The sequence below is a fragment of the Symphodus melops genome (genome assembly GCF_947650265.1).
Source record: "Symphodus melops genome assembly, chromosome: 15".
NCBI lineage: Eukaryota > Metazoa > Chordata > Actinopteri > Labriformes > Labridae > Symphodus > Symphodus melops.
This window is the reverse complement of record NC_136705.1, coordinates 23,925,264-23,986,211: the sequence shown is the minus strand read 5'-3', so window position 1 is coordinate 23,986,211 and position 60,948 is coordinate 23,925,264. Positions and strand designations below refer to the sequence as shown.

The window sequence follows — 60,948 nt, the reverse complement described above, 5'->3', positions numbered from 1 at the left end:
CTCTCGCTCTCTCTCTCTCTGTCTCTCTCGCTCTCTGTCTCTCTCTCTCTCGCTCTCTCTCTCGCTCTCTCTCTCTCTCTCTCACTCTCTCTCTCGCTCACGTTTCCTCACATGCTACGTCACACTGAAGTGTGGTTTGGTTCTTGCTTGTCACTGTGAGTACATGTATGTGTATGCGTGTTAAGTATGGCATATTTACATGTTAATGTAATAAATAAGTCACTTGTTAATTGGGTAGTAGTTAATTTAATTAATGCATCAAAGTACAGAGTTCTCCTGGGGGGGTCTCAGCTCGTTCTTCTGTGCGAGGAGGGGGGGCTTCAAGGTTGTGAACCGCTGCTTGATAGATTAACTTCAACTGCAAACCTGATTAATTCTCCATGAATAAATCTGTGATATTGATGCAGTTTTCATCACTAATGAGGACTTCTGATTTTTGTATCACTTCAAGAATAATTTGTCTGCAGCACTTAAAGCGGTAGTATGACGTTATTTCAGCAGAATATTATATTAATGGTTATTATGGGGGCACTGGTGGCCCAGTGGTTAATGTAAGCATCCCATGTATAGAGGCTTTAGTCCACCAAGCGGGTGGTCCAGGTTCGATTCCAGCATGTCATCCTCCTCTCTCGCTCACGGATTTACTCTCTGAAAATAAAGGCACAAACATCTCTCTCTCTCTTTCACTCATTGCATGTCTTTAACAACATTGAATGGAAGTGTCTTGAAATAAATGTCTGAGCTGTGCTTGGTTTGTTTTGAAAATATCCAATCAGGATCAAGTTCGAGGGAACTATGCAAGATTGAGATTTTTTGGAATATCTTGTTTACATTTAAAAGTAAAAACAGTTTCATGGCTTCTTTCATTTCATGATCTGAAACGCTTTCTTCACTACTGATGACTTTTCCATTTTCCATCTCATCGTGCCAGCTCCGTGTTTGACACTTATTTAGCAGCTTCATTCCGGAGTGTGTGTTTGGTTCTGCATGTGAGTTTACAGTGAGTGTAAGCTCCTCAGTGCGCATGGCACGAAGTAACACGGCTGCTCTCCAAGTGAACATGTAGATCTGTTATCTGAGGACTACCTCATCTAAGGACGCACGAGGGATACTGCTTCTCCTCAGCCCTCAGCACAGCCTAAAAGCCTCATTCAATCTGCTGTGTTTTTTTTCTTCTCCTTTTTTAAAGTGGCGGGATGCTGTAGCCTCCGGTTCATAGCGAAGAATGATCTCACCATATGCGCTGACAGGATGTTATGTGCCACATGAAAGCTGCAGATCCACACAGCCAGCGAGCCTGAGGATAGATGCGTTTATTTGAGGACATGATTGGGATTTTAGATTTGTAACTTGCGGGAATTCGTGAGTCCTGTTGGTCTTTTGCTGTGAGACATTTTGGTGCAGGGGACCCAGCGGATACTACTACCACTGCTTGCATTTGGACAAAGAAGCGTTCGGTGCGTCTGGTTGGATTTAAGCTGCAGTCCACTAAACACACTAACTGCATTGCAACAACTATTCAGAAAATGTGTCTTGTGAGAAAGCGTGCGCTTGCAGCTTCCTGGTGAACTCTTGTCGTGGATGTGCAGACTTAAAATCCACAAGTGGAGCGTTTTCTCAGCCTCTCTGCTTTACGTAATCTCACTTTACAACTACAATGGGACAACGTGGAGGGCTCACGAGTGGAAATGTTGACCGCAGAAGTGCAGTGAGAGAGCAGGACAGTGACTTCCAGAGGACACCTGCAGCAGAGTGAATGCCGTCTCCGATGTGGAGCTTGTCGCTGTCCGACGCGCGCGTGGTGCTGAAATTTGGATGATGCCTGGTCAGCGACTGCAAGACTGCCGCTCCCTGCACCTGAACGAGGACAACGGGCGCTTCGTGCTGCTCGCCGTCCTCATCGTCCTGTACCTGCTGTGCGGCGCTGCGGTCTTCTCGGCCATCGAGAGGCCCTCTGAGCTGCGGGCTCACGGCCGCTGGAACGGGACGCTCCACAACTTCAGCGAGACCTTCAACATCAGCCTGCAGGACCTCAACTCCTTCCTGCGGGAGTACGAAGCTGCCATCGCCGCCGGGATCCGGGCTGACGCGCTGAGGCCACGATGGGATTTTACTGGAGCTTTTTATTTTGTTGGAACTGTGGTGTCGACTATAGGTTGGTGATCTATGCAGCATTTTACTCATTCCCCCCTCACTTTTATGTGCATTTTTTTTGTGCATTTGGTTGCTAGCATACTTTAAAAAAAAACAAAAAAAAAGAACATGCATTATGTCATATAAAACCATGTGTGTCCAAGCACATAGTAAGAGAGAGAAAAAATCAGCTCACACAATTAAGAAAACTGGATTATTTGACCAAGCAGCCAATTTAAAGACCTTTCTCTCAAATGAAGCCACATGTATGACAACAAGTTACATAATTGATAATAATAATGTGTCCTGTTGGTTAAATGATTATAATGAGTGACAGTCTGGATGGGAAAGCGAGTGGCGCTTCCAACCCTGAGGCTGCTTCTTTCCACTGGTGTACATGCAGAATAACAGATTAACATTTTTGTTTTTTTCCACTCCTGTTACATTTTGGCTGTGAGGGGACTCTGGCATCTGACTCGCCCGCATGCCAGGAACGGCACACTCATCTCTGGCTATAGGACAGCACCCATGGGTGCAGTCTCTCTCTTTTTGCCACATTTCCATTCAAAACCGGCAGGAATGTCAATGAGAAGCCCCGTCTGCTCCCCCTCTTTTTAACATTTACTCGTGCGATAGGTCAGAAAAGAGCAAGTGTCCCTCGCAGGGCAGCCTGGGGGGCCAATGGTGAGCTGCACTGCATGCCTGATGGCTCTAAAGCTCGCTTGTTGTATCATCCGCCCCTCCCTTGCTGACTGCTGGAGAGGCGTGAGCGAGTGAGCGAGTGAGTGAATGGGTGAACAAATAAACAAGGTCCAGGTGATCACTTGAGCTGACAGCATCTGTCTAACTCTGACCTTGTGCTGAAGACACAAACACACACAACATGGACACTGTGATGCCTCCAGCAGCTCCTCCTATTAATTGAAAGCAGCGGTGTAGGGAGTGATAAGGCAAACCGATGGCTCCACGGGAGCAGAGGCCCTGTCACAACTTTATTTACTGTAGACCTGTCAGGAGAGCTTTACTGGCTCCTCCACTTTCTGCTCTCTCTTGCACTCAGCTCACCCAGGAGCAGGAGGATCACCACAGCAGCTGTGTTTGTGTACATGTCTGAAGCAGGTTGGATCTCTTTGTGCTCCAGTTGTCATGCAACAGCACAGTCTTCCCCGAGTGGATCAGATAAACTGACTCAGCTGCTTGGGGGATGGGGGGGTGAACAGAGGATGATGTCTGTCTGCAGGTTTTTGTCTTTTTCTCAGACTTGCATGGGTTTCCGTCTGGATTTTCATCTCTCTTTGATCTCCTCCTCTGCCCCCCCCTTCCCTCAGGCTGGCGTGCTACTTTTTCAACACGCTTGTGAGCTGCGGATATAAAAAGGGATTTTGGGGGCCTCCCCGACACATCTCTATCCGCCTTGGCATCCCCTGTGTACTCTACATGCTCCTCCCATACACATCCCTGCTCCGGCTTTAAATCAGCAGTGACACTCAAACTGCTCCCCTTGATGCGCCTCCACACTTTTACTTTGAAGCGTGAAAGTGAGGCTGAGGCCAGTCGAGGCTCTTGTTTACACAGAGCTTTGGTCATGTTCAATGGTCAGTTTCCAGATAAACAGGAAACCAAAACACAACATATTTCAGCTTTGCCTAAAAAATAGTTTGAACAAATACAATCTGGGCAGTCATGTGACGGCAACACAGACCTGAGGGAGGGTCAGCAAGTTTGTCTGAGGCTCTGCTGAAGAAGCAAAACATTTACTCAGATAAGTGTCATCAAGGTCGTTCAGGACAAGTCTTCCTTTATCTCGAGTGTAGAGGCTTCATCTCTGAAAGCACTCTCTATGTAGTGAACATGCCGTTCTGTAACGGTGTGTACGGATCCTCAGAGTGAGCATAATCACACCCAGTGTAGTCCACTTATCGTATCCCACAATGCATTGTGACTATCTGACGGACAGGAGGAGGGACCAGCGTGAAAACAGTCTAAATCTTTGACCTCGAGAAAGATTGTCGTCTCTCTGAATGACGATGACAAACACGCAACCACAATCTGTGACCACAAATAAATGAGTTTGGGTCATTATTGATCCTCGGCCGGCGTTAAGCTGCACGCTTCAGTTGTGCAACACGTCAGTCCGGCGAGTGAGCGAGGAGTGTCGGACATCTTTTTTAATTTTGCAGAATAAGTGCACGATTTAGTTTTAACTCACTGTATAGGCAGGAGGGAGTGAGTCAGTGATATCGGACACAGTCTGGTTTTTATCTGTTCCTCGAGCTCGCTACAATAACACGTTTTCATCAGACGATGACCTTAATGGTTCCAGGATGGCGTTTAGGATGGTGCAGTCCAGCTTTTCTTTTTCCACTCCTCACCGACTCTTCGCCTTTACATAACCAGCGCCTGCAGAAACACGAAAGGACAACAACGCTGCCCACACTGACAAAATGTCCTTAGCTTTCAGATTCTGCAGATTTCTGTTCATAGAGACAAAAACATATGCAACACAACCAGCTCTTTGTATTTGTAATTCTTTACAACTTAATTTTTCTGTGCATTTAAAAGTTCTGGAGCTTTTTGAACGGCTCATATCACATTATCCTTCTCGGCCCAGTTGTAATGAAATTGTCGATTTTTAAATGTCCATTTTCTCTGAGCACTTTAAGGAGTGAAAGGTTCAGGTGTGCACTTACGTCCTTGAAAACAGCACTGGGCAAAAAAAAGCACTTTTAAAATGCTGTTTTCTTTCATAACACAGAAACTTCTTCTGCAGTCGCTCAGGTGTCATGGACATGTCTCAGCTGGCAACAAAACAAGAAGAGATGTTTCAAAGGTCAAGAACTTCCTGTCAGCCTCAACTTTTCCGCCATGTGGTGGGCATGGATGGAAATTTTAATATACACTGGTCAGTCTTCAGTCAGTTCACCTCCACTGCATAGACTTCAATATAACAACAACAACCTGAGCATTGCATCGGCTTTTAGAGCAGATTGTTTTGGTGCTTCGAACACGAAGACTTTAATGACTTTTCTCTACATATCGTCATTAAATGAGAACAGCAGATCTGAATCATGACTCAGCATTAAATTATGCAGAAACAAAAAAAATCCAGAGGACTTTGGGATCCTCTGACTTTTTATCTCTAAGATTAATAATATGATACATGGTGTATGAAGAACATGTACTATAATGCAGCCATGGTTAACATGAATGTGTTACCCTCGCCTCAGTTAGCATGTTAGCTTCGTCATTACCATCGAGCTTGAAGCAGCTGTGTGTATTTACTCTCTCATACACACATTCACACACTGATGGCAAAAGCTGTCGTACGAGGTGCAAACCCGTCAGTCACACGCCGACAGCTCAGTATCTTCCCCAAGGACTCTTTGGACATGTCACTCAAACAGCGGATCTTATGATCCGTGGATAATCCGCATTGTTCTGACTGCAGCAGACCCAAAGCGTGGCTGTTTTCGCCTCTCGTAGTGTTTCCACGTTTCGTCTCATCTTCAGTTTGTTTTTGTGTCAGCGTCAAACTCTTCAGATGTTTGGTCCTACCCTCCATCGTCAGACACAGCTGTACTGTAATCACGCTCATTAAAGAGGTCATATGAGTTTGCTTCTATTCATAAGAAAGCTATTTATATCGCACCGGGCTGATTGATAGCTGCTGCCTGCCAATTAGGACGGCTCTCTGCAGCCGTTTGCGTCCCTGTTGCTCTAATTGTAAGTTACTGTAATGACATTCTGGAGGAGGACTGGGTTGCATTCAAAGTGCTTCAATGGGAACACTCATCTGAAATTCAAGTACTTACTGATGGCTGTTTGATCTGAGACTTTTAACTTGTTAAGATGAAGTGGGACCAGCCAGTTATGGCAGTTTGTGCTTTGGCAGGTTTCTACACTCTGCATGTTTGGATTTTGTTCTGGGCTATTTATTCCTGGGGATGGACTCGACTCGCCTCCTCTTGCCCCTGGCAGCCACTGCAGCTTCTTGCTCCATCACAAGATTATCCGCCCACTCAGAGAAGCCACAAAAGCTAGACAAAGCAAACAGGACAGTTTAACAAACGGCACAAAACAGACCTTCGTGCAGCGTGTCCGTTTAAATGAGGGCAGTCCACAACTTGCAAAATAAGCATAGCTAAGGTAAGATGAAATCCTGACTGCATGGAACTGTGCTGCAGTAAGATGACAGCGTGATCCTCTCTAAAGATTCAGTGGGACAGGCATCGCCTCTTCCCTCCCAAAGAACTGATTCCAGGATGAACTGTGGTATTTAAAAGGATCTCATTAAGCTAACGGTCACACTGTGATCTACAGTCTCACTTAAGACTGCAAAGAGAGCTTGTGGTTTCCCGTCTCTTCTGGGTTTCTGTTTGTGGCGTCACATCAGATTCAACATGCTGCACAAATCAGAAGTGAAATCACACGGTGCTGCGTGTGTTTGGTATTGACTTTGTGTCCCATAACAGCATGCACACAATCAAACATACCCAGAACTACAAGGAAAATCTGCAACTAACTGCTGAACATGAACGAGCATCCAGTAACTTGAGAGACAGATTTTTCGCTCCAGCGTCGGTCGAGACAAAGAAAAAAACCAAACAAACATGAATCAACTGTGAACGCTGATAACGTGAAATATGAACGTACAGTTTTTCAAAGTTTAATCCAAAAGGCAACTGGACATGGCTGAATCAGAGCAGAGTGGAGATTTTACTTCATTACTGTAACAAATGTCACATATTTACATTTAAGTCACACATGGATTCTTTTTTTTCCTACAATGAAACTTCCCGTTCTTAAAGAAGCAGATTTGTCATGTCTAAAATGACACTTATGGGTTTGAGTGTTAAAACCTAAACACCTCTGACAGGAAACATTATGGCTCTAAAAGTCAAGCCATCGTACCAGGACACAGTATTGGCTCCATATTCTGGTGGTTGGGAGCAAACATTTGCAGAACTGCAATGAGAATTTGAAAGCCGTCTGTGTTTAGGATATCAAGTTTATGTGCAAAATTAGATTAAATTCTGAAGCCTTTGCATCAGGCACATTAGTGTTCCCCCCCGAGTAAGAGACGATGCATCATCCTGTCTTGTTTAGTGTAACTCTGCACCGTGTAGAAGCTGAGAAATGAGTACAGATGTTACAGACTCAGCAAACTCTGCGGAGTCCAGTTAATGAACACTCGATGTGACCCTCCGCTACACAAAGCCTGTCATTGTCCGCCCAGCTAATCATCTAAGTGAAAATATTTGAGTTGCTGTGATCAGGAAAGTGATTATTTGAGATCACGCAAACAGAAACAAGCATGTTGAGATCAATTAATCATACTTTTGACAAGCCAAACAACACTAAACGCTTATTATGTCACACACATCCTCTCCCTCGTTGTGTTCTGAGCAGTGTGAGTAAACAACAAGTCAAACGGTTTAGTCAGAGCATCGTCCTCCTCCACTTGTGCCGTTGTTAAAAACTGCCGATTTAGCTGCACTGAGACACCTTCGTGAGGCCTGTGTGTCGATCACACGCTTCCCCGACCAGAACCCCAATCAAACTGTTCCCGCAGCACCCTGTTCACATGTCTCAGAGGTTATAAGACGACGAGCAGAGTGTGCATTGGCATTAAAGCGGTTTGAAATGTCACATGATGGACAGCGTGGCTCCCTGGAGGCAGGTTGTGTTTTTGCTTTGATGTGGTGTTGTCGTTTAGATTAAGCGCGCGGCGATGCCTCGCTGGGACAGAAACCATCTGTGTTGCTGTTACTGTTGGTGTGTGTTATAAATGTGGTGGGTGGGAGAGGTTTGCAATCTGTGAAAGAAGATTCATCGATACGCAGCAACGTTTCACACTTCTTCCTGCCGTCTGTCTCTCACTTAAGAAATGTTTCTAGACATTCCCGGAGCGCCTTTCGTCCCGTCTCACATCTGGAAATCTCACATCTGGAAATCCTCTTCTGTCTGTAATGTTTTTGGTTTAATGTCGATCCTGCAGTCAGCAGCTACCTCTGGTGTTGATTAATAAAGCTAACAGGAAGTGCAGCAACCTCTCGTGTCCACTTGAGGCAGGCTGCAGAAGCCTCTGTGCACACCCAATGATGCAATTCCAGTTTCTGCAGCAGAAATAAACAACTTTACCAAATAGCACAATTTTTTATTTTTTTTCCACATTGAAGTTATTTGTTTAAAATTGAGGGATGGGTATGCACCAATTAAAGCTTAACTGTCTCTTCACTTAAGGCCCAAAAATGAATCTCAAATTTAAAAAAGAGCGATAGCATTTTCAATACTCTGACAGACATGAGATGACGTCCGTGTTTTAAACTGAGTATGGTTAATCCCTTTAATACGGAATTTGTTGGATTGTGTGGGAAAATGAAGCAATAAATTCAGAGATTGAGAATTTAAAGGAATGGAGAAGCGCCAAAAAAAAGAGCAGTTCCTCCAGTGGCTCCAAAAGAGAAATCAATCCCCGAAGGTCCCAAATCACAGAAACAAATCAAAACATGTTTACAGGGGATAAAGATTTGATTTGTTTTTACAAGCTGTTTACCTCTTCAAATGATCTTCAGTCCTAGAATAATGCACGAATAGAGGTCAGCTGTTTGTTTGGTTTGGTTTCATCTCAGCTAATTCCACTCTTGGGGTGTCGGTGAGACGAACAACATGGATTTTGGAGCAGCTACTTTTACAGAGTCCAAGAATTCTTTGTCGTATTCCTCCCCGAAGGTTATAGCACTCAGATCGGTCTTGGTCTCATTTGATTGGACGGAACCAACAAATACCTCCAACTTATTTGTTGTTTTGGATACATTGATGTATGATGGCAGCTCGTGCATGGGAGTAAAGATTTGAAGAAGAGCAGACCGCTCTGAGTGGAAGATTGGAAGTTTTAGGTTTCCCTGTTGGGAAGGGAGATTGGGACGAGTGATGAGTCAGCGACGTTTCACAAAGCCCTCTCGACTTCTTCTGGTCTGATGTTAAATATCTCCAGTCAGTAAAGACCACGAAAAGTTTCTCATTCAATGGGAGACATTGTGGGTAAGTCGCTCATTCGACTGGTTATGCCTTTTGGTTCCAGCTCCGGCCTTTTGGAAATCCCACACGGCTGCAGCCAGAAAGCTGAATTCGAGGCTTCAAAAAAATGCAGCCAGTGATGTCACAGAGGCCGTGGCCAACATCGCCGCAGACCGACAATCCAACTGTTACAAAAGAGAATCTATATGGGCGAGTTACACAAGCAGTAAGCCAGTCATCGTGACTCTTTCTTTACCTCATATCTGCTGCTGACGTCTTTGCCCCCCCCCCCCTCTCTCTCTCCGCTCTTTAGATCTCCTGGGCCGCTCTGTGAAATCACAGACTCAGAGAAAATGTCACTGTTAAAAATGGAAAACGGAGGGACCTTCAGCCACATGAAAGGCACTGGGGGTCGCTTCAGATTGTGTGCAGCCCAAAAGCTCAGCACAAAAATGTTGTCCCCCCAATGAGTAAGAGGAGCCAAATTGCTCCACTGCAGCACGGACGCTCCATGAGACTGTGACTAAATGAATCCAGTCGCTGCGTGTGCATGATTTCTGCCTTAAAGCTGCACCAACCAACTGCTGAGGTTTACAACCCACAGCTGCACCTAACTCTGCATTAAATCAGTCGTTAACAATACAAATATTTGCACAAATGATGCTTCGATGATTCTTATTCTTCTCTACACGCCAACATGAGTGACGTTTTCTCAAACAGGTTATTCGCGAGTTTCCTGTTAGCCTTTAACGTTAGCGAAAAGTAAAGCATTTGTGGCAACGTGAGGCGACGCCACAGTCCGTCCTTTGCCATCTGCTTGGTGTGTCAGGGTGTTAAGACCCCCCCCTCACCAAGTGCCCACTTTCTCCTGATTGGCCAGCTCTCTGGAAGCCCTCTGAGGGGGCAGAACGCTGCAGGGCTGCCGGGTGAGGGTAGGTCCTCCACTGCTGGAAGAAGAGATATTAATCTGGCATGCCGCCTCTTCCTCGACCACAGAGACAGTTTTCCATCATTAAACTGCTTTACGTCGGGGCTTAACTTGGGTCCCAGGTCAATTTATTTTAGAGACCTCACTTTGTAAAGTTTCCAGCCTGCCATGCTGCTGCAGTGCTCCTGGACCTATCGCAGCAGCTCTATCTGGCGTCACGGTCGCCGCTCTCACAAACACAACAGCAGCAGGGCGCCGTCTTCAAAGTCACTTACCAGAATTTGACTAATTAATCAGATTGGGACCACAATGGAGGAGCAACATTTCCTCTCAGCTCATCGATTAGAGCTCAACAGTGATCACCCACTCTGATTCAGGAAATAATAATTCTACATTGAAATCTTCCTTTCACACTTCAGAAAATCCTTAAATCAAAATTTTGAATGCAGAAAAAACAATTTTAAAAAAAGGGCACAGACTGTGTAAAGAAACTACGCATCCCAGAATCCACTGTGATCTTCATAGAGATCCAACATTAAATAGTTTGGTGCGCTTTTTTTTGGTGTTAATGTTAATAAATACTTCTGGACCTTCGTTGAGCTCTTTAGTCATTGACATAAAAACGTGGATTTAAGAAGCAAACTTTGTTAAAGAACACACAAACACAAAAATGACTTTTATAAAATGGATTGAGTCTGGTAAATGGAAGAACATTACATAATAGTGTTGTAGTCTCACTGACCTAAACCAAGAAATAAACCAGAGACCGGATCGCTCCGACACCAAGACGAGGCCGAGACATTTAGACCAAGACTTGAGTGCAGGCGGCGGTGAGTCACTCGCTCAGACTGTAACGCCGCGAGGATGCGATGAGGATACAAATCAAATTAGGAATGAAGTGAAGTTTTTTTTGTTATTTTAGAAAGAGGCGTTTTCCTTAGAAACGAAGTAATGACGTGGAAAAATAGCCGGTCAGCGGTGGTCTTGACGGGTTGATAAAAGTCCACCCAGGCTGAGGACGAGACAATAAAACCGCATCCGATTACCTCCGAGACCGAACTGGATGCTTTGAGGTGATGTGTGCAATAGTGCATATGTATTTTGTGTGTGTGTGTGTGTGTGTGTGTGTGTGTGTGTGAAAGGCAGACCTGCTGAGAGGCACAGGCTTCAATAAATCCCATCTTTAACTGCTGCTGTACACGCCTCCGTGCTCCGTCTCAGCGGGTCATAAATCAGCCCCGGCTCGCTAAAGTGTGTCCTCGACTTAACTCTCCGGCTCAAACCATCATGGCTGAGTGATACCAAGATCATTTTAGAGGACACAGCAGAATCGCCGGGCTTCCTCCTCCTCTTCCTCTTTTTATAAACTGATTAGCATTTCACTGATTCGGCTCTTTAAATAAACCCTGCGTACCTCTGACCCGTTTCCTATCAGGCTTCTTTTTCCCACAGCCGTTTCACATCCTGTTCTGGTGTTAATATTTTCATCATGATCACTCATAATTAACGCTGCTGCTGCTGCTGATAATGCTGACTTGCCCAATAAGCAGAAAAGTCCTTTTCTATGAACTTTGGGATAGTTTGGCTCGCTTTAACGAAGTGGAAAAGTGTTGCCCTTCTGCTCCAGCTGGGCATTCATTTGCCGTTTGGGGTTATTGATATTAATCTTTATCAATGTTGATAAGCTAACAGCAAGCTGGCGAGCAGCATCATTTGGCAGCTAGCGGTCTGTATGAGTCAAGTGCGAGCACTTTGTGACAGAGAAGAGAGACAGCAGGACATTTGTATCTAAAATCCCAGAATTATTTGAAAACAAAAAACTTACAGCTGATCATATTTCAGATATTTAAGAGCATCAACCGTAATCCTTCAAACTGCAGTAAAAACAACATAAATCATGTCGGACTTGGCAAAGCGAAGGCACACGTGACATTTAAGTTTGACCTTGAATCAGTCGGATGGTTTATCATTATTATTAGATTAGACGAGATGGAAACAGCGACGGAGCCTCTTTGTCATCCCTGAAGCTTGAACTCATGCTAGCTGCAACATATTTCTCATCAGCGTTCAAGACAAATGGCTGAAGGAGCAGGCCGGTTCTTTCATACTCTGAAGGGCAAGTTTGAAGAGAAAAGAGTGATGGGCAAAGAGGTTAGACGTGTACATAGTCGTCGTTAGATCGAACGGTGCAAAAGCACCAAAAGCTGCAGTTCCTTGAGTGGCCACTTGAGGCTGGCGAGTCAACCCCTATAAGACCCCATAATAAAACTTTATAACAGAATTAAAAATGTTAGCAACCTCGTCTTCTATAGTTAGTGTGTCTCTCTGTTCCTGACAGCTGTAGAGCGAGGTCTGATATTAAGGTGCATGTTGTTGCATTTTGAACCGATAAATAAAAACAAAACAATACCTTGATGATTGAAGTTATTTTCGGTGTGTTTGGCTGTGTTAGAGTTTTTGAGACGTTTGAATCTGTGACATCGTCTTTGTACAAATTAACTACACAGTGACGTAAAACCAATCTGTGGATTCACTGCGCTGATGCAGAAGCGTGGCGTGCAGAGAAACAGCTGGAGCTGATGCACACTCACACTCACGGAGGAGGGATGACTTTGTCGCCCCATTACCGCTCTGTGTCATTCACAGGAAAGCTCAAACAAAACAGGGGAGGACAACATCGCACCTTGAACAAGCGGCGTGAATCCATGTTTTGTTTCCTCGCCTGTCAGACACAAATGTTATGTGCAAACTGAGAGCAGCTCTGACCATTTATTTCTGGACCAATGATTTTGAAGTCGGACCTCAATGGTGCTTAACTTTAATGTGCGTATTACAGGCGGGCACCGGGGCTGATCACAGCCTGATAAGCTGTTAGCAGAACAGCTGTATTCACTTCTGTCATGTGTTTGTCGTACAGCTGCAGACTGTTGCAGAGTGCGAGCAGAACCACGAGCCGTTTCCCCTCATATTCAGGCTTTTTCCTCCTGATTGCAATTTTACAAAATAGCATGCGTCTAGCGTCTGAAATCACCATGGCGACGTCAGTCACGCCTGTCTGATGTGTCTTCCCCCTGCTATAATGAAAGACGTGAACAAGAGAAGGAAACATCAGCAGACCTGCAGCTGCCGGAGGAAACAGCATGTTTTAACTGTGGCGACAGACCGGACTTCAACTTCCATCTGTGGAGCTTTTCAAAGAAATCTTTAACAATCGTCACGAGTCATTGTTAAAGAAAAAAAAAGGGGAAAAAAGGAGGTTGAGTTTTGAAGAGGTGTGTCTGTCTTTTTTAAATTTCAATTCATAATTCTTTTATGAGTGATTAAAAGGCTTCATTCAATAGCTGGTTTATGAACTCCACACCCGAGCTTTGAGTACTGGAACCAACATGGCCACGAAGAAAAGACTCTTGTATATTTTTAATATCAGAAGAGTTTGTTTCTCTTGTTAAAAATGAGATTTTCTGAGTGCTGATCAGACTGACAGACTGGATTTTATGAGCTACTGTGGGGGCTTATTGCTATCCGCACTAGAACCTAAATAATGCAAGAAACAGCTGTACATCTCTTACAGTCATTTGGCATGCATTTTGATTTTCATCATGCAAGATTTATTATCCCTGGTAAACACCAGGATCACACGAAGCTGAATGTGCTGAAACGCTCTTTTTGCCAGCCTTTACAAATCAGCCAGCCTCCTCTGTGCTGGCAGAGCCACAGAGTGTCAGACTCATAGTGGGCACATTCACTTAATAGAATATAAAAAAAATTGGACTGTGAGCAACAGAGCATTGCTTCTTCATTTCTTTGAGGCGGCGGGATACGTGTTTGATCCATGATCATTATTGCAGCTGTCAGTGACTGAGCGGCCGCTGACACTCATCGAGTTCCTGCACAGACTCAAATTTCAGGGAGCCGTGGCTTCATATAGTCCGAATAAAATAAAGTACATATCATCCTGAACTCCAGGAAGAGTTAAAATACGGGTGAACTGGTGTGGAGAAAAGACTCTGGAAAAAGCAGAGGTAGTAAATCCACGGAGGGAGAAGTGACACAGTGCAGGCTCGGAGATGTCCTCACAATGGTGAAGTGTCTCTCTGAGCGACATTTGTGCAGACTGTTTCTGTTTGAGCAAACTGCAGCACCGGTGCCTCTGCTGTACACATCCACGGGACACCTGGACACTCCCTGAAATATTCAGGAAGAGCTGCCCGTTGTGTGAATACAAACAGCGACCTGGACTTTTTCCTGACAGACCCTCTGTAAATACTGTGAGGGAAGTGTGTGTGTGTGTGTCGCCGCTTGTCCATTGATGCTGTGAATTACAAGCAGCATTTTTGGAAACAGTAGACGATAAAAGAAGAATCTTGTGTTTATATGAAAAACTTTGTTTCTTTTCATTTCTGCATCTTGATGTCTTAAATCATCCCTGAAGTCTGACGTGTTCGATAGCACGTGATGATTCCAGGGATCTGAGGACGACAGTGTTTCAAAAGCGCCACCTGGACAGGTGTGTTTACTTTAGGGGATCGTACAGGTCGGCTTTATGAAGCGAAGCTTTTATTCAAACACTGACTGTGCATACAGCACGAGATAATAGGAAACACAAGGACGAACCCTTTAGATCAATCAGGGAGAAGATATATCAGTCTGATGAGAGAACAACTGCAGTCACAAGAAAGGACAAAATCTGTTCTTGCTGTTTGCAGATAGACGATAAAGCCCCACGAGTTTTAAATGCACTTCCTTATCTGTGAGACACCACGCCGATGTTATCCATGCATGTCGGAGTCTTTTAAATATCTGCAAAGACGAAAAGAAAAAATGAAGTGAAAAAGAAATAACAGCTGGCGCAGATCCAAAGACGATGCAGCGTATTTGGACAACAGATCGATGCAGACAGCGGCGGAGTCATCAGTCGTCCAGGCCGAGATATCAGCACGGAGAGACCATTTAAAACAGAGTGGATTCAGTCACACAGGGGTTAAACAAACCTGAGAGAGGATGTTTCATCAGGTGCATGTTTGTGTTTCTCTTACCTCGTTACTCCTAAACGTGTGCGTGTGTGTGTGTGTGTGCGTCTGAGCTGTAGTTTGTATCTGCATTGACTCAGAACACCTCAGTCAATTATTTCTAATTATTGCACAGCCATGTGTAGCACAAAACACTCATTATCATTATCAGAGCCTTGACACGCAGAACAGACTGTATTTACTTATTGCATGTATTGTGTGTGTGGGTGTGTTAGCGGGAAATGTTGCTGTGCTTCAGCGCTCTATAGAAATATTGCACGAGGACGCTTCAGGTGTTTTATAAATATAACGAGGACAGGATGAATTTAAAGCCTGTGGATAATTGACTTGAGTTCGTGAACAAGCATTCATGGTATCAGATTCATGAGAGCAAATAAACAAGACTGTGTGGGCGTGTCAGGTGTCATTTTAATAGACATCTACATGGCAAAAAAAAAAAAAAAAACACAACACAATTGTGCATGTGACAACCCGTATCTTTTTGTTTTCTGAACCAGAATGGGAAGAACAAATGAATGCAAGTGGTAACTGCACAGCAAGCTTCAAAAATCCCTTTTATAGAAGTTAGCAAACACGAGCAACGTCCGCTAACGTCCTCCATTTATTCTTAAAGGTCACATGTGTCCTGTGGCAACGTCCTCCTCGCTCGGCGTTTGATCGCAAAACGATTTAAAACAAGAACGATGCTAAAAAATGATCGGAGCTGTGTCAGTCGTACAGCGACGGTTGTCATAGAGACGAGAGCGACGCTTCATGCAAGAAATTCATGCCTGAATTTCCCTCGGGATCAATAAAGTATCTATCTATCTATCTATCTATCTATCTATCTATCTATCTATCTATCTATCTAGAAGTCCTGAGTGCACAGACGACGCTGTGAAAACACACCTTACTCCATTTAAGAGAAGTTCTGCACATTATCGCCCATTTGTTAATTATCATTCGGATTAAAAGACTTTACGGTTTAAGCAGCCGATCAAATGGATGTTTTGGATTTGGTTCTTGGCCTCTTTAAAAAGCAGCCACGTTGTCAGATAAGTGACCTGTTCGTCTTTAAGGTTTCTGTGGTGCAAAGTGTGATTGTTCCTTTTATTATCCCGGCTGCCGTAAATCCTCGCGGCTCCTCAGCAGATGGCGTGGGGATGATGTCTCGGGTCTGGCCGTGTTTCTGCTTCCTCAGCCCTCTGTCCTCTCGCCGCAGACCCCCGCCACGCCTCCCCATGACTAATTACGTCCTGTTCTCTGCAGAAACACAGTCATCAGAGGGAGGTGGCGTTCTCTGTTGCAGCTTCTAGCAGGTCGATTTCAGAATATTCCCACCAGTGGGATGCAGATGCATTGACCTGGAGCTTGTGTTTTTTTTTTTTTTTTTAGCTCATTAAGTGGAAACGTGCAGAGACAATAAGAGGCCGGGATTTGATTTTCTTAAGTTTGCAAAACGGTCTTACAATAAATCTTTGAGTCCATCTCAGACCCCGTGCGAGTCGTGTGCCCTCGATGACCTTCAGACTCAGTACAGCTCGGAGAGACATGACTGTACAGCTCATGTCCTTCATTCAGACACAGGAACATGCCTGGGTGCCTGTCGTCACCTTTATGACCTCACACAGGCTCACATGGCGCTACAGTAGGAGCTGCATGCCCGCTCTTTATTGCGATCATAGCTGTAACCAATCAAATCAACAGTGGTCCTAAAATTCAGATTTTTCAGACCAAAGATTGAAGTGTTCTGGGCTTCCTGATTGTCGACCTTGTGAGGTCTTGTTCCAGGAAGAAGGAATCGATGTCTGCGTCTGGACGCTTTTTCTCAACGCTTGTCAAATTTGCATCGACCAAACTTGCCACACGCTCCGAGGTGAACTCTTGTGAACTCGTCTCCATCAAGTACAGAATAGATTCTTCCCTCTCGCTCATTCACTCCACCTTCAGCTAATTACCTGATCTCTTCTCAGACCTCACAGCTGGATGTCTGCAGATGTTTCCTTTCAGAAAGATGTGCTCAAACCTCCAAAGAGTGAATCAGTATCTACAACTTCAAAACTATAAAAACACATCAATAAGACCCGACTGATAAATCGACCTGCCGATAATATCAGCCGATATTAGCAAATTCAGTGACTATCATATCGGCTCATTTCACCACAGAGACGCTTTGATGTCACAGATTTATTCAACCATCAAATACCGTTTAACTTGCGTTTCATTGTCTTACAGTAGCAGTTCCTTTTTTACCAGCAGAGGGCGCTGTACAACAAACATGCTCAGTTCTTTTTCAGTCAGGTGACCATCTTGTCTTTGTTATAAATCTTCGATGACTGTATTTGAGGGATCAAAACAATAACTGTGTTTATCATACGGTAATATATAAAATAAATCAATATCAAATGTATAAATAACAAATATCGGTTGGGCCTGACAGCGAGGAGTGTGCTGATTATTTTGAGTCCTTGTAAACTGACCTGCAGCCAAAAGCAACAAACACGTTATTCGACTCTTTTATTAGGAACATTTGATTCGAATTAATAAGAACTGATTTTAGGATGTTTCGCGACATCGACTCAGCGTAAACAAACTGAACTCATCTCTGATGTCTTTTGGTTGATATGTTGAACTTTCTGTGACTGCTGAATATAAATCAGAGCGGTACATCAGAGAATAAAGGTTTTAATCCTGTCCTCCTGTGTGATCGTTTCCAAGTGCATCTCCTCAAATGTGTGAGGTCATAATCAGTGGATGGCGATGATGGCGGCTGAACTTGCGGTCCTGATTTCGCTCAGTTTGCCAGGATCCCCTCAGGCCGCACGACCTCGACGGTGACCGCGTCACGACGGCTTACAACTCAGAATCAGCCGCAGCAGTGTCAAGAGACTGTTGTCATGGTGACAAACTGCACGGGCCAGAGCACGCTGTGACAGGCTGCAACAACAAACGGGGGGAGGGGGGGGGGAGTCGAAGACGAGGAAAATCAAAATAATAAACCACATAATGAAATAGTGAGTGAGACGAGAACAAACAGCCGCGTCGCGATGACTCCACCGGCCGAGAGAACAAATGGAGAGAGAGCGCCTGGACAGGAGGGCGACGCCAGGCCCAGGTGTAGCTCAACCCCGTCTTGAGCAGAACCTTCAACAGAAACACCTCGTGGTGTGAAGAGGTCGTCATGAGCGGATTAGCACACGACGAAACGCCAGGTGGAGAAAAGGAGCCGAGTTAAAAACCGTTCTGAACGCAGCAGCTGTAAAAGTCAACACGGAGCGTGAAGTCTGAACGTACTGAGCAATGAACTCACACATATTTGGCTCGTCATCACGACATTGACTTGTTGTCTAAAAGTAAAATGAGCTCCTCTCACGGCGGTGAAACAGCCGAGAGTACATCACCGCAGCTGTCGTGATCTTCTGATTATAATCTTATTGAAAAATCCTTTCTGCTCGCTTCATTGTCAGGAAACACAACACACACACAGCGCTGGGAAATAAAATATTTCACCTGAGGTAATTTCACCCAGTGGCCTTTATAGGTTAACATTTAATAGCTGCTGTTAACTCGGCTGCACTGCAGACCCTCCAGATAATGAAGTGTGTGCTGAGGGTTGGAGATTTGTGCAGATTTCTTTCACCGGCGGAGCAGCTATAGATCTGATGACTGATTACTGCTGAGAGGAGAGCCGCTGTCTGAGTGGACCAAACCAAATGAAGAGTGCATCAACGAGCTCGTTGATTTCTGCCATTTGTTTGCATCCTGGTTTTACCGCACAACTCAATGAGCCATTATCATTTTCCATCGCTTTATAACGAGACCTTTTTCCTCTAAATTGGGTCCGATTGCTGCTGAGCACGAGTGATTTAAACTTGACAGAAACGCTCCAATCACGAGCCATCTATTTTTAGTCTCCCCCCTCTGCTTTTGATTTCCCAGCAGTCTGACGAACCGTCCGAGCTTCTTCTGCTCTTAAATCTGTCAAATCGTAATTAATGGAAACTGATGGCACCATTTTCTGAATCTCCAGTGTGTAATTATGTGTGAGAATCATTAGCTATTAGAGCATCACATTATCCTCTAAAGTGGCTTGAGAATACATGAATTAAAGCCGTGAATAAATAAATCGACCAAAGCTGTGATTTAATGGGATTAAACCCACACGTGATTTTCAAACGACTCATCCGAGGTCAGCAGAGAGGATCGTTGGTTTGGACGAACAATTAAGAGTTTTAAACATCTACAACATCAAAAACAGGAAGTCGACCGTGTATGGTCGCTGCGTTGAAAGCTGAACAAGATACCAATTACTGCACAGGATAAAGACAAAGCAAGGGAAACTCATTGTCACCTCAGGTTTTTAAATCAGGCATGAGTGCGACGAGTCGCCGTGGAAAACACCGGCACTATTATAAAACGTAAGAAGGAAGACGATGTGAGCGCTCAAATGCCACAAAAGGATTTTAAACAACAACGTTTGTACCAGAGGTCTTCGCCTAGCGTTCGTGCCGTCCTGTCCTGTGTTGTTTGACCCCACACTTGTTATTCTCTCTGTCATGCGAGACAAGTCAAAGCATCTCTGCTCACTCGGGTAACTTCTAAAACGGCATTAAAAAAAACTCAAAACGTACGACTGATCTCCGGGGCATGTCGTCACAGCGCCAGGATCCAAGTCATGTTACATCCATGAACATCATTAAATTAGCTTCATTAATGAACGACATCAATGACGGCGTCCTTATCGAACTCGTGCGAGTAAACAAAGTCATGCAAAGTGGAGTCTGCATCTTCACCTGCAGCGTCTCCTCTCCTTCTACTTTCTATTATTGTGCTGTTTTCACTAATGCGTCCCGACACTGCGGTCTGGAGTAATGGCTCTGAAACGCTACACTGAATCGATGCCTGGTGCCTTTTCCTCTCTGAGGTAATTTACTCTGTAATGAGAGACGGTGCAGGAGACTGTCGCTCTGCACATGTAATCTGGTTTGCCTGTTATTAAGTTGGGTTAAAAAGACTTGGGCTGCTAATTAATTAGCTATGAAACACTGAAATAGGATTTCACTTGGAGGGCTTAATTTGGGTAATCGCTGCCCCTCGACCTTTCTGCAGCTTCCTGAACTTTGTCTCGCTCCTTTAACCGAACCATTCAAAAGGTGTCACGAAAAACAGCTGAACACGTCTGTACGAGTGAGCGAAGCGAGGAACACGCCAACGGTTAATCAGGACGATTTTGGCTCCAATTCTCCTTTTTTTTTGTTTTGACGGTTCAGACTCGCCTCGACAAGAAACGTCTTTTAGTGACAGCCAGGTCTTAAAGTGTGTGTGTGTGTGTGTGTGTGTGTGGGGGGCTGTATACCCTCGTGTCTCTGTAAAACAATCCGTATCAATCAGTGTTGATCTAAATGACCCAGCGAGTCAACAGCGGGCCCACAGGAGAGTGGTTTCAGCGCGCGAGATAAGGTCAGAAAAGCCATTTTGGGTATCATAAAGGAAGTATTGTCCTGATATTGATGTCATTTATTACCTGACAAGTATGATTACGGGCAGCTCGGTTGAAAAAGGGGAAAAGCTTCGCTCTAATGTTCTGAGGAGACTCAAACGGAGGATCGACATGATGGAAAAATCAATTAACCTTGGCCTGGAAGTGAACCGCTTGATCTTTCAGCACGATTTTATTTGTTGACAAATTTACCATCTGCTGTTCTGTGGATAAGGGGAATGACAGTGTGTGTGTATGTGTGTGTGTGTCTACTTTAAAGAGTGTGTGCTTACATCAGCCCTGGAAGAGAGAAGAGCAGATGAGTGCTGTGAAGTGTGCATAAAAATAACCATATAATGTTTGGGGCAGAACATTTGCAACGTCGGTGTTTAAGTAATATTTGCAAATGCACGTGTTTAAATTTGCTCCCAGAAAGTACGGCACTGTTTTCTACATTTCAGATGTTGAGAATATAAATGCATCCTTTTTACTAACAGCATCATTTTTGGAGGATAATTTCTGACCTGCATTGAGATTTCAAAGACAATACTTTATTTTTCGACGTGGCTGCTTTCTGTCATTTTGGCTTCGGATGTGGAACATCCAGTCATTACAGTTCTTTCAGATAACCACGGCTCCCTGAAAATGGATCCTATACAGGCTTAGTGATCCCTGATTTTATCCGCAGCGCTATCACGAGGTTCACAGTTTCAGTTTTGAGAAAAAAAATGTCTCAAAAAAGAAAAAATTAGATCCTGAAAAAAGGGAAACTTCCTGTTCTCAAAGAGAGTTCTTTTAGGACGCTTTTAGAGATGCTTGGATAAGGTGATCTAAGGTGCTCTCTTCTTTAGGACCAATAAATGTCGTTATGTCACAGCATGGTAGCCTTGATCAGACGTGAAGGAGTTAAAGGCCTGGTGCTGAAACATGTCACAGGTCATTCTGAGGTCTTAAAACATGGCAATCAGTGCTGGTAAGAAACAAATGATATGGATACCTGTGTTGATACCAAAGCATCAAAAGGTACGTAACACTGGGTCATTGTCGGTTATGGGCAGAAAACAGGGAGGAGGACCCAAGTGCAGAAAATTATTTATTTAAACCAAAAAGCAAAAACACAAACAAAAACTTATTTCAACAAAACCCAAATGAGAAAAAACCCCACGAGCACAAAAGTAAAACCAGGGAGCAAAGAACCAACAAGAGGGGAATAAAACACTGAGACTAAATAGACACAGGGGTAATCAGACACAGGTGAGACTAATGAGACAGGTGAGACTAATGAGACAGGTGAGGACAATCAGGGTCATCAAGACAGGAGGGAAACACACACAGAGAGGCAGGAAACACTGACGACTATAAGAAACATGAACACACAAGTAAAACAGGCAACAACATTAAAGACAACGTAGAAGAACACAAAGAAACACAACACAGAGAAATACATAAAACAGAACTCAGAACTCTGAAATATAACACAAACCATGACACTCATTTATTGTGTTTCATGACAAAAAAAAAGACCAAAGTCAGCAAAGGCCCAACTGGCCCGTGTGTTCAAAGTGGTTTTAACCTCCAACTGAAATCATAAATATGAAACGGGTTCAATATTTACGATCAGAAATCCTGTCGTGTGGGGAGAACGCCGAGCTCGGACTCTGTGTTTCTTTCCTTTTGGCAGCTAAGGTTGAAAATATAACCGACTCTGTCATACTACATTAAAAGAGGGCGAAAACCTGAAACGCAAATGTTCCCCCTTTAAAAACCGAGCTGAGCGATCTCGCCGGTCGTCTGTGGTGAAAGTCGTGGCCCTCTTCACAATCAATAGAGATGATTTAAAACACGTCTTTATTTAAAACATCAGAGCTGCACCTGTGACTCTCGTCGAGACCGCCGAGTGCTTCTTCAAGTTTCAGCTGAATCCATAAACATCCTCTCGTCTCCTCCAGTCAGCTCCAAACACTCGCTCTAATTCACTCAGATAAATAGAGATAGCAGGCAGCCAAAAAGAAACAAACCAATAATCACAGCCTTACCTGAGCTTACCTCCGGGCGCCCTCGCTTCCGCCTGTGACCTTCAGCTTTGTCGCCCTGCCAATCACATTGAACAGTATCACTATTGTAAAGTCTTCTTCCATAATGTCAGAGTATATTCAGGGTGTCCAGCTGCAGAGATTTGGCCTAGCTGCTACTTTTTTAAGTGCTTGGTTCATCTCCCTTATTTGAAGGTGTGTGTGTGGGGGGGGGGGCCTAAATGAACCCCCCAAAAAGGTTTCTGATTGGATCTCGTACTATCTAAAAGTGCAGGGACTCCGAGGTTGGGATTTGCATTTCTAAAAGGAAGAGCGCTTAAAGCCTTCAGAACATTAATTCACACCAGCGGCTACTTTTTCCGAGCGTTGATGGAGCCCTTTGGACCTCGTTGAAAACGCAGACAAGCTGAAGGAACCTGGGACGAAAAGTTTGTTGGAGCACAACTTTTATTTTTCTTCCACTTTTGTTTTTGCAGCTAATAAACGTAATGTTTGGTCACTAAAGGGCCCGTTGTGTTATTTGCTTTCATTCTTTTCTTTTTTTTTTCTCGACATGAAACTTCATTTGCAAAGATGTTTTACCACATCATTACTTTTATTAACATCTTCAGTTTCCATTTTTAAAAGCTTTCAGTCTTAAATAGGCCTCAACAGAACTTAGCATCCAGTTTTTTTCTGTGCAGCACTTGTCGGTACTCCTCTTAATCCACTCTTAGCTCATTTTTCACAACTCTTAAGAAGCCTAATTTGGATTTGAGGCTTTTTTCGCTTTCATGCTTCGCTTCCTTTGCCTCTAATCAGAAACTTCTCCAGAGAAATCTGAAGACTTCCAGCGGGTGAAAATCTGTTTTTGGCCTCAGACTAACCGCTGATATCTTCTCTCTGTCTTTGCAGGCTTTGGGATGACAACACCTGTGACAGTTGCAGGCAAGGTGTTCCTAATCTTTTATGGGCTCCTGGGCTGCGCTGCCACCATCCTCTTCTTCAACCTCTTCCTGGAGCGAATTATCACGCTGCTGGCTGTGGTGATGAAGGCGGTGAGAGAGCGGAGAATCATTAACAGTGGTTTGCTTCCACCGGGGATTCGCCACGACTTCTCAAAGTACTCCCTCCCAGGCTGGAAGCCGTCTGTGTACCATGTGATGCTGATCCTCGGCCTGTCAGCCATCACAATCTCCTGCTGTGCGTCAGCCATGTACACCCCCGTGGAGGGCTGGGCCTACTTAGACTCACTCTACTTCTGCTTTGTCACCTTCAGCACCATCGGTTTTGGAGACTTTGTGAGCAGTCAGAGTGCAGTGTACGAATATCAAAGCCTGTACAGGGTGGCTAACTTCCTGTTCATGCTGACGGGCGTCTGCTGCATCTACTCGCTCTTCAATGTCATCTCTATCGTCATCAAGCAGGTGCTCAACTGGATGCTGGAGAAAATGAGCTGCTTGTTTTGCCAGCGCTGCAATAAGGCCAACGTCCTCCTGGGGAGACGTAACGCCATCCGTCCAGGCTGCAAGGGTCGGCAGGCTCGCTTCGGCCCGTCGCACGACTCGGATGGACCTTGTGATAGTGACACTGAGGGGCGCAGACTCTCAGGGGAGATGATTTCAATGAAAGACTTAGCGGCCTCAAACAAGGTGTCGCTGGCCCTCATGCAGAAGCAGCTGTCGGAGTCGGCGAACGGATATCCCAGGACGGTCTGCGGCAGCTCACGCCATAATGGATTCTCTGGGGGGGTCGGCGCCCTCGGTATCATGAACAACAGACTGGCAGAGACAAGTAACTCCAGATAGATGCAGGGAGGTGAAAAACAGAGCGTGGGAGCTCTTAATATTTAAACTGTGTAACGAAACCTGAGGCTTTTTTTTTCATGGATTGTGAATGAAACTTGTTTTGCATGATGCGTATGATTTTTTTTTTTTGATTCTCTTGGTTGGAATTAACAGCCTGTGGTTAAGAAAACAGGTACTGTTGGTGATGGTCGTAGCAATGATTTGATGATGGCATGATGAGAGAACCACAGAGTCGACAAAATAACCCAGGTTGATCAGGAAGTAGGGCTGCCCCGGCGTTTGGCGAGGAAACGCATCGCAGTCGTCCACGTTTTTCTAGGTCAGGTAGTCAAGGAATAATAGACCTCAACGTACACTGAAGAGCTGCTATTTATTTGTTGTCAGCAAGTGTGTACGCCTGTCTGTAGTGTTACCAACCCAGCCTTAGTTGGATTCAAAGGAAACAAGACGTGAGTCTTCCTTGAACAGCACAAGGATTTCTGCACAGTGAAGCTCGTGTTTTCAATGGATTGTTAAGTTCGAGTCGTCTGCGGAAAGTTTGCATACACACACGGTCTCAAGTGTAGAGGCTGTTCAAACAGATGTGTATTCATGTTCCCAGCACTCAGCAAATCCAGTGAGATTTATGCCAAGTTACTCTGACCTCTCAGAATCATTCTTCACTACCTAGTTTGCGAGCAAGCAGCAACGCCGGGATCAGCTGAAACAACAGGAAGTCTTAAAACAAAAAAGGACCAAAGAAGGGTTTGCACATCGCTCAGCCCCCTCCAGGATTTCACAGGCTTTTATTTTGCGTCGGCTTCTTTTAATCATCTTGGACTTGAATGCAACCGAGACGGACCCGAGCCTGTGTCAAAGCCCCCCCCCCAGACAGAAAGAGTCGGCACACCCACTTCATGTTGTTATTTGCCGAGCGGGGAGCATACATGTTAAGCTGATTGCTGCGCCACAATTCGCTTTCATCGAAATTGTGGGAATGTCGCTGTTGAAGGACAAAATTGCAGGGCCGCGCTGAATTTGCATTAATAGTTCTGATCGCAAATTTCTGGAGGGACTGATTGTTTTTATGTGCTTGTTTCTGCAGGTTGATTGTGGGAAGTGTCTTCCCCCATAAGGAAGTACAACAGACTCACATGAAGCTCGTGTTTTCAATGTGTCGTTACGTTACAGCAGTCTGCAGAAAGGATGCGTTCAAATAGTAGCATTCCCTCTGTGCTCGACTCCTGTCCGGTCCTGACACAATTAAGACAACTTCAAATCTTAAAAAGTGGATCTGGAGAAAATTACCAACCCTGACTTTAAGGTATCCGAATCAGCATTAAAAAAAAAACAGGAAGTATTCAAACTGCAGTTTTAAGGTGAAAGGAAATTAAAAAATGCATCTCCTTCCTGTATTTTCCGTTACACAACGGCTACCGCTTGAGCTGTCAGCATTGTCCTTCGCAGGCTACTCGCTTCTTACATAACTGCTCCGTCTTAAATATGAAGGTTTATTATTTCTGTAATGAAGCCTAGCGATGAGAATGTTAATGGCAAGCTCCCCGACATCTATATATATATAATTTAATTAATTAATTAATTAAAAAAACATGAGGCCACCTTTACCTGATGACGATTAGTTGGAAGGGAAATGATTTAGCCCGGGGCAGCCCTACCTGGAAGCACGGTTAATACCACCCATGAGCCGTTTCATTAACCTCGAACACAACACAGAACAAATCCTGAGAGTCTCCTTAATGTCAGTGTTAGGCCGCAGAGAATCACATGCTCAATATATCGGACATGTGGAGCTGTGACGGAGCCGAGACAAGCATACAGTGCAATTGTTTCTGGGTTTTATTTGAATGTACATATTGATATAAAGTGTAATCACTGAATGATATAGCACATACAGATCTATGCATTATACTTCTCATGCATTTTTTGCACCATTTCTAGACCTTCCATTGATTGTGTAACAACCATTTTTCTTCACATGGTTCAAGTTCTACCCTCATGGGCTTGATTTTTTTAAAATCTGGAGGCGGGGTTTGTTTAGCTTAGCATGGCTGTGATGCTGCTGATTGTGACAGAGCTGTTGTAAGTCTGCCACACTCGCGGATTGCGAGGAGTTACTTCCGAGAGCTCCGGCTTGAGTCGAAGAATGAAAATCCATTTCTCGTGAGAAGGGGAACTCGCCTCCTTATCAGCTCAGAAAATGCTTCTGCGGCCAAAGACTTGGACTCGGAGGGTGTTCGAAGGCACCTAAGCTAACGGCTGTGTGGGGAAACAAACGATAAAGTCATGCAATGTGTTTATTTCTCTTCAAAAGCAGTATTTAGACTCGTGTATTTGTAAAGCGAAGTGAAGTCGAAGGGAGTCAAAAAGGAGAAGGTTGTAAAATATAGATGGATTATTTTGTTTAACGATGCAGATTGAAAGAATCCGGGTCAATCTCTGACGCGAAAGTGGAAAACAAAACCCTCCAGGATTCCGCCACTTGCATCGATTTATCTTTTGTGAGGATTTTCTTTTTTTAAATGTTTTTTGGCAGACTTCTTTGCAGATATAAAGCATGAACCAAATGCCTGCAGAGGGTGAATCTCCCCTTGAATTAAGTGTTTAGGTGTAGCCAAGGATTAATGGATGGGAGGTGTCTGCAGAGGATCCGGTTGTTCTCTGTCAGGCTGCGCGATCAATGTCCTCAACGCGGGCAACTCTCCCATCCGAGACGTCTGTGATTAAAAGCAGCGCGGTGGTGTTTGACGTTTCGTAAACAGCCGACAGAAGAGGAGGAGGCGTTTGTTAGTTTAGCTGTCTGGAAGGCGACGAAGGAGGAAGTGGACTTGATACACGGCCCGGTGACAGCAGAAGAGATGGGGAGAGAGGGTGCTAATCCTCCCCCTTCATATCCAAATTCAAGACCAATTGAAAAATCAATCGGCCCCTCTAAGGCACAGGCGAGACTTTTCTTGGCGTCCATCTTCAAAAACCAATATCCTCCAAGGCCGCTCACTTGTTTCTCTGTCATCTCTGCATTATCTTAAAACACACTGCACCAAAGCACAGGGGCGTGTCCCGACTGGGGCTGAGAACAATGCAAGCATAGGCATGAAGTGTGTGTGTGTGTGTGTGTGTGTGTGTGTGTGTGTGTTGGACAAGACTTTGAATCTGAAGTTTCTTCTTCCACTCCTTCTCGTGTAAAACAACGCGACCCCTTCAACAAGTGAGCTTCCTGTTGAAGGTAGCAGGTAAAAGCCTCCGGCAACAAGGCCAAAGAAGTTGCTTCCTCTGATCAGGAGAAACAACCAATCAGAGCTTAGCTTGCTATTGGTTGCACCTTTGGTCTTTTTTTTTTTTTTTTTTGAAAACCGGCACCACCCCCTGAAAAACCCCCTCTGCTAAAATCCTCCTGCTTCCTTTCTCTTGAGGATCTCTGCTCACGCTCATCACCCGTACACTGTGAATATGATGAGACACGCCATAAATCTATATATATATATACAGTATATATATTTATCACATTGCATTGTGTTACAAAGCGCTTTTACAAAAAGGCGTGAATTGGTTCTGTATCTCTTGATATTTTCATCCTGTCTTGTGCATAGATCTGAATAATTTCCTGTACTGCGATACTACTCCACACAGAGGAATAGAGAAAATGACTCAGGTAGTTAAATCTTCAGGCTCGTCTTAGTCTTTTCCCTGCATGCCATTATGGTAAAGCCATACAAGATAGCTGTATATAAAACAGAGGACTCTATTTTTCTACACATAGCTTTCAAATATCTACATGTGAATGATTGAAGAAGTCTCACTGTCATGTTTATCTTACTCAAGCAGCATTCAGAAGTGAACTCCCCTCTATAGCAGTATCATGGATCTGAGCTTACAGATGCAACGCCGTTTTTAACATGTTGAAGAGAAGTCTGACATTTGGGAATATGCCAAATCACTGTCATGCAGAAAGATGGGCAATAAAAACTGAAGCGAGCGAGGTGTTTAACCAGATTATGCAATTTTCACGCCACGAGTCTTTATGGGTTTATCAAGCGGGGTGAAATTAATGTCTACTTTATTTATTCTCTCACCTCACCGTTATCCTAAACTTTTTCACGTTTGTGTAATGACAACGTGCACTGCAAGAACAAAAAAAAAAGGGGCGTCACCGGAGACACGGCGGAACACGAGCAGCCGGGTCTCTGTCCGTGGTGCTGAAATTTGCACCATGAGCTAAAGACTAAAAACAACGGCTGATTTAAAAGGCTTTTTGAACAGAACTTGTATCTCACAGGAAGTAGCAAATGACAAAATAAAAGGTGAGGTGCTGAGCTTATGGGCATGCTAACTCTTTCCTTTTCTCCTAAACTAACAAAACTAATCCCGGCTGTTTCCTGACTCCATCCAAAGATGAGAAATTAGCACGTCTGAAGCCCTTTAAATACATTTAATTTACAACTATATTTGAAGACAAACGCTGTACGCTGTACGCAGTCGTATTAAAAGATTGAATGCTTATTATAAAAGCGAAGAAAACCACGTACTGGTGGATGGTGAAGACGTTAGCGTAGCATAAAGCTTCTCATTGTTTGTGAGAGAGTGAAAGAGGGTTTGGCGTATTTCCCAAATGTCGTGTTACTCCTTGAACACCTCCCAGCAGTGGCTCATGGGAACGCAGTCGGAGCTGCTGTCGGTGATGTTGCTTTGAAGCTGGCAGTGTCAGAGATGTGGCGCAGCGCTGTGACATCGCAGACATGGGAAAAAAAGTGTCAAACGCAGGAGATTATTTCTGCAGGATGACGGCATGTTGTAGCAAGTGATGGCATATACTGTAGTCTGGATTCAAAGGCTGTAATGTGTCACAGGAGACGAAGATGAGGCCCGCCTAAACCTTCCCCCTGAGAGTTACAGCAGCAGCTTCAGGATCACTGACTGGATTTTTAGATCGTCTGTAGCCTCTGAGGTGTCGCTAGCTGCATTGTATTGTTGACCATTTGCAAAGGAGCATGTGTGTATGTATGCATCTATCTACAGTAGAGTGTTAAGGACACAGGAAATGAGAATGAAAGGACTCTATCTTTAATGCCCCCCCCCCCCCTTCCCCATGGAAGATATTCAATTTAAAATAATATTCATTCAAATGTATTTTTCCTTAAGCCTGAAAAAAAAAAGCTTTTAAAACATGAAAATAGTGTTTAGAGTAACGTTTGCTCACCTAAAAATGCATGCCTGGCTTGAAATCAATTGCCTTACTTTAGTCCTTGCATATTAAGAAAAAGGTTCCTTATTGAAAACGATTATAGTGTAGAGCTTGTGTGTTGTACTATACAATCCTTTTGCATTTTGCAAAATTGATCTCCATTGATTGCAATGGTTCAAACTGCCCCGCTGTCCTCTGTGTCTTCTGTAAGAGGAGACAGGCGGTCTTAGGATCTGTGTTTGTTCTCAGCAGGAAATGCTCTTAAATGTGATATCACTGACTCTTTCTTTGTGTGTAATTATTGCCTCTCATGTTCCTATCCGAAGCTAAATTATATTTAAACGATGCAAAGTTATTATCCGAACGTAGCAGACGTGGATCACAGAGGAACCGTTTACTGCATTAATTTACTTGCAAATCGTGCAGAAATCTGCCCGTGTTTATTCCAACAACACGCACAGTTCACTCTGTTCACTCTTGAAAATCTGCTCTGATGTGAAGACAATAATTTGACTGTAAAAGAGGGCCATTAAAATGTCATGCTCCACAGTCATTACCGGCCTCATAATAAAACTATTTGTTCTAAATAAGCAGAAGCTGAAGATGTTTCATGTAAATCTTGAAGGCTGTGGATGCAGCTAACGGCGTCGTTATTTATTCAGGAAAGCTTTTGTTTCTCTAATCACAGTTTGATGCATCGTCTCTGTGCAGGAGGAGCGAGTAAACGCTAATATTCTGAGACCGTTAAAGCAGCTCGTGTCAGGAATGAAACACTCACGTGGAGCTCGTTGAGCACGCCATGCTAAACAGCTGAGTGGTTCCGTAACAGAATGATGAACGAGCGCTCGGCTCGGCCGTGTCTGATCTTTAACGAGAGCCACATCGCCGGCTCTGATCTGGATCAGGACGTCCAAATCGACACGTTGATTTCACTACAAAGACGAACGACGCCGCGCTGCGAGCCACGTTCAGATCTCAATATGAAAACGTCTGTGATCCACAGTTATGTCGCTCTAACGTCATATTTCTACACCTTCACGTGTGTGTCTCATGTTGCTTGCATAGTGGTGTTCACATCCAGTTAATGTATGCAAATTGATTCTGTCTGCAAGTTGCACATTTATACCAATGATTGTACTTTTTATATTTATGTAACGAAGAAGACGGGGTTCCATTAAACGCTGATATTTACTGACACTTCTGTGATTTCCTCGTTTGTTATTCTTCCCAATGATCCTGTGCATAAAAGAAAACTGGCCATGTTTGCACCACATGGGATGGGTCATGTTTATTTATATATATACGAGAAGTCATTAATCAAAATACTTTTTTTTATGGGTGTGAATGTGACTTCCTGTGTTTCTGCAGCCAGGCGTCGTGTTGCATGCAAGGAGCATCCTCCACTGTTGAAATAAAAAGCCAATCCTGAGGCGCTAAAATCCTGCAGTTTGTTGAGTGTCCACTAGGGGCTCCGTCCAGGAACACCAGAAGTCACAAACACACACAGCAGCCCAATAAACATGTTTATAAAAAAACAAATATGCCTGATTAATTATCGTCATAACGGGCTTTTTTTTAAAGGGTCTGTTAGCCATAGTTAGCATGTAGCTAACATGACTGGCAGGTTATATTCAAACAGCAGGTTCGAATGTTTCCGTGCTAGCCTCGCTGCTTCCTGTGTTCCTCTCAGAAAACACACACCGCCTGTCATGAGGCCCGTGGAAACAGCGTGGCCTCGCCAGTAATAGTTTGATCAGGATGTAAGTCATAAAGGGGAGAACCTGTAATTGCATTCATTATTGAAATGAGTCTAATCCTGGAATATGACGCTGGAAAAACAAGCCGAATGATCTCAGCGCTCCGGGGTTAAAATGAGTCTCTGAGGAGGACATGTGCCACAAAGTCTGAGTCCCGTGGTCATTTTGTGCTCAGCGAGATGCCAGCTCTCTACAATTAACCGAGACATTCAAGAGTCCAGCGATGATGTCGGGGGAATTATTACAAAGTTAGAAACACTCTGCGGATGCTGGACCTCTTTTTGTTTAAGTGGAATAATCTTAATGTCTTCATCTAGCAGGTAAAGACTCGTAACCAGTCTGTCTTTACTTCAGTGTTAGAAAACATAGAACCAGTTTGTTTAAAATAGGGTTAAAACAAAGGTCAAATAAAACAAATGAAATAGATGGAAAAAGATAGAAATAAAAAAACAACTTAAAATCATTTCGACGTAAATTTTTTTAGTTCAATTTTCAACAATTTAACAATAAATACAGAAGGGGAAAAGAGTCTTTTTAGCCTTTCTGTGCATACAAACAACACACACACACACACACACACACACACACACACACACACACACTGTGTGATTATCCCACAGGGAGACAGGACTGCAGTTAAACCTCCAGCAGCAGCCTGAAGTGTTTCTTCTGGGACTCTGTCAGTGTGTGTGTGTGTGTGTGTGTGTGTGTGTGTGTGCATATCAGAGTCAATTCCTTCACTGCGGCAGTAAGACTCAGATTCCCCCGCTGTTTGTCATGAACTGATCCCGCTGTTTCTCAGCGTCTCCTCCTGTTTCCTCCTCCACTCTCTCTCCTCGCTTCACATTTAAAAAAAAAAAAAAAAAACCGCTCACGTTACGGATCGATCTATTTCTTCTACAAACTGCTCAGAGATAAATTGATTTGGTTACGTGATAGCGGGACATAAAGATGTGGAGTCCGGCTCGTCCCTCCACGCACACATTTCCAGGAACATGTCATTTGTCTTCATTTTAAGATTGTCACAAGTGATTTGGTCGGCCAGCTGTTGGGAATCAAACACTTGTCAGATGAAATGAACTGAGCGATCAATCTGTGAGGAGAAAACCGTCAACCTTTGAATATTCTGGAGTCCTGAATGTCACATTTGGAAGCTCTTCTTCTTATCACACACCGAAGCCTTTCACAGGACGTTTATTTTGAGCTAATCTATAAGGCGTCACACTTTCCCCTTTGTCTTGATGTTTCACCATCGGCTGTTTTTAAGAAGTTGTTGTCGCCTCTGGGTGTCGCCACACCCGCCCAGTATCCATAAGAGCATGTGCGCTTTGGCGCCCACCGAAGGTCTTTGAGCGTATGTGCACTGTTGTACTGGCATAAGCAGCTCGGGGTCTCGTCAACATACAATAACAACCCTGTCCACTTTTTACTCTAATCCAGCTTCTTGCTCGGTCACATTTTCTTTTCCTCTTCTTCACTTCATCCCTCAGTGTCCTGTTTCGTCTCTTAAGGCCCCGACACACCGAGCGGAAGTCAAAGAACGAGTGGTGACGAAGGCTGCCTGTTGCGTCGCCTCACGTTTAGGCCACTAAACACTCTGCAACGACGACAGTCGACGGCCAACCAGCACGCACGTTCTGCACGTGTGTGAGAGGAAATAACTCTCCAGGCCAGCAGGTGGCGGTAGTTTGTAATCGTCACTCCAAAAGGTAAACTTCTAATGGAGAATAATGTTTGATAGAAAAAAATTGGAAATGGCAGCAGCGTCGTCAGCGGAACAAGAGCAGAAGAGGCAGCTTCTGTTTTCTTTCTTCTCGTGTTTCGCTTCGCTAAACAGCCAATCCGAGAGGAGACGGCCGACATTGATTCAACATGTCAAATCGGCGACGCTGCAAACATTGGACGCCTCAGTGTGTGAACGAGTTCTGTAAAGCTGCGAGGAGACTGGAAACAGGGGACGGAGCTGCTCTGTGGACGTGAGAGAGACGCCTTTCTACCTGTGGAATGGGATCAACTTTGAAGGAGGGAAAGCAGAGTGTTTTTTTAGTCATATAAAAGGACAGAAAAGGGACTCTTGAACATGTAATGAGGGCAAAGTGCTGATCTACAACACTTCAAACTGTCTCTGGAATAAATGAGGACGTTTCTAATAACGCCGTGAACAGCTCTCCTTCAGGTTTGTTCCTCTTCATATCCACCTGAGGACGCGGATACGTGAGGCCACATTAAGAATCACTTTGAACCTTTCATGTGCTGGCGTTACATCAGCCTTCCCAGAATGCACGGCGGGGGGGAGGAGGGAGGGAGGGATAGCCTGCAGAGCTCGAAGTGAACGTGAAGAGACAGCAAGCGTGTCCGCGTTCAAGCCAGAGCGTGGAAATCAAAAGTCATTGTGGGGCTGCGACAGCTACATGTAGAGCGGCCTGAGTGATGAGGCAATTACCTTATAACATCTGCTCTTTCAATTACCATGCAAAGAGAGAGAGGTTCATAGATACACAGCGATTCAACAAATGAAGTTTAATATAATCTCTTGGTCAGATTACAAATGCAGCGCTGTGCTCACCACGGCAGGAATCCTTCAGCGCCCGCCGGCGTAAAGGGAACAAAGCGGACAGTTTACAGCAGATAAACATGAATGAATACTAATCAAGAGGAGAGGAGACAAAACATCGCCGCTCCGAACACCTCTGAGGCTCAGGTCGAAGAGAAGTGAAGACAATGCAAATGTTTTATTATCTGCAGCAGAAAAGAAGCGAAAAACTTCCTGCTTCTAAAAAAGTGTCTTCATCCAGGTGAAATAAAGATGATTGGACTCTCCTCTTTGAATCCATGTTTCCATGTTAATGAGACCAAAGAACCTGTGGAAGAAAATAATACTCACTTTTGCAGGTTTGTTTCAGGTTTTTTTAAGGTTGATTTGTTAGCTTTTTACGTCTTTATTTAGAGACAGGACAGTCAGAAGTCAGGGAGTAAGAGAGAGAGGGAAAGACGCGGTCGGATTCAAACCCGGGTGCCCTGTCTTATCACTTTTCTTTACTTTATTTAAGTTTTATTTTTGTTTTCTCCTGCTTCCTGTTTTTTTTGTTTTGGGTTTCTTACCCTGTTTCGTCTCGTCCTGCACATCCCATCACATCCGTGATTTGTCCCCCTCCTCCACCTTTAGTGGAAAGTCTCTGAGTTCATTCAAACAAACGATTAAGGGTCAAGTGTGGAGACCTCTGAGAAAAGTGTCCCCATTAATGATCAAACTGGAGGTAGAGAGAGAGAGAGAGAGAGCGTGAGTCGGGAGAAAAGTTTGAATTTTACAATTTTTTTTAAAAACCCTCAAAAATAATCCCACATTATGTTTTCTTTGCAGGTACAGAGCAGACTCTTAGCTCGTCTCAGAGCGGCTGACACCTTAATAAGACATTTATGCAAATTCCCGCAAGTCACAGTTATTTCCATTTTTTTCTCACTTTTATTTCTGTCTCGTCAGATCGCTCAGCAGGTTCACTTTTGTGTTTTTATAATATGATTGTTTTGCAGCTCCTCCTGTGCATCAACAGGTTTACGACGCCACAGATAGAAGAAGGAGACGTTCCTACTGAAAATGTTGCCACAGCCCTTCGAGATCTCTGAATAAATTGCAGCTCCTCGAGCGCACACAATTAGCTTAATTGGTAAAACTTGAAGACGACAAGGACGGTAAAAACGTCAGACGCTGAGAACGATGATTTCACTGTTCAGGGGACAAGAACTTTAAAGTTGAAAGTCTGTTGCTCGTTAAAGTGTTGCAGGGTTTTTTTTATCTCTTCTCAGGTGCAGAGCAGACGTTTGAACTGCACCGTTTGAAACGTCTTGCTTTGTCCTCTTGTCTTGGATGAGCTACTCTTCTTGCTGAAGCTTTAATTTGTGTTAGCGTTTCCTGCTCAGGCGTCCTGTGTTTCACGTCAGAATGCTACGACCTCTAATTCCCTCACGCTAAGTCTGCAGGTTTAGGCCAACTTACGGACAGGATGCATAAAGGGCTCGGAAAGTCAGCGAGAGATCCTCACTCACTCACTCGACGATTCGACGCCCTGGCAGACTTAGTGGGAACGTGAAGTCTCTTCTTCTCTTCTTCTCTGACGTGATAGATCTTTACAATGAAAGGAAAAGCTTTGACTTCACTTCACCGTTTACTGATGGATGGTGTTGTTCGCTTGTTTACGCTGTGAGAAGCAAAGAGAAAGTTCCCTCGCTTTGTGACACATGGAACAATATTTCTGAATCTCCTGAGTGAGAAACTGAATTTGATCTCTTCAAATGGGGGCGGTTAAATTGCTTTCTTTGAATTGCAAATCAGTGTGCAATACTGTGGTGCATCGTTTGTAGAAGATGGGATCTGATGGAGAGGAAGCAGGTAGATTCATGCCGACCTTTTATGAACAGTTTCTGCATGGGTTTTTTTGTTGTCTGTGTGGGTGCTGCAGATAATCTTGTTTGCAGCGCCTAAATGCGCCTAAATATAGACCGAATTGTTCCTACAGCACCGGGAGGAGGACAATCGCAATATCTGCCTCAATCTCTCTTTTGTCTCGTTCTCCCCGTCTCATCTGTACAAATACTCCCTCTCTTCTGTCGGCCTGAGAAATAGATTCTGCAGCCCCTTTGCGTTTGGAGTTGAATCTGCTGACTGCACGATCACTCCACTATCAGCGGCTGTTCCCCTCTTCAGCTCCCCCGGAGGCAGCTGAATTAATGTGCCACTGAACCTCTACACATTTATGGTGGTTCAATAAGGTTCAGCTGCAGAACAGAGCTGCAGAGGGACGGCTGGAAAAAAAAAAAAAAACACAGAGCGGATGCAAAAGGTATTAATCACTCTGATTAGTACTTTTAATTGGCTTTCGTGTTGAAGAAAGCAGAGGACCAAAAAAAAACCCTGTGATCATAAAATCTGTTTTATGTTGGTGTAAAGTGAGAACAGGCTGCACCATGAAAGAGCAGAGGAAGGAAGGAAGGAAGCAGGAGAGGAGGAGAGGAAAGGCTGAGCGATTACTTCATGTCTCTGTCGACAGTCCCAGCAGCGCTTCGGGGACACCGGGCTGATGTGCGCTCCTCATTACGCGAAGAGGAGTCCCACAGAGCCTGCTTTCCAATTGCACTGCTTCAGGAGAGACTGCAGAGGAAAAAGACACCCAGGAGGAAGGGCAAAGGTAAAATAAATTACACGGTGTAGCATGTCAGAGGAAGAAGGAAATCTCTTTTATTGCTTCTCGGGGATGAGCCTAGAGATGGTTGTTATATTAAATATTAAAAATAGCCTTTTGTTTGAAGATATTTGTTTTTCTTATTCACAACTTTCTCGGCACTGATGGATTGAAATATAATTCAGCAGCTCACAGCATCGGTCTCAAACAGCATCAATTTGACAGATATCTTCATTCTCTCGTACACAAAAAAAAAACACAGCATGCTGAGCTCACATCCTTATAAAGTTTTGACTTATAAAATATGAATATTTTGAATTCCCAGTGGCAGCACTGATGGTTACAGCTGCGAAACCAAAGCTCACATGTCTACATAGTCGACTATGTGTCTCTAGTCTGTCTACAAACCCCCCAATAATGAGAAAAGTCCATCCTCTCCGTCTCCTGCCTGCTCCACTTGTGTGTTCAAACAGGCCGTTTGGAGATTTTCCCTTCATGACATCACAAAGGGCAGTAGCTCCTCCCACAGCTAGGTGTTTGTTCTGCCCTCTGAGTCTGCCTTCTCACCGTAAACGATAGAACATGGAGCTGTCTTTGTATTTTGTGACATATTTATGATGATTTGCAGTTGAGCTTTTCCTCCTGTAAGTCCCAGGACTTGATGGATGAAGACGATTAATATGCCGGACTTATTTCATGGCTGGCACTGATTGGCTTCCTTTCAGCTTCATTCTCTATGTTTCGAAGATGAACGGAAACCTGCGGTGAGAAACACGTCCTTCTCTGAAAACTACTCGAAAATGTGTTTTTAGAAGAGCGAGACGTTTCTGCTCGTGGATCAGGATCATGTGTTTGCTAAAGCTGAAACTTATCGGTGTAATGAAGTTGTTACGTCCTGACGGGGTTTTGTTTCGCTGTCCCTCCCTTACGTCTGTGTGACGCGACCCTCCTGCTCCTCACACCTCTGAGAGCTGTCCCATCACCTCCTGAAGACGATGTGAAATGTTGAAATGCCTCGAGCCAAATAAAGGTTATAAAGCTGATCTTCATTCTACATGTGCTGCTTGAGCTGTTTGACTTCTTGGAGCATGTTTACTCCTCGTCCCGCTCTGTTTCTGAAAACTCAAATTTGCACTCAGTGGCCAAAAAACCAGCATCTGAAGATGATCGTTTAAAGGGACAACAAGTGACTGACGTCTTTCGTCATCCAGACACAACACAGCGTGCGTTTTAAACATCCTCTTCTCAACAACTTGTCGGAGGGGGAACGATAAAAGAAATCCATCAGGGGCAGGTTTATCTACTCCTGCAGAGTCCAGCTTGCTTGCAGCTGTAAGGGAGGATTTCTTTTTTCTTCTGCTGCTCACAAGGTTGAATTTTTCATTTCCTCTGCTCAAAGACAAGTGACCATTCCCGGAGCATGACTTTTTAAATCTGAAGCCGCTGACACATCTTTACTCTCGCAGCCTTATTCAAGGTTTAGGCAGATGAGATGAGGCGTGAGGAGGGAGTCATTTTTGGACATAAATCTTTCCTGGAGCAGCTTTAAAAAACGGGTGAAGGTTGTCTGAGTGAGGGCGGAGCGAGATGTAACATTTTATAATGCTAGTCAAGGCCGCACCTCAGGCTTCTTGCCCGTTTAATTTGATAAGAAGTACTTGACCGTTAAAGAAGCATTCGTTCTTGGAAATGTCTTTTTCGTTCAAAGAGGATTTATAATCCTCTTCTAGGAATCTTATTTGTTTACGAGGCTCACGCAGATGCTTGCATTTCTCTCTGCTCGAAAGGTTTCGTTTCTTAAAAGGGTTCGAGGTGAAAAAAACCCCACTTGACATTATTATAGTTTTACAGTTTAAATCATAAAAAGACACTCACAGCGACATCCTTGTCCTCTGCACAGCAGCATCGGCCTTATTAGTTTGCCTTCGAGACAAAAACGACAATTTAGACGACTGCAAACCAAACTGGGATAAAGCGGTATCCTGCATAGTAAGGAAAGGAAAGTGTGCACTGACAATGATTGTTCTGACAAAGAATTAAATTCATGATTTACTAGCAAAGAGTGTCGCAAATTAGCATCCTAAACACTGTGATACTTGCATCAGGTTGCAGTTCTCAGTTTCTCTGTGTGTAAATTGTATTTAAATTGTGTACAGCTCCTCTTGGAAACATCCTGAGTTGTTCAGGAGATTCATGCAAGTGTAATATGTGAAAATGACGTCAATATAAGAAATGTATTGTTTCCATGTGTGTGTGTTTTATTCTTTATACTTGTGTGTTTCTGTACTCTCCTGTTTGCTTTTTAATGTTTTCTTAAATTTCATCAACCTGCCAGAGACTGAAGATGAAAAGTTAGCCTGTATGTAAAGAAATCAACCTCCCAGGGCTCTACTGCCCTCTGCTGGTGGTAGATAGTAAGTGCAGTCTATACCAGAGGTCTCCACCTTCTCCACCTTCTCTACGAGCTATTTGAAGAAATAGAAGTGGTTAAAAGCTGCTTGTATTTATTCATATATTTTTCAGCACACATCAGCTGAATTAAGACACTGTTTATGCACGTGTTAAATTGCAATAAACCAATGGTTATCAATAATCTTAACTTCACGTCAAGGTTCACATTTCATTTTGTGCCACATAGTTTAAGCTTTGTTACTGAAAATTCACATAAATGTCCAAGAAAACATGACGACTTTACACTTGTTTTCATGAGGTGGATTTACTGTCGTCGATTGGTTTATTTGTATTTTTCTGACACAACCCTATATATATATATATATATATATATATATATATATATATATATATATATATATATATATATAATATATTATTATTATTATTTTTTTTCCTCTCAACTTTATTTGCATTGCTGGAGGATACACAGATAGATAAAAACATATATATATATATATATATATATATATATATATATAGATGTGTCTATATATATGATATATTGTTTTATATATATATATATATATATATATAAAAAACAATGTTTATATCTATCTGTGTATCCTCCAGCAATGCAAATAAAGTTGAGAGGAAAAAAATAAAACACTTAGCGCCAAGAAAACGAGAAAAGTGACGTCATTTCCGGGTTGTGGTGTTTCCCGTGTGTTTGTGATTGGAGGAGGCGCTTTCCCCCGCCCACTACGTTGCACGCGCGCATTTCCCGCGAACTGCCGCCGTGCGTCTGTCACTAGCTGGATGCTAGGGGATGCAGGAAGGCGCCCGACTCTTAAGAAAAATAAATAAATAAATAAAAAAGTTTGAAGTGTGAAATATGGCGAAGCAAAGCTCCATCTTCAACTTCTTCACCAAGTCCCCCCCACCAGTCTCCAGGAAGAAGACGAGTCCCTCTCCGGCCGAGGCGGACCTGCCGTCGTCCGTGGAGAAGTCAAACTCCTCTCCGAAAGAGGAAGCGAAGCTGCAGCAGCCAGCCAAGCGCAACAAACCCAAACACACCTCGAAGTCAGACAAAGGAGGATTCAGCAAACTGTTTGGAGACAGAGCGCCTGCAGCCAAACAGAGGTGAGTCAGTGATGGGCGCCGTCTAATCACTGGAGGCGCATTTTTAGTCCACATTGCAGAGCTAATTGTGCAAGGCCGAGCTAGTCCCCCCCCCCCCCCCCCCCCCCCCCCCCATGCTGCATGCATCCCTGACTTTCCTTCACAGACCGCTTACTTTTGCTAAAAGTGCACCCCCCCCAAAACAAACAAACAAAAACAAAACGGGACTTGATGCACTTTGCAGCAGGTTTTGAGCCAATTTGTAGATATTACATGTACTAATGACAAACACTTGGGGGAGGGGCTACTGACCTGTGTGATGTCATGAAGGGAAAATCTCCAATTTAAGCAGGCAGCTTGAATGTGTCTTTTCCATTCTTCCTGCAGCCCCACGTGCCCTCTAAACGCCGGGGCTCTCGTTTGGACCAAACTGGAGGGGCACCCCTGGTGGCCGTGCATGGTCGTACCCCAACCTCTGACAGGGCAGCAGATGAGGGGCCGGGGGCGTGGCCAGCGCGTTCACGTCCACTTCTTCGATGAACCGCCCACCAGAGGATGGGTCAGCACCAAATATGTCAGAGAGTACAAAGGTTGACGACAGTTTCTCCCTTTTACTTTTTTATATCAGAATCTGTCGCTGTGTTGTTGAGTGTTTTTTTTTTTGTCCCGCAGGCTCCGACCAAAGTGAGGCTAAATCAGGAGGCGTGTTCTTCAGCGGCAAACCTGTAATCCGTCGAGCGATGGAGCTCGCTGACGAAGTTCTGCCCGACTGTCCGGAAAAAAGATTAAAGATCCCGCTTTGTACGGATCCGTCCGACGATGAAGAGGAGGATGAAGAAGAAGAAATGGAGGTGACGTCGGGGTTACTCTCTCTCGTTTCCTTTTCTCCACAAATTCTGTTATCAGCTTTTTTTTTAAATTCGCTTTTCTTCTTCTTCCCGATCCGCCTCCTTTTTTATTTTCCAGCTGGACAAGTCGACCCTGACCGATGAAGAGTTAACCGATGAGGATGAGTACAAAAATGAGGACAGGAAGTCCCCCAAGGTCGGCCGTCGCCGTCCGTCCCGTGCTTCCAAAGACAACGGAAACAAGGCCAAGCGGCGGCGTATCGTCGTCGCCTCGGACAGCGACGGATCCGACGAGGAGTTCAATCCGGATCAGGCCGCGTCCAGCAGTGAGGACGAGGAGGGAGAAGAAGCCGCGGCGGTCAGTGATGAAGAGGAAGGGAGCGTGGAGGAGTCGGAAGCAGATAGTCCCGTGAAGCCGGTGAAGCGTAAACGTCCCGCAGAGAAGTCGTCTTCTGCGAAAGCGAGGACGCCTTCTGTCCCGGCGAGCGCGCCCAAACGAGCGCCTGCAGCCGTCGCAGTCGACTTGAAATCTCGCCTGTCGGCCTTCTCCGCTCCTGAGACCTCGGAGAGCAAGGCGGGCGACTCGGGAAGCGGGAGCTCAACGATTTGGGACCATGAGAAGCTGGAGTGGCTGCACGAGGGCAGGAGGAAAGACGGCGGGCGGCGGAGACAGTCGGAGGAAGGTTACGACCCCAGCAGCCTGTACGTGCCCGACGACTTCCTGAACCGGAACACTCCCGGGATGCGCCGCTGGTGGCAGCTCAAATCCAAAATGTTCGACACCGTCATCTTCTACAAGGTGGGGAAGTTTTACGAGCTCTACCACATGGACGCCGTGATCGGAGTCAACGAGCTGGGGCTGACGTTCATGAAGGGAACGTGGGCGCACTCCGGCTTTCCCGAGATCGGCTTTGCTCGCTTCTCGGACGGCCTGGTCCAAAAGGGCTACAAGGTGGCCCGCGTGGAGCAGACGGAGACCCCGGATATGATGGAAGCCCGGTGCAAGACCATGACCTCGAAGCCCACCAAATTCGACAAGGTCGTGAGGAGGGAGGTTTGTCGGATCATCACGAAGGGGACCCAGACGTACAGCGTGCTGGACGGCGCTCCGTCAGAGAGCCAGAGCAAATTCCTGCTGAGCGTGAAGGAGAAGTCGGAAGAGGAGAGCTCGGGGCGCTGCCGCTCGTACGGCGTGTGCTTCGTCGACACCTCGGTGGGTTACTTCCACGTGGGTCAGTTCCCGGACGACCGCCACTGCTCTCGTCTGCGCACGCTGATCGCTCACTTCGCCCCGGCCGAGGTGCTCTTCGAGAAGGGGAACCCGTCCGTGGAAACGAGGAAAATCCTCAAAGCGTCTCTGTCGTCGGCGCTCCAGGAAGCGCTGACTCCAGGCACCCAGTTCTGGGACGCACAGAAGACTCTCAAAACCTTCTCCGAGGAAGATTACTTCAGCGAGGCGCGCGGGAAGGATGGAGACGGCGGGTTTCTCCCTCCCCTCTTAAAGACGATGACGTCTGAGAGCGACGCTCTGGGCCTGACTCCGAAAGACGGCTACGAGCTGGCGCTGGCGGCGCTGGGCGGCTGCGTCTTCTACCTGAAGAAGTGTCTGGTGGATCACGAGCTGCTCTCCATGGCCAACTTCGAGGAGTACGTCCCCGTCGACGTGGAGATGGAGAACGCCGCGGGAGCGGGCAGTTTCTTTGCTCGGACTCGTCAGCGGATGGTCCTCGACGGCGTGACGCTCGCCAACTTGGAAATCTTTCAGAACGGCTGTGGCGGGACGCAGGGGACGCTGCTGGAGAGATTGGACACGTGCTGCACGCCGTTCGGGAAGAGGCTGCTGAAGCAGTGGCTCTGCGCTCCTCTGTGCAACGCCGCGTCCATAAAGGACCGACTGGACGCCGTCGAAGACTTGATGGCGGCTCCGGCTCCGGCTGCGGAGGTTTCAGACCTGCTGAAGAAGCTCCCGGACTTGGAGCGTCTCCTGAGTAAAATCCACGGCATCGGCGCCGTGAAGGGGCAGGATCACCCGGACAGCCGAGCCGTCCTCTACGAGGAGGTCACCTACAGCAAACGCAAGATCGCCGACTTCCTGTCGGCGCTGGAAGGCTTCAAAACGATGCAGGAGATCGTTTCCGCGCTCGCTCCCGTCGCCGACGAGTCTCGGTCCACGCTGCTCCGCCAGGTCGTGACTCTGAAGACCGAGAAGGACGGCCTCTTTCCCGACCTCTCTGCTGAACTCAGGCGCTGGGAGACCGCCTTCGACCACCAGAAAGCACGCACGACAGGCGTCATAACGCCGAAAACGGGCTTCGACCCCGAGTTCGACCAGGCTCTGACCTCCATCAAAAGCTGCGAGCGGGATCTGCAGGATTACCTGGACCGGCAGAAGAAGAGGCTGGGCTGCAGGAACATGGCGTACTGGGGGACCGGGCGGAACCGCTTCCAGATGGAGGTTCCCGACAGCGTCTCGGAGAGGAACATTCCCGAGGAGTACGAGGTGAAGTCCACGAAGAAAGGCTGGAAGCGCTACGTGACGGCGGAGACGGAGTGTCTGTTCGCAGAGCTGCAGGGATTCGAGGAGAAGCGGGACGCCGCCCTGAAGGACTGCATGAGGAGACTCTTCTACAACTTCGACAAGAACTACCGAGACTGGAAGACCGGCGTGGAGTGCGTCGCCGTGCTCGGTAACCACGTCCTCTCTTTGTTTGTCTGAAAATAAAAATGCATCTGTGCGTGTCAGTGTTCTCATCGTGTCCTCTGGCGTGCAGACGTGCTGCTCGCTCTGTCACGATACAGTCAGGGCGGAGACGGGCCGATGACCAGGCCGCAGGTGGTGCTCCCTGAAGGCAACCAGCAGGCGGCGCCCTTCCTCGACCTCACTGGATCCCGGCACCCGTGCGTCACAAAGACCTTTTTCGGCGACGACTTCATCCCCAACGACGTCGTCATCGGCAACGGTGGCGGCGACGACAACCACGACGAGGGGAACGGCGGCGCCTCGTGCGTGCTGGTCACGGGGCCCAACATGGGCGGGAAGTCGACTCTCATGAGACAGGTGTGTGGTGTGCAGACGCGCGGCGTGTTGATTGGACGGTGAAGCAGGCGTTATTTATTTTTCTCCTCTCGCACAGTGTGGACTCGTGGTCATCCTCGCTCAGCTCGGCTGTTACGTTCCAGCGGAGAGCCTTCGCTTCTCCCCTGTCGACCGCGTCTTCACCCGGCTGGGAGCCTCGGACCGCATCATGGCAGGTAACGAGCAGCGAGTCGATAGAAAAGGTCGACAGGACGTGTCGGGTTAAATCGAGCGGCGTGAACGAGCTGACGTTTGATTCTTCGCCCTGCAGGAGAGAGCACCTTCTTCGTGGAGCTGAGTGAGACCGCCAGCATCCTGCACCACGCCACCAAACACTCCCTCGTGCTCCTCGATGAATTAGGTGAGTGTCTGCTGTCGCAGGCCGCCTCGGTTCTGTTCCTGTGCTGGCGTGTTTCTCACGTTGCCCCTCCCCCTCCCCCTCCCCCCCCTGCTGTGATGTGTTCGCAGGAAGGGGCACGGCCACATATGACGGCACAGCCATCGCCAGCGCTGTGGTGAAGGAGCTGGCTGAGAAAGTCTGCTGCCGCACGCTCTTCTCCACACATTACCACTCCCTGGTGGAGGACTACGCCAACAACCCCGCCGTGCGGCTCGGCCACATGGTGAGTGTGCGACCACGCGGGGGAACTAATGAGACGAAATTGGGTCACACGCACTTTATGGATGGTGCACGCCGTTTCTAACATCCCTCCACTCGCTCCGCATCATAAAGACGGTTTGAGTTTGCAGCTGCAAAGTAAAAAAGCTGAAAGTTTGTTTTGAAGCGAGCGCACACAGTTTGTGGTCACAGCGCCTCCTGCCACTTCCTGCAACGGGAAGTTTCTTCTTCTGCAGAAATGTGGAGCAACCCGAATATCTCTGAATCCTCTAAATGTGTTTTGTTTTTTTATTGATCGCGTGCAACGCCACCGTTCTCTTTGTCAGGCGTGCATGGTGGAGAACGAGTGCGAGGACCCGAGTCAAGAGACCATCACGTTCCTCTACAAGTTCATCTCCGGCGCCTGTCCGAAGAGCTACGGCTTCAACGCCGCCCGACTCGCCAGCCTCCCCAAGGAGGTCATCCAATCGGGGCACAGGAAGGCCCGCGAGTTTGAGAAGAGCACGCTCAGCCTCCGCGTCTTCAAGTACGTCTACCGACCTCTCCCTGCTCTAACGTGTCAAATCAGGATTCACGCCTCTTAATAACCCGTTTGTTTTTTTTCCCTCGCTCTCGCAGGAAGCTGTGCCGCTTCGCTGACGACGACGCCACTCTGGGAAACGCACACTTCTCCTCTCTGGTGCAGATGCTCCACAGCGTCTAGTTTACGCACGCTTCAGTTTGTTCTGACTCTGAGAAAAAAACACTACTGTTATGATCTAATAAAGTTTATTTTTAAAAAAGGACAATGTTTCATCTAGGAAATTAAACCCTTTTAATTCACGCTAGCGCCTACATAACGGTTATTGAATACTTCACAATATATTAAGTCTAGATGTTATGATACATGCATACATTTCAGTCTGTATGAGAACCCACAATCACCAGTACACATGGAGGGGGGGGGTAATGAAACAATATAGAGCTGTGTGTATAGATACTTGTCTCAGCTTCAGGAGAGTAAGAGCTTTTTAATTCTCCAGCAACATCGGCGAACAAAAAAAAAAAAAAGAAAGTTAAAATGATTCGAGCTTCCCGCCGGGACTCGTTCTGCTTTTTCTCGCGGGAACATGACGAGAAACGAGATTTTCTTCGTGGTTCAAAAATAAAAAAAAAGAGGCAGTGTCTTAATTCAAATAAAAGTACGTCCTTAAAGTCGTCGTACAAACGCTCGAGTTTGCACGACCTTCCTTAAAGCCTCTGGAGAGGACGTGTGCATAGAAGGTGTAAAAAAACAAACTAAATAAAGTCGCTGTTACTGCATAAACACAAACATCAGTCCAAACAGAACGAGCCTGGAGGAAGCGCTCTGCCTCTGCTGCTGGAGAACATTTATTTATTTTTTTTTAGTGTTTTTCTCTCGTCTCTGATCTCTTTCACAGAAAGAAGTTTCGATACTGCGACACGTAAAATTACAGCATTTCTACGGTATGATAACAAAACAAATGAAACATTTAATAAAATAAAGACATTCAAGTACAGTAAGATTTTTTGCATGAAAATACAAAACTACACAAAAAAGCATTAAAATCAAATCTCAACAGTTGTCTTGAGGGGGGAAGGAAAAAAAAAAAAAAAAAGCTGAAGTGCTAGGTCGTTTTTCTCGAACTTCTCCGTACGAGCTCGCTGATTCGCTCAGTGATGGAAGCATTGTTGAATCTCGGGGGCCTTTTTCTCTTCTTCGGCCGCCGTGTGAATAAAGTTGCGTCTCGTTTGATTTCCGAGCATCCGTCCGCGATGGGTCTGTACACGACTGCGGGATCGTCTTTTTTTTTTTTTTTTTTAAAGCAGGCGAGCCTCGGCGTCTTTCCCGTCCGTCTCTTGGCGCTTTTCACTCACAAAACAAACACACCCACAAACCCTGAGTCAGCTGCTCCTGTGGCTCCGCCCCCCTGCTCTTGTCTTTTTGTCAAAAAAAAAAAAAAAAAAAAGCGAGGCATCCTTTCCTTCTCTTAATATCTCCTTTCAGCTTATGCATGTCTTTTTAAAAGTCCCTGTGCACGCTCTGACTGAGTGAATCTGGATTTCCCTCCACTGCACGCCGTAAAGTGTCTCGTGTCCGCCGCTGCAGGAGCACAAACTGACGGCTCAGTTGTGCTGCAGCGTGTTGGACTCTATAGGAGGAGCCGAGTCGTACAGAGTGTCCGTGTCGTGAGTCGGCTCTCCCGCTAACGTGCAGGGATTCGACAGCGTCCCTGCACCACAGTCACAGAAGAATCTGCAGAGAGAGAGAGAGAGAGGACGAGTTAATGTCAGGTTTGACTCCCATGAAGCACGCGTGGCGTTTCAAAACACGCAGACAGCACTTCCTTCTTTCAAAGTACGAAGGACAGTTTGAAGAAAATCCTTCGACCTCGATTTTTATGAATTCAAGTTTCCCCTTTTTTTCACCCAGATTAGTGATGGAGCTGTAGCGCCCCCTAGAGCTGGTGTAGCGTCATGCTCGAGACGAAACCTGCAGAGTGTGTGTGTGTGTGTGTGTGTGTGTGTGTGTGTGTGTGTGTGTGTGTGTGTGTGTGTGTGTGTGTGTGTGTGTGTGTGTGTGTGGGACTGAAGGCGGTGCTGAGCAACAAAAACTTCTGACATCTCGACTTTTTTTGGAAATTCAGGATCTGATCATTTCCCAAATCGCCTCACAGCACCACGTCCTCGACTTTAAAAAAACCATGCGCCGCCAACACGCCGAGGCTGCGTTCCTCGTGCGCAACAGGGAGAGCACCGACGGACAGTCAGAGCGCAGAGACGAAGATTTTTCAAACATGCAGACTGTCATCGTTCGGAAACGTCAATGTGGAATGTTTTATTCTGAAAATCAACCGAATGTTTTAATGACTTCCTGTCCTGCTTGAATTGACGCAGCGTGCTCCGACATCAGGAAGTATTAAAAGCCTTGCAAAGGACCGCCGGAGCCGAGACGCACACACACACACACACAAGCCGCTGCCATAACGGGGCGGGGCAGAGACAGACCGCACACGCATGGCGTGGGATTCAGGGCACTGACCTATCGTGTCTGATGAACTCCACGTCGTGTCCTTGGTGACACTTCTTGATGCAGTTCACACAGATGGCGTTGCGGTCTGTCGTGTTACAGGTGTGACACCTGCGGGGGGGGACACAAAGTGTGCGTGCGTGTGTTAAAGACCGCAGGCTGAGGAAGAAGCGGTCTCCTTCGTGGCGAGCGTAAACATCAGATTACCTGTAAAAATCGTGCATTGGGTAGCTGGTGTAACTTGAAATCTTGTACAGGCACTGACCTCTGCTCACAGCCTTCTCAATGGCATCCTGATTGTTCATTATTTTATTATCTGCAAGAGAAGAGAGGACGGCGTCCGTTAGCGTTAGCGCACACACGGGAGCGTCGGCGTGGATCTCGAGACCGTGAGATCACCTTTCATTGTGACGTTGACGCCGGACGCGAGAAACAATCCCCCGAAGCGATTGTTGAAGATCTGATTGCCCTCGAGAGTCGCCGTGGCGTGATTGGTGATCTCAATACCTAACAAGAAAAAAAAAAAAAAACACGATTGGTTTAACAGAATCGTTACGCTCACACGGGCCTGTTTGACGGCGACGGATCGGCGCTACGTACCTGCAGCGAAGCCGTCGAATATCCTGTTTTTCCTCAGGACGGGGTGACTGTTGGTGCTGATGAGGACGCCAGCTTGGGCGTTTCTGAAGATGTCGTTTTCCTCCAACAAACCTGACGACAGGAAACACCGTCATCACACACATGCACGTGTGCATCTGTTTGATCTATTTCTACGTGCAGAGCTGTTCTAACTGTGATGAGCGCTGATGAGTCACCTCTCCCTCCGTTGAATATGCAGATGCCGCCGTCCCGCCCGTCGTGGATCTTGTTCCTCCGCAGAGTGGGGTTACTGTCCGTCTTTATCCACACGCCCGCCATGGCGTTGTCGAAGATCTCGTTGTCCTCGATGAAGCCTAAGCCTGGACGACGAAAAGGTCGTTTATTTCATCGCAAGACGACGTCGCGATGTTCGTCATAGATGCGCGCTTTGAACACGCCGCCCACGTTAAATAAAGCGGGGGCGTTTCCAGTCAGCTCACCTGAGTTGTAAACCAGAATGCCTCCGTTCTGACCTCCCCAGATCTTATTCCGTCGGATCTTGGGATTGCTGCCGGTCCTGTTCGGAGAGACGAAACACTTTTTACTAAAATGCATCAAACACATTTATTTGTCCCCTGATTAAAAATGTCTCCGAGGATCAACAGACCTGATCTGAACTCCAGAGTACATGTGATTGTAGATGTCGTTGTCTTCCAGGACGCCATGGCCGTTGTCGTAGAAATACACCCCGACCTGTTCAAAAAAAAAAAAAAAAAAAGAAAAAATTGAGCAAGGCATCGATCCGGATCAGGTGGAAGATTTAACCCCCCTCAGCGGATCAATGAAGTACCTGCTTCCCGCTGTGTATCCGGTTCCTCCGCAGCACGGGCGTGCTCCCCGTCGTCACCCACACCCCCGCTAGCGTGTTGCTGTACACCTCGTTCTCCTCGATGACGCCCTGCCCCTTTTCATGCTGCGTGTCAAACAGAGCCGCCGTGTTAGACGAATCAAACGACATAAAAACAAACAAAAACAAAAAAAAAGGGTCAGAGCGTAAAAACACTGACCACGTAAATGCCTCCGTGCTGGCCGTCGTGGATCTTGTTGTGTCTGACGATGGGGCAGCTGTTCGTCCTGATCTGGATTCCTGCCAGAGCGTTCCCGTAGATGTCGTTTCCTTCGATGAGGCCTCGCCCGTCGCCGAAAATGTAAACGCCACCTTGGTTGCCATTAAAAATTGCGTTGCCCCTGCAAGTGGACAAAAAAAACAATTTTCACCAAAGAGCTCGACTGGGAGGAAGAGGCGGCACGTTTAGGTTTGGCGTGCACCTGACACTGACCTTATTGTGGGGTCACTGTTGGACGTGATCCAAACTCCGGCGAAGTTGTTTGCATAGATCTTGTTTTCGATGAACTGGCCTCGGCCCTTTTCGTGCACGTAGATTCCCCCCGTCTGCCCGTGATGGATCTCGCACCGCACCACGGTGGGATTGGCGTACGCCTTCACCTCAAAGCCGGCGATGCGATTCCGATGGATGTTACAGCTTTCAAAGTAACCCTGGAAAACAGACGGAAAACAAACGGCACGGCGCCCTGTCACAGCAGCTGCAGGTCAACAGTTTCACGTCACTGAGCGGCGTTGAGGCGGAGCTTACCATGCCGTGGTCGAACGTGAAAACGCCCACGTCTCTGCCGTGGTGGATGTGATTACGTCGGATGATCGGGTTGCCGTGGTTTTTCACCCAGATCCCGGCCAGAGCGTTGTTCGAGATCTCATTGTCTTCGTATATTCCCTGAAGACGGAGAAGATTAAAGACATGAGACGCTGGAACGACTTCCACGTCACGCCACGTCACGTCACGCCACTCTGGAGTTTATTTACCTGTGCGTGATCCGTGATGTAAAGACCGACATTTTCACAGTCGCTAATGTTACAGTGCTTGATCGTGGGACACGCCCCCTGGCCGCTGACGCACACCGCCGAGCCCACTAAAGCAGGAACAGGAAGTTAATGAGTGCAAAATGCGTAAAAGACACAGAGTGTGTTTCCTCGTCTGACTTCCTGTGGCGCCCGGTTCGATGAGAGTGGCGTGTACCTGTGCACGTGCTGCGTATGATGCAGTGGTCGATGATGGGGCTGCAGTTGACCGTGATCTCCAAGCAGTGGTGTGCGTTGTGGTGCTGAGCTGATTTATCGTCCGGGTTGAACTGCGGCAGAGACGAGGACACGTGCACGTTACTGTCAGGAGCTCATCTCTCGTCATGTGACTGCAGGAGGTGGCGGCGGTCTTACCCTGATGGTCATGTATCCCACGTAAGCGTCCTCGGAGCCCTCCATGAACACGAACGTCGAGTCTCGCGTGTTTTCGATGATGACCTTCTCTGCTACTTTCCCGGGAGCTACGGAATGATCCGAAGAGTTCAACAACACGGCGAGGAGACGAAACGTGAAACAACCACGACGATGAAAAAGGGAAAAAGCAACGTACCGGCTCCGATCATGGTGATGGGCGACTCGATGTAGATCCACTCGTCCGTGTAAATACCAGAGTGGACGAAGATGAGGCCGTCGAAGTGAGGCTCCTGACCGCCTCCGAGGGCGTCCTCGATGGTGTCGTAGTACTGAAGGGAAAGGTCAGAGGTCACAGGTTAGAGGCCGAGGCATCGGAGGGGAGCCGACGTTAGAAAGACAAAGAGCTCACTCACAAACATGTTGTCTCTCCCTTTGTATCTGGCTGGATTACTGTAGAAGTGTTCTGCGAAGCCCGGCTTCACGTGCGCTCCTTTGTACTGAAAACAAACAATCACATGAATAAATCACATGTATGACCACCGTGTGCTTCAAGACACGCAAAGTCCCCGCCTGATTTGTGTCTTTGCAAACGATCCGCAAGGATCTTTGGTTCTTTTGCACGACCCGTGGTGTTGACCTTTGAACCACGTCACCGCAGGTTTCTTACCAGCTGCTGAAAGCTCTCCTTCCACGGGTTCGGCTGCTCGTACTCTTCGGGGTTGATCTGGTAAAACTTGCCCGCCTCTGGGTGCATCATGGGTCGCGTGTATTCAAACACTTCCATGTACAGCCTCTTCCTGAAAAGACGGAGACGCCACAACAACGAGTCATAATGAGAACACCTGGAGAGGCTTTCGTCCAATCACGTCGCGAAGACGCCCTGTCCGTGTTTTGTAAATTAAAATTCTTTGATTTGAACTTTTGGTTTAAAAAAAGAAAAGAAAGAAGACGGTGTGTAAAGAGTTGATTGATTCAGAGCTGTCAAAGAGGCTCACCAGAGGATGGGGTCGTTGGCCAGCTCACTGAAGCGTTTGCACACGCACGCCGCGCGGCACAGATCCTGCTCCAGCAGGTACGAGAAGATCTTCAGCACCACCTCGTCTGGAAGCTTCTCCTGCAGGTACTGCTCTGCCGGAGCTGCTGGGGGAGGGGACGAAGGGGGCGGAGTCACGTTAATGCTTGACATTCTTAAAGGAGGAGCAGACTCATGAAAACACGGGTCAAACGCCATCTTCGGCCCCGTGCCGACGCTGCTCTGTTACTTTTGACTGCATGTTTCATATTTTACAACGTTGAGTTCCCCGATCAGACACGGAGCGAAGAGGAGGCGGCTACAGGACACGATTCAGGTCGACATGTTCTAACAGGTTGACCAGTATTCTTAACCACTGATTAAAAAAAACAAACATAAAAACTGCTTTTCCAAGGTCATCATCCCACAATGAGCCTCTTTCTCTCAGACCGGCAGTGAGACCGGAGCGCTCACTCGGAAAACGAAAGTGAAACCTACAAAATGTACACTTTGCTTGGAAACAGACAGCAAGGTGGCGAGCCGACATCTCGTCTCATTATGAGTCACTGACCTGAAATGACCCCTCACAGACCTCTGTGGTGTGTGTTCCTCCTTACCTGGTAAGTCTTGACATTTTCCTGAAACTCTGGGGCGCTTAGGTCGGTGCCCAAAGTTTTCTGTGGTGGAAGTGGACGCACCCTGTGGAGTTAAAAAGAAAAGAGAGAGAATGGCGTTATTCTTTGTGTTTCCACAGATTCAAACACGTCTGTCTTCAGACAGGTGAGCCTCCAGCTGCACGCACCTCCATGTTTGTCTTCGTCGGGCACACTGTTCTCTTGGGTAGAGACTTTCTTCGAAGTTGGTAGGGACTATTCTGAGCTCCTGGACCGGATTCTTCTGCGACCATATCTGCAGCAACGTCCTCATCTGCAAATAGAAGAAGAGGGAAAAAAAAAACAATGACGCCTTTCCTTCACGGATCCTTGATGCGTTTTAAATATTTTGGTCTCCGCTCTTTTGTTGATGTTCTGTTATTCTCATTATAGGGTCATCAAGCGGACGTCTCCATTGTTTTTCTTTTACGTCACGTCTTACTACAGTAAGTCCTTCTGAAATGATCTCGATATTTTCCAGAGTGTGTGTGTGTGAAAACAGCGTCCGTAGGGTTTTCCTCACGAGAGGACGCAAAAACAAAACGACCGAAAGCAGCGACCTCGATCCAAAGCAGACACCGACTCATGCAGCCATTCAACACGCACTCACCGGCAGCTGATCGCCACCCCAGACGGGGAGATGCAAACTCCCTGCTGGTTGCTCTGGTGGCTCTCCCAGTAACCAACACAAACACACCGTCTGAGAGACACACCTGACCACCTCAGGCAAACGCTCGACATACTGTGTGCTTTCTCCGAGTGCCGTTTGACCGAAACAAACACCTGACAGCACATATTCACTGCACACACCTCAGTCGACTCATTTCATGTCAACACGATATGACGACAGGGCTCTTCTGCGGACATCTAGGTGATGGCCGTGACTTTTAAGACAGAAAGAAGAAACCTGATATCATGACAATATCTGGTTTCATTTAGTTTGACACCTTTCAGAGCGACTCTCCGTTTCTCAGTGGATGAAAGTTACACGTTTATTTATGCGTTTGTGTTTTCCTTGAACTTCATTTCACGGCATCGACTCGTAACGACAGTGAACGCCTCGCGAGGGACAACAAGGCGGACAGTGATGAGTGGAGAGGTGTGGCGACCAGTTGCAGGACGCAACCTGCACAGGTCGCCGGACGATATGTGACAGTTAGAATCAGGGCTGGGCGATCAATCGATTCAGAACCTGGAAAAACGTTTTGCAAAAAAAATGCAAGTTATTTATTTTGTACAGTTTAAGGGAAGTTTTTTTTCTTATTTAAGAATAAGATCTTTGCGTTGTTTTCATTTCAAGCGATGCTTTGATTTCAGTTTGAAATATTCAATAAATAAACACAAAATAGTTCCTTAGATTTTCAATCTGTCATTAGAAACAAAATCCTAACTTTAATAGTTCACAGCACATTTACAGTAGAGACCATGTGAGTGAACTATAAGGGCAAATAATCGATCAGATATTTAATTAATCGTCATGTTGATTTGCGATAAACATGGAAGTCTCCCAGCTCGACCTGACTCTTCAGACAGCTGTGCAGATGATAAATTAAAAACGCGTGTTATATCATCGTTAATGCATTTCAGGTTTTTAAACCTACTTAACATGAATCACATTCACACATGCGTCATGCTGTTTTAGGGTGCTGCCATAGCAACAGCAGTTAAATGAGCATCCCAGCTGATGTTTACTATGAAAGATTACAGCCAGTGTTCTGTTTGTAACACCATCTGTCTTCACGAACAAAAACAGGCATAAACACTCCGTTTATATCTGTTACAAATACGTGACTACTAATAACAAACTAATAATAATCAGGCATTTAAACCGAGCACAGGCTGTGGCTTTATAACAGTGTAAAAAAAAACAAGAAAAAACTCCTAGCTCGCAGACGGCTAGCCTCGCATGCTAACAATGCATTCACGTGATGATGGAAAAATCGGACAAATTAGTTTTCCATTAAAATAATTTCACAGGTGAGTTCTCTGAAGTCATAAAAAGCAGAAAATCCAGATAATTTACACACATGGTAGAAAAATATTGTGGATAAAAGTTGATGCTGGATCAATTTTCTCTCTCCCTCTTTTTTTTAAATTCAGTGTTCTCACTATTTTCTGGAGATCATTTCTCAGGACAGTTTAGCAGATCTGACCGGAACTATATATTGTGCATTATTCAAAAGATGTGCAGCCTATAAAATGACAATGAATTAATCTTAGAATACATGCAATTACACCCCCAGACAAATCACACTTAATTTTCTTAATACAAGAATTTAAATGAAAAAATATTCCTCTGTTTAAAAATTAAAGAAGTAAACACTTGTCATGCTGCAATGAGAAACTTGGTTTACAAACGTTTAGCAACAGATTTAAGGATTATTATTATTATGCTGCCCATAAATCTCCTGTCACATTCCTGTGAGATCCCAGTCATCCCAGTGGAGACAGACTGGTGCACCTGTCTTTGACAATGATCAATGCTGGTGGTGTTTTGTTTGTATCTTTTTGACTCCTGAGGCGTTCAATGAAGACGATGACAGAGAAAAACATGAGGGAGTTTATATTCAAAAATCTAAATATTAATACTGATGACAACACATGGGGTTTATAAATAACTAAAAATCATGTATTTAATCAAAGTGGCCAATATAACACAAACAAATGTTACACTACTTTATATTCTTTATATCACTGTCACTGATTTATTTCACTGTTAATGTTATTTCACCCTTTTAGATGTTCTTGTTTTCTGTTTTAAGTTCATCTGATGTGACATTAAGTGAATATTTGCTTGTTTTCAGGACTGGAAACATGGTCCACTGATAATAATCCATGTTCTGTAAATTGGCTTTCTACCTCAGATTTAAAGTGTCATCTGTCAAACACTGCAGACATATTGTTAAAGAAATGCTTGTTTATTACTCTAACAAACCTGCTCTTTATCTCAAAACCACGACTTTAAACAACCTTATAGTCCAAACAGTGGAATGTCCGAGCTTCCGATGAGCACGTAAATGTAGCATAATAATAACAGCTAGCAGATGCTAGTTAGAGTTAGCCTGTTACGACAACAGGCAAACCCCACTTTGTGTACCCTTTACTCTGCGTTTGTCTACCGTGAAACAAGTCACTGTTGTATCTGGCTTATATTTCTCCCCCATGCGTGAACTGTACGTTTGCAAAAAAGAAACTATAAATTAAACTGCTGAATTAAAAGAAAAGACGACTCGGAGCAAAAACCCAAGCAACACAAAGCGCGGCCTAAATGCTAGCTGCTAACACAACGCCTCGGTGTTTCCTGACAGCGCAGTGCCGCATCGAAACCGGAGTGTTTTCTCGCAACGTCGCCCTAATGTAATCACTCTATTGATCTAAAACAATGCGGAAATCAGCCAAATCAAACAACATAGGAAACCCCCCTTGCTCACGTCGTCCAATTAGCCGTCCAGGAGAGCTAACGTTACCTCTTTCCTGGTGGTTCCTCTCCGGCTGCACCGGGCGCGGCCTCGACACTCGCCTGGGTCTTCTGCTAACGTTGCTTGCTCTGACGGAGTTCATTTGCGGGTGTTGTTAATCCTGAAGAAACGTCGAAGCCTTCGCAGAGGAAGAGGCGTCTCCGGGTTGCATTCTCTTTATGTGTTTTTCTGCAGCATTGCACGGTGTGCCATCGTTTAGACCGTCGCTCCTGAATACGAACCGTCTCGCCGCCGTGTGTTAGTCCCGCCCCCCCCTGCCTGCCTGCAGCCTGCCTGCTCCGGTGTTACGTCTGAACCCGTTCAACTGAAGCAGGAGGAGCCATCACAGACCGGCTCGGTCAGGCTCAGTGCAGGGGGGGACCTCTCGTGGTCACGTCGTTTACTTTTCCAGCATCCACAGCGGAGATTATTAGTCTGCTGGGGCCCCAAATCATACCAGTGTTTATCTTTATTTCACCTTTATAGTTTGAACACCTTAATAACAACCACTAGAATCTGCATTTTAATCTGCATCTCTTTATGTATGCATCGCAAACACCACTGTAGATGCATAAACAGACTTTGAGAAGGTCAGCACTTTCTTTCTGTGTCCCTTAACTGTAGAGGTCTCTTTTAAATAGCAACATATATTTTTTTGGTCATGTACATTTCCTTATTTAAGTACGAGTCTATTTCTAATTGCACTGGTTTAATTTGTGATTCATGAAGGGGGCCTCCTCAATCTTGTTTTGGGTTTATTATATAAAAAGGGTGGGGGGGGGGGGTTGTAACTCATTTGTCTGTCCAATGTAATTGTTATGTCCACGTTAAATAAACTTTAAATTAAAAATCTATCTATCTATCTATCTATCTATCTATCTATCTATCTATCTATCTATCTATCTATCTATCTATCTATCTATCCATCCATCCATCCATCCATCCATCCATCCATCCATCCATCCATCCATCCATCCATCCATCCATCCATCCATCCCTTTTACCCTGTTTCCCTCTTTCTTATTTCCTCTCCTATATAAAGATAAACCCTCTTTATTTTACTTCAGTGACTTTCACTGACACACTTTTGGTCTTTGTCTTTGTTGTTCTACAGTTTTTGATTTAAGTTTATTCGCACTAATTACATTTGCACTACCTTTCTTTTTCACTAGAGCTGTTTGTTTTAAATGTTGTGCTTCTGAAAGAGGAACGACAATAAAGATAATTCTGATTCTGAGTTCTTCTGATTTAATAATGCATGCTAGCTTAGCAGGGCAATGTGCACATTTAGTGTCACTGCTGTGGTGTAAAGTTTGTCAGCCCTGACCTGGGGCCTCAGTTGTTATCTGTTGGCAATCAGCACCTCTGAGCCTCCATTTAATTTTTAAAAGCCCAACATTACAGAGCCACTTGTGCACTCAGGAGAATTGTCATGTTGCACAATATCATATCTTGTTTGTACAGTTTATTTTCTTGTGGTTCTTTCTTTGTTCCTCTCTCTCTCTCTCTCTCTCTCTCTCTCTCTCTCTCTCTCTCTCTCTCTTTCTTTCTTTCTTTCTTCAGTGGCTTTCATTGATAAATATCGGTGCTCACATATTATTGTTATACTTGTATTTTAATAAGTCCTCATAAAGTGTTGTGTTTTGATGCGATCGAACGATGCACATTTCTGCTCTTTTTTTTCCCACCAAAGGCAGAACACGGGATAAAAATAAATACATTCAAATTAAATTCAATCTTTGTTTTTTGTCTGATCTGTTACAACCAAATGTAGAAGCATTTTTTGGTTCGTATTGACTGTGACGTGTTTTTTGACAAACTGGGTGAAGGTCTTATTTTGTGTTTATCAGTATTTCCTTTCTTTTAAGTCTAATTCGTTAACTTAATGAAGATGCAATTAAGCGTCTTCATTATCTTGCGCAGTACCCCCTGTTGTCCACTAGATGTCTCCTCATCTCCACCTCTGATCAAACCTGCTGCATCGTGTTACTCTTCACCTCTGAATGTGTCTTTATTGGGAAATCTTTGCTCAGGTTTTCTTTAATCTGATGCCAAACAATTAAAACCTTCGCCCACATGCAGTCACTGAAAGTCATGACCTCTCACCTTTTGCTCCAGACTGCTGCCATGACAACCGTGTAGTTTGTCATACTACTTGTGTCTGATAACTTAATCGATGACTAATAATGATCTCAGGAAACTGAAACCAGTCTTTTTTTACACCGCTCGGCGTTGAGATGATGTCATTATTTGGTTGTGGTATATCAATATGTGCCTGCATGTGTTGACAACATGCTAATTAATTAGCATAATGTCTTGGCTGGCCTTAATGAATACGGCTCCACATTAATTATGTGTCACAGCGAGCTCAACCCTCCCGGTTACTGCCTTTAGATGGCAGCCTCGGCACGACAGAGGAGCTCTCAGTTTCCAGACACATTTGTACTGTTTATATTTCCTGTTTATGCATCTGTTTGCTTTCCTAATGTTTTTGTTTTATGTCCCCAATCAGCCCAACGCCTATCAGCAGGACCATCTGTGATCATCTGCTGTGTGGTCATTGACCCATCTGTGAGCTGCTCTGTCAGTCTGATGCTCTGACGAGGTTAATGCTGATTGACCTCATGAAAGGAGTCAACTGGGAGTCTCGTGTCGGCCGTTGTATTCTACCAAAAAACCCTGTTGGCTTGTGTCCTGAATTAAAGCTGCCGTCAGGACTCTTCAGCTGATTGTGAAACAGCCTGAAATTAATATTGAGGACTATTTATGGCCAACAAAGGCAAACAAGACCATCAGTTTCAACAGTGGTTATTATGACAGGACAGGTGTCAAACAGCTGACGCAGACTTTCACACCAGCACAAAACTCCTCAAATGTTTTTGGGGTGAGCTGCAGACGTGTGAATGCAGGAAAACTCCTGGCAAGGAAGAGTTAAACGTGCACATGCAGGAAACCGGTTTTTGATTTTGTGCACGTTAATGAAGCTGCTTCGTGCTCTTTTCTTCCCGCTACTTTTTTGTTCGACACTGAATTCGTCCAATTATACGAAGCACAGCTCCTGCAGCCACATGTCCGATGTGTCCTTGAGTAAGAGACTCCCTACCCACCTTTTTCCAGACAGGTAAGATGTGTCACTTGTAGTGCTTTCACACTTGCACAAAACTTCTGAAAGACTCCTGATAGTTGCATTTTTGTCTTATAATATTGGCTAAGCAAACATGGGAAATGCTCTTTTCACAGGAGGCAGTATCAATGTCCATGCTCTGTGATCGGGACAAGCTCTGGGAATGAGTCTTCAGGCTGTTGGCGGGGGTCGTGCAGTGCATATTGGGATCTTTGCAACAAGTTTTGAGAGGGTTTGTGGCGCTCTCGCCGTACAAGAATAGACCAGATTTCAGGACTAGCTGTGCGTTCATCCAGTCAGGTGCATTCATTAAGGCTAAAGCAAGGCTAGTGGGTAGAGCGCTCCGGCACCATCTCGAGCGTCCTCACCTGAAGCAGTGGAGCTGTACGCTTGGTATGGTGGCAGTGTGGTCAAATAACAGTTTGTTTTGGTTTCAGGCTTTTGCTTAAAGGCAACATGGATCAAAAAAAGTTGTGCATTCTTTCTTTAAGGAAAAGCCGAGGTATTCAGCAAAACCATAAAGACTCAACCGGATTTAATGCAATGCGTCTGGAAACAGTAACTTTGTGATCCAGAAGCTTGAGACAGACAGAAACCCTCCTGTCACCTGTCAGCTCCTCCCAGGACTCAGAGGCCCCTGAGGAGCGCACACAACACACACTGACAAGTAAGCATCCGGGAGGTTTCAGTGTCCTTCATTGTAAAACACAGATTCTTGTCATCATAGTGGTTTCAATGTTTCCTTGTGGTTTCCTTTCTTGATTCAAAACAGTTATCAGTGATTTCATCAGGACGATCACTTTTTTCCTGACTGGACTTTCTTTGTCCGTCGTCACTGATGAACTGATCGCCTTTGTGTTCACAAAGCACTTGCTGTTTTCCTCTGATGTTAAAACGCTTTGACTCAGTGTTGCCATGGCTTGAAAGAACATTTTCGCCCCGTCTTACATCATCTCCACTTTTTCCTTTTTTTTAATTTTTTTATTTCTTCGGCTGAATCCCCCACAAAAAGAAAAAAAAAAAACCCTGTGAAACAGAAGAGATTAACTGTAAAGATGTGTTTTTTTCTGCACTAATCTTCCAGAGATATGACAGTGAGGAACATGTGTTGGCTTGGTAACCAGTCTAGTATCCAGTGGCAACAGAGGTGTATTGAATGCTGGGTGGGTTGAGTGTGTATTGGCTGGTGCGTGCCCACCACTCTCCTGTGTCACCGAGTCACCGAGGCTCATCCTCATAACAGCTCTGAATAATGGAGGGGGTTGTGTAATACACAGCTAAGGAGTCAGAAATATGTGTGTTTGCGTCTGCGCAAAGTGTGCATGTGTGTGTGTGTGTGTTTGATTGGGGAGGGGTCAACCATGCACTGACATTACAAATGCTCTTTGTGTTGAACTACCTGTAAGTGGTGAGCACTCTGTCTGGGTCACTTTCACTGTCAAGCAAGAAGATAGAGTTATAAACATACAGACAGTATAAACTGTTCGTCAATGATGAAATCACTGCATAGAAATAGAAATATAAGACACTGAAATTACGGTAACATTTAAAAAATGTGTTCCACATCTATAAAAAAATTGCAGGCGATAGATTCTCCACACACAGAAACGGGATAAGATGAGCGATATTAGCGCAGGAGTTTAATGTTTGAGGAGTTTTTAAGATAACTTCTGATACGTCTTCCTCATGCGAGGGGATTGTTTTCAGTCTTGGTCATCTTCGTGTCCATATCTGAAGGCATCCACCGGGGCAGAGGCAGACACAACAGGATAAGCGTCTTTGTCTCAGACTCCTGTCTGTCAGAGACCGCCCCCCCCCCCTCTCCTCAGCCGCTCCTCTATTTGGGCGGCTGTTACAGAGAGGGCAGATGGCTCATTACCATAAATAGGACAGAGAGAGAGTGAGTGAGGGGGCCGTGCACACCGACTGACAGGACCAGGCCGCCCAAAAACCAAGGAAATGGGAAGCCGTTGCTAGGAGAGAGTAAAGACAGCTTTATGGCAACACAAAGCTGAGTCCCCCCCACCCATCCGACCTCATCTAGCTCCCGCCCCCTCGCTGCCTGCTCTGGGGACCGAGCCTTGAATCTGCCGGTGCAGGGGGACAGATGGTCGATGGGCCCCACCGTCTCTACAGCTGGACGCAGGCTACATGGACACAGTGGGACCTGGCAGGAGTGAATCACACCTCGTCCTGTCCAACCAAGGAGGAGCGGGAGCAGAAAGTGCTGAAGCCCGGGC

At 45.6% G+C, this 60,948-nt stretch overlaps 3 protein-coding genes across 5 annotated transcripts; 2 read left to right on the top strand and 1 right to left on the bottom strand.

The window, feature by feature from the left end:
* Window positions 1-1,599: 1,599 nt before the first annotated feature.
* kcnk12 (potassium channel, subfamily K, member 12) lies at window positions 1,600-24,570 on the top strand. Its single transcript, XM_079362959.1, has 2 exons — window positions 1,600-2,155; window positions 23,497-24,570. Exons 1-2 carry the CDS (start codon window positions 1,816-1,818, stop codon window positions 24,387-24,389), a joined length of 1,233 nt encoding a protein of 410 aa, XP_079219085.1. The 5' UTR covers window positions 1,600-1,815; the 3' UTR covers window positions 24,390-24,570.
* A 15,034-nt stretch (window positions 24,571-39,604) lies between these two features.
* Window positions 39,605-45,612, top strand: msh6 (mutS homolog 6 (E. coli)). Its single transcript, XM_079363448.1, has 10 exons — window positions 39,605-40,036; window positions 40,403-40,605; window positions 40,688-40,866; window positions 40,982-43,550; window positions 43,635-43,921; window positions 43,998-44,115; window positions 44,211-44,300; window positions 44,408-44,562; window positions 44,885-45,084; window positions 45,177-45,612. Exons 1-10 carry the CDS (start codon window positions 39,789-39,791, stop codon window positions 45,259-45,261), a joined length of 4,134 nt encoding a protein of 1,377 aa, XP_079219574.1. The 5' UTR covers window positions 39,605-39,788; the 3' UTR covers window positions 45,262-45,612.
* Window positions 45,613-46,539: 927 nt separating this feature from the next.
* On the bottom strand, window positions 46,540-56,079 carry fbxo11a (F-box protein 11a). 3 transcript variants are annotated; one of them, XM_079363449.1, is made up of 22 exons: window positions 55,594-56,078; window positions 52,276-52,400; window positions 52,091-52,172; window positions 51,457-51,601; window positions 51,129-51,258; window positions 50,875-50,958; window positions 50,658-50,790; window positions 50,462-50,568; window positions 50,265-50,376; window positions 50,051-50,157; window positions 49,824-49,961; window positions 49,509-49,726; window positions 49,236-49,416; window positions 49,019-49,141; window positions 48,836-48,921; window positions 48,669-48,745; window positions 48,405-48,548; window positions 48,190-48,300; window positions 47,989-48,096; window positions 47,797-47,905; window positions 47,602-47,700; window positions 46,540-46,815 (listed from the first exon to the last, which is right to left on the bottom strand). In XM_079363449.1, the coding sequence occupies exons 1-22, from the start codon at window positions 55,685-55,687 to the stop codon at window positions 46,686-46,688; spliced, it is 2,643 nt and encodes an 880-aa protein (XP_079219575.1). In that variant the 5' UTR covers window positions 55,688-56,078; the 3' UTR covers window positions 46,540-46,685. The 3 variants fall into 3 exon arrangements, 2 of the variants coding, with proteins under 2 accessions (XP_079219575.1, XP_079219576.1); XM_079363450.1 differs by having other exon boundaries at window positions 51,457-51,598; XR_013780774.1 differs by having other exon boundaries at window positions 46,684-46,815; window positions 47,855-47,905; window positions 55,594-56,079.
* Window positions 56,080-60,948: the final 4,869 nt, after the last annotated feature.

Excerpts from the sequence above, each read along its gene's own strand:
- msh6 (XM_079363448.1), top strand. The coding sequence starts at position 39,789 with ATGGCGAAGCAAAGCTCCATCTTCAACTTCTTCACCAAGTCCCCCCCA. Across the intron at positions 43,922-43,997 it reads AGTCGACTCTCATGAGACAG|TGTGGACTCGTGGTCATCCT; the intron begins GTGTGTGGTGTG and ends CCTCTCGCACAG. Across the intron at positions 44,301-44,407 it reads CGTGCTCCTCGATGAATTAG|GAAGGGGCACGGCCACATAT; the intron begins GTGAGTGTCTGC and ends ATGTGTTCGCAG.
- kcnk12 (XM_079362959.1), top strand. The coding sequence starts at position 1,816 with ATGATGCCTGGTCAGCGACTGCAAGACTGCCGCTCCCTGCACCTGAAC. Across the intron at positions 2,156-23,496 it reads AACTGTGGTGTCGACTATAG|GCTTTGGGATGACAACACCT; the intron begins GTTGGTGATCTA and ends CTGTCTTTGCAG.
- fbxo11a (XM_079363449.1), bottom strand. The coding sequence starts at position 55,687 with ATGAACTCCGTCAGAGCAAGCAACGTTAGCAGAAGACCCAGGCGAGTG. Across the intron at positions 52,173-52,275 it reads CGACGAAGACAAACATGGAG|GGTGCGTCCACTTCCACCAC; the intron begins GTGCGTGCAGCT and ends TTAACTCCACAG. Across the intron at positions 49,417-49,508 it reads AACAGTGACCCCACAATAAG|GGGCAACGCAATTTTTAATG; the intron begins GTCAGTGTCAGG and ends GTCCACTTGCAG.